We start from the raw sequence: 71,758 nt of genomic DNA on the forward strand, positions 1-71,758 counted from the left end.
TGTGAGAATATCCTGAAGACTGATATGGGGAGTTGGTTTTTTTCCTTCTGGAGTCTCATAGAAAGCTGCAGTAATTAGCTTGGGAAACTGTGAGGTGTTTAGAGCTGGTTTGATATAGTCATCGAGATGTTAATTGGACCATTTGCTTTATCCATCAGATAAACTTGGATATTTTTTTTTTTATGGTCTAAGTGTGAAAGTAAGCAGTCAAGCCAGGACTTTGGATGGGAAAATACAGTATCTGTTTTAAATTCACACAAGGTAAGCAGTATTTGGAGAAGCTAATAGTGATTTATTTGTGCTTAATCCTACTAAGAAGTAATTAGGGTAAAATTTCCCCTAGTCTCTAGGAGCAAAATGACTGTGTCGTGGAGCTTTACCGGGTCTGTCTTTAAGCTTGAATTCCAGTAAGTTTTCAGTGGAGACACTTAGGTATGTGACAACTAAAAATTAAGCACTCCGTCTTTGTCATGTGTATGTTTTATCGTCTGTGCACTGGTGACACTTCAGGTACGTCCCTTAGGGAACTCTTATGCTTACAAACAGCTCCTTGACAGCAATATCTGTTCAAACGAAATACAGGAAGCGAGTGTTAGGTGTACATGTTTTACTGATTTCTGTATCTTAGAAAAACCTCAAGCAACATGATCATTACCCAGAGAAGTAAAGTCGTTAAGGCTAATAACCATTTCAGAGTATGTGATTATATATATTCTTTGGTGTGATAGATAAATGGCAAAGAAAGCATAACTCCTTTCTAATAAATTCCAGTTACGTAGAAGGCTTATTAATAAACCAAATTACTCAAAATGCACTACATAAAAATGCTATACCAAAAAGTACAAGGCAAATACCCTCATTGTCGTGTGAAAGGATCTTTCCCTTTCCTTCACTGCGGCCGTGCAGCACCCGGTGCTCAGCGCTCGGTGGCTCTGCCTTCCCCGCCCCCCGCCCCAGCTCCTCGCTGTGGGCTCGGCCCTTCCCCTCCCAGCCGACAGCCCCGAGCTGTGGCCACGTCTTCATTAATGCCCTGGTGGCTAGGGGGAGCATGCCCTCAGCACGCTGCAGGTGACACACAACCGCGAGGAGCGGCCGACGCGCCAGAGGGACGTGCCGCCGGCCGGGGCTGTGAGGGTCTGGAGAAAGTCCGGCAGGACCCTCTGGCAGTTCGAGGAGGAGAAGACGCAGCCCTGCACCTGGGCAGGAGTGACCCCGGTCCCCTGGTCGGGAGGCAGCTTGGCGGGGGGGACCTGGGGCTCCTGGCGACACCAGCTGAACGCGGCCGCAGGCGGTGGGTGTCTGGCTGCGATAGGAAGGCTCTTGCCAGCGGGTCAGGGAGATGATCCTTCCCCGCTGCTCACCACTGGTGAGGCTGCACCTGGAGTGCTGTGTCCAGTTTGGGGCTCCCCAGCAGAAGAGACGTGGACACGCTGGAAAGTCAAACATTGGGAAACTTTTTTTTAATAGTGAGGGTGACTGAGCACTGTCACAGGCTGCCTGGGGAGGCTGGGGGGCTCCTCCTCCTCGGTGTTCCAAAGCTGTCTGGACATGGTCCTGGGCAAGCAGCCCTGGGTGGCCCTGCTTGAGCAGGGGTTGGACCAGATGACTTTCAGAGTTCCTGCCAGCCTCAACCATTCTGGGATTCTGCAAAGCTGGAGTGCGAGCTGCTGTCTAGAGAACAGCTGTCTCTTTGATTTCTGGCTCTCCCTCCTTCCCTTTCTTCTCCTCCTGCTCCCCTCCACCCTGGTAAAATATAAATTTCTCATCAGATGGTAAGAAAATGGTATTTTTTCCATATGAGTTGTTGTTGTGTGATTATTGATATGATTTTAGTATGAACCAACAACAACTTCTCATAGTTACAAGAGTTTGGAAACAACTTGATGGGAACCTAAATCTTCACCTAGTAAAAGAAGCGGCCCAATTCTGTTTCCTAAGCCCATTGTAATGTATCATTTTCCCTTCTCATCCTCTTTTTATCATAATGGAATGGCTCACAGGTTCCTGAGCCAGGATATCTGATTAAAAGACATATACGTTTAAAAGAATGCAAGCTTGCATCATATCTGACAACTGATGTATTTTATAAAAGATGAGTAACACAATGACATCCTGTCCTTATTTGGGCCCTTTTGTAGATTAATCTGTCATCTGTATACATCTCTAAGATGAACAAACATTTCTGTCAAAGTTTGAGCTATGTTTTGAGCTCTGAGGTTTGGGCTGATTATTATTAGAAGAAAAAAACCTTCATCTGGCTTGAGCCTTTTTGGAGTGTCATCTGTGTCATCTTTGCCTGCCTGCCTAGAAGATTTTTATAGCCTTCAGCCATGTTTAGAAATAAATCAGTAAAGAATTTTCTTCTCAATTAGACATGCAGAGAGCATTAGAAAATTCAGGATTGGGATTAGAACATTCATGGTTAGAAAATATCTGATTGTGAAAGCTGAAGATCTTTGGTGTGGACATGGGTGCAGCCATCTGGTGGGCAGGTGGAGTGAACATGGAGGATGCAGTTTTAGCCCTGGGGGTGCGCGCGGCTCCTGTGGACACTGGCAATAGCAGTGGGATGAAGGGAAAATACTAAAACCAAGAAAGGCCCACAGAAGAAAAAAGTGTAGAAGATGGGGGCAAGGAACATTGTGGATACAGAGCAGAGGAGGTAAGAAGTAAAAGCTGGAGTTTGGAAGATGAAGAGTCTTCGATGCTGGGGACAGCTTCTGGGTCTGCTCCCCCTGGCTCCCCCGTGAGCACGCACCCCGCTGCTGGCAGTGTAACCACAGGTTCCTTCCTGTGCCATCTTGGGTATCTCAAGGGTAAGGCAAAGAGCTTCAAGAACAAGAGAAAGATGTCTTCTAGACACCTGTTTGCTTCACCTGTACCTCTAGAGCTGTTTATGAGCCTTGGAGGATTGGTATGGCGTTCGGTAAGTTTTTTGTTCCCTCTGGGCACCGGTTGCATGCAGCACATGGAGGCTGCCAGCTGGATTCATGCTTGGGGTAGGTGCTGGGAGTTGCCCGTAGTAAGAATGGGCGGGGAAAGACAGACTGATTGTAATGGCCTTCTTCAAGAGTACGTGTGGGATACACATTCATTTTTTGCTGATCTTTCCTTTCTTCCTCAAAGTCCTGAATCCGTGTTCCTGTGGGAAGCGAGTTAACCCTGAAGTTTTCAGTGTGATGTTTTGGCGGTGCTGGGAGCTGGTGCTGTGCTGGGAGCTGGTGCGGTGTGGTCCCTGTGGCAAACCCAGGCTCGTGTCCTTCACTTCACTGTCACAAACTGAGGCTGTTTGCGTGCCATTGGCGCAGTTTTTTTAGTGCTGGTTAGGCAATGCTGCAGTCTGTGGTTAATGCAATCCTTAAAAAACCCACAAAAACAAACACCCAAAATCCCAATCAAACAAGAAACCCCCAAACCAACAGGAACCCAGAATTCTTCTTAAAATGCAGGTCAGTTTTGCTGAAAATTCCTCTTCAATGTCCATCTCCTTGGTTGTCTGCTCCCTGAAAAAACTTCCTATCTATGGTAGCATTAACCCCATGAAAAAAAATTGCCATTGTTTGTTTGATTTTAAGAGGGGCAAATCCAAGCCTCCAGCTTCAAAGCTCTCTACTTTCATTGCTATACACATGGGGCAGTTTGCAATATATGCTTGAGAAACTAAGAAAGACAGAAGCCTTATTGTGTTCCCAGTTTGGCTTAGCACTTTGGGTTTAACATTAGACATTGGCAGATGGTCTGAAAAATACGGCATTTGCACAAAGCACAGTAGTTACAACATGAATTCAAGTGCGGTTTGCAGGTTTTGAAGTTTGGCACACAGTCAGCAGCTGGTGTGGGCCTTGGTTTTGGAGATATCTTCAGCTCAGCATTTTTCTAGAAGAAAACACATGGAAATTCACATAAAGGTGACATGGGTATGGGTCAGGATAAAGCATAGGTGCAATGAAAGCAAACTGTGAGAGGAGCTGGCTGGAGATGAGCAGGCGGTTGCCAGCAGTGAGACCTGTGTTAGCAGCAGTGCAGAGGTGTGGTGGGACTGGATCACGGGAAACACTGGCTGGGGACCAACCTCCTGAACAACATGGTAAACCTCCTGAGCCCCCCATTCCGAGCAGTTAGAAACGTGACTGGCTAGAGCATTGGGAAATGCTCTGTAGGGAAGCATGTGGCAGCAGTGAAGGAAGGGATGGAAGAATCTGCAAAGGTAATGACGTTACAAGTAACACGAAGTAAGGAATTACTCTGGGATCCCCAGACTTTTTCAAAGGAAAGAGTGAAGCCTCCCTACCAATCTGTTGGAGCTACTGTTGGAGCTCGGTAACTCTTTGCCACCAGATTTGTGCACGGGAATTAACTACAGACACGGGTAAGTGAGCTGAAGAAGATCTCTCAGCCTACCCAGGGAGTGCCACTCATCTGTCCGTGCTTTGGAAAGGTGGAAAACTTGGGGTTGGCCAGCGTGTGCCTGGGACCAGGGGAGATCGCTGCAGCCCTCCAGCCACAGGCACCCTACACTTCAGCTCGGGAGTTCCTCAGGAGTTTCAGTTTTAAGGTAAAGTGTTAAGAGGTCTCTAAGTGCTTTAGGAGCCTTTAAGCCAAAATACTTTGGCAAAGTTTGGTCACAAGAATATCCTGCTTTGAGCTGAAGGAACTAAATGGAACTAAATGACATCCTTTTGAGCCTGGGTCATCCCAGGAGTTCAGGAAGTGTTTCTAGGAGGGTTATTGGCACAGGGAGTCAATTAGAAAGGAAAAGGACCTTGAAACGTTTCTGCTTGCAGCAGTGACTGGTTTGGCTATAAACGGCTATCACAACACATTAAAAATAAAGTAAAAATGCTATTTTCTACTCTTCTAGGCAATCTCTGAAGTACTGGACCATGTAATACTTTACATTCGAGACCTACAGGTAACGTCACATTGAGGAAATCCATCAATCTGAATTTACTGATCTGGTAAAATCATTAGTTAACATTTTCAACCAAGTACCAGCTTCTTTGTATGCCTCTGCTTTAATGTTTCAGCACCTGCAGTTAAAACCCAGCAGACAGAAAGCCTGTGCCCCTGGGCTGCAGAGCCTGAGGGTGAACCCACACAGTGCGGCTGGGAATGGTCCCTCTTCATGGCAGATGCCTAGATAAATTTACAAATAATTAAATCAGCTCAAGGTTAAAGTAACTTTTGTGTAAAAGAGGTCTGTAAAAAACAAAAGCAAAATCATACCAAAGACGACCCTTCAAACCCAAACAACCACCTCTGAGTAATCTAAGATCACAGTTTTCTTTCCACCATTAATGTTTTGCATCTGTTTTTACAGTATTTAGAGCTTCAAATTGTATGTCAGTTATTTAAATTGGGGTATGGCAGTAAAAGCCTTGCAAATGAGCACACTGAGGAAAACTGCAGAAGTAAGAAACCGTTCTAATTCAGCAGAGTTCTCTGAACAGCCACCTACCTTGGAGGATTTCTTGTTCTCTGCCTCTTTCCTGCTGACTTTCTGGGATCTTTTAGTTAAGTCTTCAAAGAGAAGAGCACAACATAATATTAAATCAGTTTTACATCATGTGTTATTTAATTGAGATGCTTAATAGTATTTTTGTGGGAGAGAAGGCAGACAACCTGCACAGCCACCTCGTCACCACGCACGTCGCCTCTAGGAGGTGACCCCCCTGCACCAGCGGGTCCAGACGCACGTGGGCAGGGGGCTCGGCGAGGCAGAGGGGTGCTGGTGGCGGGGCTCTGGAAGGGCTTTTTCACACATTGTTTGGTCAGTTGTGAGCAAGAAAAATAATTTCAGAGAAATAAAATTAAAGGTCTCTGTATAAAAGGTAGGGTTACTTATGCACATTAGTCACATGAATAAAAATGAGAAAAACCTTTAGAATCCTGTATTTTTTTTCCTCTTAATAGGTGGTGTTACCTGCATAGTTTTGCAGGCATTAACGAGCGTACGCTGGTTTTCGCAAGCAAAAACCTCTTTGCTGATTTGGCATAAACTCTTCATCTGTATGATCCCACCTTTCCTTCTTCGTTTTGGTCCTTTTTCACCCACCGCCTTGTTTTACAGAACATGACTTGCAAAGGCGTTTCATTAGTGTGCCTGTAGCTTTGGAAGGTTTGTGAATATTTGTAGAGTTGAATCTTGGATCTGGTAAATTTAGCATGTGTGTGTTCAGATTATGCCCGATGTAACTTCTTTTTTTCTTTAGATCAAATCGCTAATATTTGTGAACTTCCTCCTATTATCCCTTGAAGGCTAATAGCATTTACTGCAGTTGTTATTGTCATTATTATCATTCCAACTCTAACGCTGTTTATTACTATGTATAAACTCCGTGACTAAGACTTCTCTTGGGATCAACCCTGCAAGACTGTTCAAGTGTGAGACACTTCCCAGCTCCCTAATCTGGTATGGTATGTTTAATATCTTTATTCTGTGAGTGTGAGGTCTGTAATAAGTGCTACCTGTATGTAACAAAAGACTGGGATGAAAAATTTACATATGCCCACCAATGAATGATAGACCCTTGTCTATTCTAGTGTTTGCTCTCCATATCTTTTTGAATATTTAATGATTGCCAGGATTTACAGAATGAAGAATACATATTTTAGGCTATTTTGGGGAGTTTCATTTATTATCCTTTTGTCATTTTAAGTAGGGTTATACACTTCTAAGAAACAGTGGGAAGGAAAACTATACTTCAAGAACATAAAGTTATTGCCATTTAATAAGAGCATGTCTTTACGGGGGCCTTGCTCTAACTAGGATTAGTGGTTTGGATCCAGTTCCAGCTGGCAGATTATGCCAGCTTTGTTATGCTGCCCTTTGAAACTTTCTGATTCTAACCAAGATGCTTGTAAGCCATTTAATTCTACATGAATTTAATTTTCTGTAGTACAATTGTACAGGATTGTCTGGATTGCTTCATCTAGAAAACTGTTTCAACAACATTCAGTGAAAGGTTATATGAAGTGACCGAGCAGAGATTTAAATATTGGCATGATGTAAACATGCTTTGATTGTTCCGGGGAATTTGGTGAAGAAAACGATGCCCAGTGGGCGGATGAGAAGGAGATGCAGAGATGCCTTTTTTGACAAGTGAATGTTGTAGTTGTCTCTTCTGGGTTGGGTAAACCCCTTGCTTTTCCCAGCTGGCCTCTAATCTCATATTCCTCTACCTACTGCATTTCCAACAGCTGCCCAGCAGGCCAGCTCCTTACACAGCTCGGCTGTGACGATACAGGACAACATAACAGGCTTGTGAAGATACTGATAGCACACACCACTGAGTCCTGTTGATACAACTGCAATTTGAAGAGCTATAAAAAGCGTGTATTAATTAATGATTGCGTATTTTACCAGCCGATGCTAACAAATTCTCTGCTTACCTTTTAATTCCAGCTTGGTTTTTATTGAATTTGAGTTGGTACCACGAGCACTCTGATTGATTGATTGATCGATTGATTGATAGGTGTGTAAACAGCTGATTGCAAATGAATTTCATTACTCAAGCATGGTTATGGCAACATTTAAAACTGGAGCCATAACATGACTGCCTGCATCTCTGCTGTGTGTGGGCAACCAGAAGGAACTGGACTTGGTATAAAGAAATGTCACTGGGATAGGAAGGTCTGTCCAAAATGTTTAAACTGAGCTGATGAGAAATCTTTCTATTGGCTAATATAAAAATAGATTATGTATATCAGCATGACAGATTATAAGCAATAAATTATAAAGAAATTGATATTATCAGGAGGGGAGGGGTGGCTGTGGTTATCTAAACACTCGCGATATTTGCTCTAAATCGTGGATATTTGCTGAGCATGCTGCTCAGATGAATGCTGTTGGCAAAGTGATATGGCATGGCACTGCCCACCTGCCATGTTTAAGGCACAGGCACATTTTTGTGAGAAGATAAGTGAAATCAGCTGAAGGGAATGCATTTTGTATCTCTGATTTTAAGTGGAATAATAAAGTTATTGGAAGTGTGAGACTGAAGGCATCTAGGATCACAAGGACTATGAGATGGAATAGCTTGGGAAGCTGCGGAACAGCATCAGCTTTACTAAGCTTGCAGTTAAGCAACCTTGAGTTAACTCGGGATTCGAAGGTTCAGCTTTCATTGGAAATGCATGTGTGGGGCAACTCCTTCTCCTTAAAGAATTATTGTCCTCAGCAAGCGTGCAGAGAAAATACAGGCAACCAGGTAAGAACCCAACCTGCTTTAAGCAAAATTCCTAAAAGCCTGTGGAAAGAAGCTAACCACGAGAAGCTTTATTTTTTGATTTGTTATATTTTTGATACAGTTATGGATGATGTTCTGCAGCTAATTATCCTTTCTTGGAAAGAAAAAGTTGGCTTAAATTACATTGAAAGAGTTAGGGCAGACACTAGGACAAAAATTTGTGAATGGGTAAGCATTGCCCTGACAAGGGACTGCCCTAACAGGACAGCTGCTCACCGGCCCGTAACAGCAGCGACATTGCTGGTCCTGTCCTGGGTGAAGGGATGAGCCCTGGCTCTCCTCTGCAGTGCTCTTTCCTTCCCCTGGTTAAAGATTGTTTGGCACGAAAGTAAATTGAGATTGAATTTATATTTAATTAATACCTTAGACTAAATGAACACCTTAGAGAACTGTTGAGTTCTCAGCCACAAGAGCAGATCCTAAAAAACCCAAAAAGTTAGGTTGACTTCTTCTCTTTGCACTAGACTTTCTGGAGTACTGGAAGGCTAATGCCCATATTAACAGCAGAACACTTCTCTAACATAAAAACACTTACAGTATGAGAGGAGCTGAAGCGAAACCTGTGAGATGAAACAAATTTATGTATTTAGTTAGTTGTTTAGTTTTTTGCTCTAAACTGTGGTTTGCCTTGTTGCCGTTCTTAGCTGCTGTGGCCGTGTTGCCACTGCAGCTCCGCGTACCCTGAGGCACTGGGGTGCAATTGCCACGCTGTGGTCAGCTGGCCAAGCAGCCCACAGCAACCCACGGCTGTGTTTGCTGCAAACCTTGCTGATTTGGCACTGAATGGCAGGTTTTACTAACCGACTATGGAGATGGGTGGGAGATCCGAGAGGTGCATTTTGTTGCTCTTCGAGAGGCTGCATTCCGTCTTCTCCTCAATCACCATGTGGGAAGCGGCAGCTCTCAGCAAACTGTAGCAGAGCAATAGGCTTAGGAAGAGGTTCTTGCTTTCCATCCTGTGGAGGAAAAATTCCATTGTTATGAAAACCAAATTGGTCAAAACCTGCACACAGGAGAGATGCAAGGATACAAATCTCAGCAATGGCTTTCTGTCATGCTGTGCAGCTTTAGCAATGTACCTCTGACAATTCCTTTGCTTCCAACCCTTTGTCTCTGATACCAGCACACCTAAGATTGCAGTTGTCTGAGTGGAACAATGCTGCATTAAATGTAACTCTCACAGATGGCCTTTTGTTTTCTAACACCCGCCCCCCCCCCCCCCCCTCCCCCCAGTTCTTTTCTCAAAAGGTTCAGATTTCCCAAAAGCTGTGTGTTCTTGCCACTGAGGCTTAGTGCTGTGTATTGTGTGACCAAGGGGGGAAGAACTGCTGCAGTCACTTTTGCCTGGCTCAATCACATCATCAGATTTTTCCCAGAAAATCTCGTTTAAAAATTTGTGCTACAAAACCTGGAAAAATGACAATAATTTAAAACAAACCCACAAATTATGTTTCCTATTAGTTTTTGCCATTTTGAAACAAGTCATTGAAGAACTATCTTGTTTTATTATACACTGATGTGGCTGCTCTGGTCCTATGGTAAATCGTAGCCATAACTCATGCAAGTTATAGAACACCCAGTGCTGTAAATCATTTATGGGTCTTAGGGTTTAGTATGTACTTAATAACTTCTGAGATGTAATGAATTCTAGGGAATTTAAGCATATTTATGGAGAAGCCTGAGCTCTGCAGGATGTGGCTGTGGGCCTTGGAGGAAAGCCAACGGCCCTGGCCAAGCCCCGCGTGAGCAGTGCAGCTCTGCAGGGTGCACAGCGCGTGTCCCCGTCCTGGTGCCTTTTTACGGGGTTGAGGTTGATTTTATTTCCACCTGCATTAGTTTTGTGCTGTGTCAGAGGTAGGGGAGCCTCCCCTGGGGCACTGCAGCCTCCAGATTTGTGCCTGGCTTTGGGGCAGTGAAAAGCCACTAGGAGCAGTAAGAAGAGGGAGTGAAACCAAATGTTTTGAGCTGTTAATCTGGTTGTAATGACTTAATTACCAGAGAGTTAAGATATGCAGAGTTGCTGCATCAGAAGAGCTTCAGTTTAACTGCTGCTGCTAAGCCGGGTCTGTGTGACACCTGCTTTTACAGCCTCCACTGACCCCACTCCCTGGAGAGGCTGCACGCTGCACCCCATTCCATGTGCTTCGCTGGTTTCTCCAGCCTGTCCCACCGGCCATGCTGGTGGGAAGAGCGTCGACACCGCTCGCCTCGCTGGCTGCAGCTGCACCGCCAGGACCCAGCCTCGGCGGGGTCCTGCCAGGGTCTGCGGGGCACCCGGGCTGGATGCCCGGTGATTCAGGGACATCTGCACAGGCTGCAGCCGAGGCGGATGCATCCGAGCTCAGAGCTTTCCAGTAGGGGAGATGAACATATAGGGAAGCAAGTGCTGCTCTTTCACCACCCTCACTGTAAAAAATTCCTTCCTTCCCTGTATGCCCAGATCCTGTGAAAATCAGCATACTTAAATGCTAAGCAAGCTAAGATTTCTTTAAGTAAGGTATTTTATTTGACCAGCTGCACATTTGGAAACGTAGACCAGCTTTTGGGAACACAAGCCATTATTCAGTTCTTTTTGAATTTTAAGCATATGCCTAGAATATGAACATCAGCAGGGATAATCAGCTTGGTAAAATTAGTTACGTAAAAAGAAGTTCTAATTGGGACCTGAATTTTTACAGTTATGACCTAAACAGTTATCTACATATATAAGTGTGTGTTAGAACAGTCTTTAGAAAGCATCAAGAAATCTCAGTCAGGTTTGGGCATCTTCTTTGAAAAGAAGTGGGGAAAATGATAAAAGGGTATCTCTTCTGCATTAAAAAAAAAAAAAAAAAATCAGGCTAGGTTCCTGACCTAGCAAATGTCAGGAGGTGGTGGATGCCCCGTTCCTGGAAATGTTCAAGGTCAGGTTGGATGGGGCGCTGAGCAACCCAGTGTGGTTGAAGACGTCCCTGCTCCCTGCAGGTGGGTTGGACTTGGGTGGCCTTTCAGGTCCCCTCCCACCCAAACTGTTCTGTGGTACACGGCATGTCTAGGACAGGTAAATGTAGACATTTGGGCTTTAATTTTTCCCCTGCTCTCAGCTGGAGTGAAGAGAGCAAGCTGTGAGCTGGAAGCTGTTTATATTTGCACATGTGGTGTTCATGCTGTGGGTTTTGCTTTCTTAAGCAACTTTTTAGCCTAGTTGCAGGATACACTGTGGAACATACCTATGCCTTACAGGTCAGTGCACGCTGCCCATCTGGAGTACTGGCACAGCTGGCACATGACTGTCTGTTGGAGACCATGTCAACATGCCCCCAAAGTACTGTTTAGGTAAACTTCTTCTGTCCCAGAATGTTGTTTCCATTGTAGTTCCTCGGCTTTATCTCAGCAAAACTGCCAATGAATGCAATTGTGCCTGTGCAAATGCAACAAAATAGTAAAATTCTACAGCTTGCATGTGTTCACTTCAGGGTGACATGCGAGTACACTCTAGTGTTAAAATGCAAACCTAGCTGCATGTGTTGATTTGAATTCTTGTGCACATGGGGGGCAGGGAGTGGGTTGCCAAAAGCACTTAGGTGGTAGGAATTTTACAGCCTTTGAGTGACTGAACCTGGAAAACGTATATATTGGTGAATATACATTTTATCTGAAAAAGGTAACACACCTTGGAGCAGCATAGACTGCTAGATGTGTGCAGCAGGGAACTCTGAACAGCGTTCAGAGAACAGAGCAAGCAAATAACAGCATATGTGTAGTAAAACTGATGATTACGGATAAGAAACCTGGAATCTCCAAAAGCAGCAAGATTAGTAGCAGAAGGTTACAACAGCAAAGTAGACATGACTGCATAGAAAATTCTCATGGTGTAGAACCATTAAGAGCAGACACAGATGTTTGACAGAATTTAGTCTTCAGAACCAAAGGAGAGAGGGGAGCAAACTAATCCAGCGGACTTTGAGAAAACAGATTTCTGTAAGTTCAGAAATTATAGGTAAAGCTCCACAAGAAACAAAGCTGAAATGAAAAACCCCCAGTATTCAGAAAACTAGCTTGTGGTTAGAAAGCTACAATGAAACTGAATCAAATGATTAAGAGCAAATATCTGATGATCTGTTAGAAAAAAATATGCTTAGAGCAATTGACACAAGTTTGGCCTTCTTGTTAGCTGTGAAAGGAGGGGATTACACATTTTTTCAGTTTGATATTTTTTAAAATTTGAGATTTTTGAAGTTGTAACCATTTGGTGTGATTATTAACCCTCTAACTCTTGCAGCTGGAGGAAATAAAACTGAGTGGAACTTTTTGAACTGCTAAGTCCAATACATAGCTATCCTCCACAATCAGCGCGTGTCCATCTCTTTGTAGGTTCGCGACAAGTTGACCTATTATTGCAATTGTAGAGCCCTTCCACACCTCCCTGCTTAATTGCCATATAGAAATTAATTGTCCTTTTAATTTTCAGCCTGACCAGTCTGGGGAAGACATCAAGTACTTAATCTGTTTATATCTCCCTGCTCCATTGACTGCCTGAGTCACCCTGGCTATTCTCCACACCTCCTCGGCTGTGTGGCTGTGCAGTTGTGTGCCTGGGTGGCTGTGCAGCCGTGCGGCTGGGTGTCCCTGCGGCTGGGTGTCCGTGCGGCTGGGTGTCCGTGCGGCTGGGTGTCTGTGCGGCTGGGTGTCCGTGCGGCTGGGTGTCCGTGCGGCTGGGTGTCCCTGCGGCTGGGTGTCCCTGCGGCTGGGTGTCCCTGCGGCTGGGTGTCCCTGCGGCTGGGTGTCTGTCTGTGCGGCTGGGTGTCCCTGCGGCTGGGTGTCTGTCTGTGCGGCTGGGTGTCTGTCTGTGCGGCTGGGTGTCTGTGCAGCTGGGTGTCTGTCTGTGCGGCTGGGTGTCTGTGCGGCTGGGTGTCTGTGCGGCTGGGTGTCTGTCTGTGCGGCTGGGTGTCTGTGCGGCTGGGTGTCTGTGCGGCTGGGTGTCTGTGCAGCTGGGTGTCTGTCTGTGCGGCTGGGTGTCTGTGCGGCTGGGTGTCTGTGCGGCTGGGTGTCTGTCTGTGCGGCTGGGTGTCTGTGCGGCTGGGTGTCTGTGCGGCTGGGTGTCTGTGCAGCTGGGTGTCTGTCTGTGCGGCTGGGTGTCTGTCTGTGCGGCTGGGTGTCCCTGCGGCTGGGTGTCCATCTGTGCGGCTGGGTGTCTGTGCGGCTGGGTGTCTGTGTGGCTGGGTGTCCCTGCGGCTGGGTGTCTGTGCGGCTGGGTGTCCCTGCGGCTGGGTGTCTGTCTGTGCGGCTGGGTGTCTGTCTGTGCGGCTGGGTGTCTGTGCAGCTGGGTGTCTGTCTGTGCGGCTGGGTGTCTGTGCGGCTGGGTGTCTGTGCGGCTGGGTGTCTGTCTGTGCGGCTGGGTGTCTGTGCGGCTGGGTGTCTGTGCGGCTGGGTGTCTGTGCAGCTGGGTGTCTGTCTGTGCGGCTGGGTGTCTGTCTGTGCGGCTGGGTGTCCCTGCGGCTGGGTGTCCATCTGTGCGGCTGGGTGTCTGTGCGGCTGGGTGTCTGTGTGGCTGGGTGTCCCTGCGGCTGGGTGTCCCTGCGGCTGGGTGTCCGTGCGGCTGGGTGTCCCTGCGGCTGGGTGTCCCTGCGGCTGGGTGTCCCTGCAGCTGGGTGTCTGTCTGTGCGGCTGGGTGTCCCTGCGGCTGGGTGTCTGTCTGTGCGGCTGGGTGTCTGTCTGTGCGGCTGGGTGTCTGTGCGGCTGGGTGTCTGTGCAGCTGGGTGTCTGTGCGGCTGGGTGTCTGTCTGTGCGGCTGGGTGTCTGTGCGGCTGGGTGTCTGTGCAGCTGGGTGTCTGTCTGTGCGGCTGGGTGTCTGTCTGTGCGGCTGGGTGTCCCTGCGGCTGGGTGTCCATCTGTGCGGCTGGGTGTCTGTGCAGCTGGGTGTCTGTGCGGCTGGGTGTCCATCTGTGCGGCTGGGTGTCTGTCTGTGCGGCTGGGTGTCTGTGCAGCTGGGTGTCCATCTGTGCGGCTGGGTGTCTGTGCGGCTGGGTGTCTGTCTGTGCGGCTGGGCAGCGCATGGGCCCAGAGGAGCCCTGGCAGTCTCTCTGCAAGTTCCCAGATCTCAGCCCCCAGTGAGCTTTGGAGTTCGGCATGTAGGGGCTTGCACCTGCAGCAGGGGCTCTTTGTCGTTATCTCCCACAGCTATCTCTTGATGCCAACGCTGGGCTCAGCCCTGTCCTGGATCACACTGAGCCTGCTAACCCCCTCCCGCAGATCCCTCGCCGGCGATGTAGTGCCCCAACAGCGTGGGCTCCCAGGGGTGCGGGGCTCAGGGGGTGCCTGGGGCGCTCCCTGAGGGCAGGACCCAATGGCCATACCCTTCTCCTGGGTGCTATGAGTGCTGTCACCACTGTCACTGCACCATCCATAGAGGTCTCACGCAGACTCAAGCATGGCTCCAGCATGCCTTTGCTCTGAGGGTTAAACACTGCGATTCACTGCTCGGCTGCTGAACTCCAGCACATCTTCCCTGTTGGCAGCCCCCTACACACGATGCTGAACGTGCTTCTTTCACTTAAACATAACCGTAACCTAACCACCTAACTGTCAGCAGCCATCACAGCAAAAGTAGTTTTATGACCTCACAACACATGGCAAGGATGAAATGGAGTGCGCTGGGTCTCCTTGTCACACATCCATCACCTCCCTTTGACCTTAAGTGCAGGGTCTGTACAAAAGGCTTTTTCCTGTGGGAAATATCCTGTATATCCCCATCTGCTACTGATCATCATAGGAAATCCTCAAAATAGTCCAGGTTTTCCTTTTCTTCAGTACAGCTAGATGAGTACGATAAATACCGTTGCATTGCCTGGAGATAACTTTCCTGGCTACTGCCAGACCTGCTGTTTGTGTCTGCTTGCATGGGCATATCTCTGCAGGGTTTGCTTGTCACTAGTTCCAATCGCTTGCATTTATAATTACCACAGCATCAGAGTTCTGCCAAACTCAGCTGTTCTGGAAGCCACCAGGGCAATGTTAATTCCACTTACCAATGGGCTTTGATATGGAATCAGGAATGCAGATTTACGTTTATGTGGATCCCTTGCACATAACAACTAAAATTGTTGCACAAATGCATTTTACAAAACCCATAACATTTTTGTTCTGAACACGATAATGTATTTATAAGTGACAATGATTCCTGATCCCCCCTTCCCCTGCCCCCCAATATCTATTTTGTGTTAGTCAAGGGGTGGGGGAAATGTCACTATCTGATTGTCCCATTTGTGTACTTTTTTCTGGGCATCTCCCAGTCTAACTTTACTTTTCTTTTAAACAATTGCCCATGGTTGTAGAAAACAGGTTCCATATTTCGAGAATCTGTTCCAGTCTGATACTTTGTTCATTATTTCATGTTCTACCCTTGCATCTTGACCTGTTTAAAAAAACTGAAGTGCACGGTTGTGGTGCTTGGGTATAAACAGAACCTCAGTTTGGGTAAGAAATGCTCCGTGTGCTGTCTGTGAAGATAGACATGGCTGTAGCTGACGAGCAACCATTTTCAGACTTGAGGCAAACTTAGGTCCAAGTCTTTTTTCTTTCAAGGGTAATAGTTGAGGCTAATTTTATAGTTCTCCTCTAATACCCCTACTTAGTGCTATTGGCTAAGTTTGTCCTCCAGCCTACATATTTTCCCTTAGGTATTCCAGAAATCGCCCTGGAGCCCGTACTGCAGGTGAAGCTGGGTGGTTACATGCCTTTTGCTCAGGGATTTCATCCATCAGCCTGCCCAAACTGCTGCCAGAAAAGCCCGTGTTCCCACTGTCTGCGCCCACCGCGTGCCGTGCTGCACCGGCTCCTCCCTGCCCTGGCTGGGTGGCTGTGAGGCTCGGCTTTCCTTTTGCATAAAACAGGTGTATATCCTTATTTACCTGCACAAAATGGTGTAATCTTAACTTGGCTTTAAACAAACAACTGGCATGAATTTCTAGGATTAAAATGTGTCACATCCAAATTTCGGCTTCTTTTCTGCTTCAACAAAGCTATAAAATACTATTGACCAAAGTCGAATGGACAGGTGGCATTGGAGGGCTTCTCTCAATTCATTCTCATTCCTTTTCTGTCTTTCAGACTCTTTTCTCTGGTCTTTTGTGTATCACTTTTTTCATTCCCCAGTATAGGAGCCTAGCACAAAGGGCACTGTCTTTTCTCGAGCTTCTGTATACCAAACCCACAATCAGTTTACTAAAATGAATTGTATATGTTGTACAGAGGTAAGTGCACCAGAGAGACTTCTGTTGGTGTTTGATGTAGTATGTTAAGTTTCTGCGCAATTTTAACATTTTTTTAAGCTATTGAACTCAGTTTACCCTTCTTGCTCCTTTTATTTCTATTTTCTGTCTACCTTTTGTTTTCTTTCATTTTCAGTGATCCACTGTGCCCTGTTGCTTTTGACACAGAATTTTCTTTGGACACATTTCTCCTATCTTTCATGCATTTAATTCTTTTTCCTTTTGCACTTTTCCATTGTTTCCCTACCTTGTCCTCATCATCTCCAGCTGGATGATCCTGAGGAATGAAGCAGTGAAACTGGATGAGATGTAACAGTGCAAAGGCCAAGTTCAAACACTGAAGCTTGAGAGCAAAAAAATTTCTGAAGTTAATGGCTTCTGGATATCAAATGTTAGAAGGGGAAGAACTGGCTGTATTGATTACAGCGTGACCAAGAGTGATAATGTGATGCAGCTGTGAAAAAAGCAAATTCAGTCCCAGGGTTTATCAAGAGGAGTATTTGTAACAGAGCTATGAAAGCATTTATATTGTATGCAGACACTGGTGTTCATTTAGAGGATTGTGTCCAAATTTGGTTGCCCATGTGGAACAAAAATGCATTTAAATCAAAATGGATGGCAGCAAAGAACCATAAAATCATTACAAAATGTCATTGCTTGAGATAACATACGATCTAGCAATGTCTCCCAGGATAGTGTCCTAGACACCCAATTTCTTTATACTCCACTTGACATGACTTCATGTGGAAGGTGGTGTGGGCCTCCATCCCCTCATACATGTTGATGACAAATATGAGAACATTTCATTTACATTTGTGATAAGCCTGAACATGATCAGGCAAAAGGATCTTTTTCTATGCCTAGAAACAATGCTTTAGGGGTCAAATATTCTTGAATTTTTTAAGGATGCCTGAATACTAATACACTGTTATCACATCTAACTGCATGGTTTTAAAAGCACCTTACGAACATATACCATTCCCTCATTTCCTTGGTTGCATCAAACTGGTTTACTGTATTTTGGTAAAAGTAAAATGAGCTACAGTGAAAATTGCTTCAAGCTTCCCTCTTAACTTTGAAAAAGGAAGGCATTTCTGAGAGTATCTGAGGTATGTTCCATCTCTAGTAAACTCAGTCATACTGACTTTGAGCTTTACTCTTCTTGTGTCAGAATCCCAGCATCCCAGCACGGTCAGGTTGGAAGGCACCTCTGGAGACCATTTAGTTCAACCTCCTGCTGAAGCAGGTTCTCCTAGAGCAGGTTGCACAGGAGGAGATTCCAATTAGACCTCCTCCATTAGACTGGTGTCTAATGTTACCTGCTCCTTCAGTAAAGGAAGAATAACATAACAGTCATCCTTCAAGTCCTCAGGTCCCAGAGGACCTCGGTAACTGAATTCTGCAGGAGCACAGCTATCAAACACTGGGGGAATGGGGTGATCAAAGCCTGATGGAAGGCAGTCCTCAAATCCCAGAGCACTGCAGTGCTCAGATGCTGCATGGGTGCTGTTCCCGAAGTTTTGGGCACATGCATTTCATTAACTGAAGCAGAAGGCTTTACAGTTTTCATGTCTTCGAGTACCTCATACATATATATATATAAAAAAGCAGCAATATGAAACTGATGGCATCCTCTACAGTCTGTTCCTGTTAAGAATAGTCATAATTTGATCAACGGAAGAAAGCTGATGCTTTCCTTCATCTGTGTCTCATAACCATACACACAGATGCAGTTGCAAAAGTTGTACGGGCTGCATCGACCCTTGCTATGACCTGCAGCCGCTTGGGGCTGCTTGATGGCTAAAAACAATTAAAGACAAACGAGTCACACAGCCAATCCAAAAAGATTTGCAATGTGCAGGACTATGCAATGACACGCATAATTTGGCTTGTATATGTCTAAAAGCCCTGATTTACAGATGCTGTATGTGTTATTTTTGTAGAAATATATAAATACAGTCATTTTTAATTCTCTGTGTGTGTGCGTAGGGAAGGGGATAGCTCAGCACACTCTTTCAAACCACCCTGTGTTTATTTTTCTTTCTGCAGCTACACTTATCTATTACCCTCCCTGCAATTAGGCTGTATATCACACTGTTTAGACCAAAACCACTTGAGCTGGGATGGGTTGAAAAGGAAGAAAATAAATTTCCATCCTGAGGATGTTCAGCTGAGTCCACTGGGCCGTCATAGCTCAGATTTCAGGATGGCAAAAAGGGTGAGAATCACTCTTTATGGCAGCTAGAACCAAGACTCACTGGGGCTCAGAGATCAACTGCGTTTGGACTAAAAAGGAAGAGTCTGATTAGAAGAAAAACTTGTCCGTCACAGTCACTATAACTATAAATTACGTTGCTTGCTCTTCCTTCTATCGCTCGTTCGGAGCCACCCCTACCTGCTCAGGTGCTGCATTCTTTGCTCAGGATGGTCAGGACAACAAAAAGAGGTTTGAATTACAGGAGAAAAGGTTGAGATGAGACATAGGGAAAATCTTTGCGACATTGAGGATAGGGAAGCACTGGAATAGCTTGCCTGGAGATAATTACTCAGTCTCCAAAGTCAGAGACATTTAGGAATGAATTAGACATATGTCTGTCAGTCAGCCTGCTATGCCACTTTTCATACTCAAAACTGACACAGATTAACCCCCCCCCACCAAAGCCAGACAAAACTACACCCTCTTTAAAACTACCCAGTGTGATGGTGCCTATAAAGCAAATATGGATCTGTGTCCCAGTTGTCAGACACACATTAGATGCCACAACGGAGGATGGAGTGAATTTAAAAATTAAAAATAGACTGTAATAACTGAAATACTTAGACACAACTAATGTCAAAAGAAGCAACTCTGAGTGATGGGAGTTGTTGTGCTGCTCAAGTGGAAAAGGCACAGAGAATCAATGATTTCTCTGGCTATTTGTAGTGATCAGTATGAACGATGAGGTGCTGGTGACTCGTCTCATGGACGCTGCCTTGTAACAGAGCCTACGACGGATTTAGAAGCGACTAGTAAACTGATGGTTTATAAGAGCTCTTGAGAAAGTAGCTAGAAGCCTCTAGCTTCTAGGAGTGGATAAACCGCGCTGCTAAATATCTAGGAGAGCGCAAAGCTGTAATGAAGCTACAGGCTCACAAAAGCAAACAAGGCCGCTGTGATCCATGGTCTGACTTCTTCCATGACAGGCTGCAGACCTTTCCTGGATTTCACTGGTTAATTCTTAATTAAACCAAGTGATAAAATGTCTGGTAGTTTGTTACTCTAGATTTGTTTAATTTCAGTTTCTAGGACCTGCATCCTTCTAAACCTTCCTCTTCACTGTGGAAAATGCTTTTGTTTTCATTTTTTTGCCCCTCCTGAGAGGTAGTTTCCTCATATTCTCCCAGCTCAGATGAACAGGCTGAGCCCATAGAATTACTAAGTATAAATTACTTTCCTCCCAATTCTTCAGTTATCTACATGGCTTTTCTGTTCAATTTTCTAATTTTTCATTAGGAGCAGAGGTAGTATTCCTTTAGTGACCTTGCTGATGCCAAATAATCTCCTTACTCCACTCTAGTTATTTTTTAATCAAGTTCTCTATTTTCTACTTCAGTTTTTTTCTAGGAACCGAGTCAAGCCAAAGCACATATAATGTCCTTATAGTCCAATTAGTCGTTTAGGTTATTAGCAACTATCTAGCTATTCCATGTCTTATTGAGAATGAGCTTCCCACCCAGCTTCACCAGCTTAACAATTAGCACCTTCTTTAAACTGGTTGTCTAGCCTTCCCCTAAGGAGCAACTGATTCCACCAGTATGGGGTGAAACTGGGGTTGAGATTGGGTGGGCTATCGATCCATTGATCAGTCAGTCAGCCTGATGATTATAGAAGGAATCCTGGATTCCTGCCTTAAGGACTGCAGGGGGGAAGAGGACTCCTTTCCCAATGCTGAGCGTGCACCTCACTTGCGAGAAGCTCCCTGTTCATCAGCCAGCATGTCACATGCTTGGAGGCAAGTTATTTAGACCAGTTGCTTTAAAAGAGCTCTGATGCTTCTTCTGATTGACTGATAGAAGGTAAAGTGTTTTTAATATCTGGATTTACTTCAGTAGTGAATATAATATTTTTTTCTTGAACCTTTCACTTTTTCTGTGTTGTTATTTCTGGTTTAAGTTCAAGTTGTGCTCTCATGTATGAGACGCATAGCATTGTTAGGGGGGTTTATTATTTCCAGTGCACTCTACAGGCTCTACTTGGAATTTGATCTGCCTGCCACAGATTATCATTTTGCTTCCTGTTTTTAAATGATTCTAATCTTCTTATTTATTTTTACTAACATCTTCAGGGACAGGACTCTGTTTGAAAATGTACTCCCACCTTTGTACTGGGATTTAGGGCATGTTATAAAGCATTCTTTAAGGGTTCTGGGCTGTCCCTCGTCTTCTGCATGTTTAAGTCTTTCTCCTAGCTTGTTTGGGAGAAATATAATTCTTTCCAGCTTTATGGAACTGCCTCTAGGAGGATAAGTATGTTCTCAGAAGATGAGAAGCCAGTGAAGTGTCTGTCTTTGAAGACTGTAGGAAAGAGGAAGCCATGAAACTGTAGTTCCAAGTTCACTTTTCAGGGAAACAACTTGTCCTGGTTTCAAGCTGGGATAGCGTTAATTTTCTTCCTAGTAGCTGGCACAGTGCTGTGTTTTGCATTTAGGATGAGAATGATGCTGATAACACATTGATATTTTAGTTGTTGCTAATTGGTGTTTGCACTAAGTCAAGGACTCTTCTGCTCCTCGCCCACCCCACAGCCAGCAGGCTGGGGGCACAAGGAGCTGAGATGGGGCACAGCCAGGACAGCTGACCCCCACTGACCCCAGGGACACCCCAACCATGTGGCATCACACAGCGCATAAACTGGGGGAAACTGGCTGGGGGCTGCTGCTCGGGAACTGGCTGGGCATCGCTGGCAGGTGATGAGAAACTGCACTGTACATCACTTGTATATTCTAATTATTTCGTTATTATTATTATTTCTCCTTTGTTTTCTGTTCTATTAAGCTGCCTTTATCTCAACCCACGAATTTACTATTTTTTTCCCTCAATTCTCTGCTCGTCCCACTGGCAGGGGGGAGTGAGTGAGTGGCTGTGTGGCATTTAGCTGCCTGCTGTGATAAACCACAACATAACTATAAGAAATACTTATCCAGGACACAATTATACAAAATACTATCCTGTAAGAGCTTACATGCTGTTTTATTAAGAGGCATTACTCTTCTGGCACATCCTTCTGCTCTCTTCCTATGCATGACTAGATACAGGCTTTACAGACAGGGGTGTGGGAGATCTCCCATTTGTATTCACTATCAAGCCTCTGTTGTCTTGGGTTTATTCTGTTTATCCATTCAGGAAAAAAATGGCTTTTATGTCACAATCCAGCCATCTAAGAGGTGAAGTTGTTGTTTTTTTTAGGAGGGTATGAGTTGTGAGATATTTGATCTGTGACTGGTGGAGGCTGATGGTGGATTAGCTTCAGAAATCCTTTGGGCAACAACAGTCCTTCTGGCAATGTGATAAATAAGATCAACAGCCGATTTATATCTGATGATAAAACCAAAATAACATCACGCTCTGGCTTTTGCTGCTGATTAATTTTAAGCAACTTGCTTGAAAGTCAGAGGACCGGGAGTTTCACAGAAGGTAATGGAACAGGGAGAGGTGCTGAGTGCCATGCAATGCCTGCTTGTGATGGATGGAAAACCAGGTGAGGAATAAGAGATGGAGCGTTGGCAAGGGTTCCTACTGTGCAGTACGTGCATGGAAGATGGGTACAGCTGTGGTTGTCAGACTTCCTGATCAGCCCAGGATGCTCTGAGGGACTGTTGGGGTCTCAAGCAATCAGCCGGGTCCGCAGCCTCGTCCCCGCTGCTGGTACCTGAGGTTGGTGCTGGTGTTGCAGCTGTAACCTGGGCTCAGGCTGTGGGGGAGAGCTGGGAGGTGCCCCCTCAGGGACTCCCTGCTTCCCTCAGGTGCTGCAGAGGAGGCAGGAATTTCTCCTTAGCTGATGGCAGAAGGACCTGCAAAAGGGAGGCTTGAAGGGGCTATGGCTAAAGGGCTATATTTAAGAAAGGACGATAAATGCCTTTTATTTGTTTTCAATGTGGAATGGAACTTCTAAATATCCTACTCTTCTATTTGACATTGTAGACTAGAGGGTTCTGGCTTGTGTTAATCTTTGACTGGTAAGAAGCACAATTTCTGCTTGAAGGTGCCCGTTGCACATCGGTGACACACACCAGCCTGGCACAGCTCAGAAGGTGCTGAATGAGGGGGAGGGCAGCCCCTTCTGGCGTGGCCACCGATGACTATGGGGAGAAACGGACGTTTCTGGACATTCCTCACACATGCAGGCAAGGTCGTGTTCTCCTGACTGCGGCATGGGCGAATAACAGTTGGAGCCATCAGAGCATGCAGCTACTTAATGCAAATTAATTTGTTGCACTTATATGCTCTTTTAGAAATTAGGAAATAGACAATAAGATCGATTGCATCGCCCTTGTCCATGTAGGAAAACCTATGACGTGGACATCGTGTACCATATGGAAGAAAGATGTCGGAGCAGTCTTGTGTATCTATGCAAGATCAGCAAGAGATCTGGGCTATCTCTACAAAGTGCTGCGAGGCACAGCTTTCTTCATGGAAGAAGGAAAAGCCATCTGTGGCCCATAAGTGGGAAATGAGGATGTATCTGGGAGGTGTTCATTGATAAACTACACATAGGAAAGCAACACACATTCTAAGAATGAAAAAGTTATGGACAAACATCTAAGAAGAAATGAATATTGTACATTCAGTGTGGGAAGTTTCTGCTGTTCTGGAAAACAGTGACTCAAAAGGGTTTGGGAGCTGTGGTGGAAATGAGCTCATGGTGTAACACGGTTGTCAAAAGTGCTAATGGAGTTCTTTAATGAGAGAATAGGACTTATGGAGGAAGAATGCTTATTTGGGATTGGTATGGCTATGTCTGGAGCATGCTCCAGGAACACCACTGAGTGGAAAGAGTTGGGAGAAACCATTAAAATGACCGAAGGAATGGAAAAATATGTCTAAAAAGAGCTCTCAAAGATCAATCTCTTTAATACAAAAGAGAAGCTGTAGAGTCTCTCAGTTCCTGAATGTACTTGGCAGGGTTGGAGGCGGGATGCGATGACAGAAGGGTTTGCCAGCAAGATGACAAAAGCATAATGAGATGAAGTGACCAGAAGTAGAAGCCGGGTCTAAAAAATTTCCCAGATCTGAACTATTCTGGCTCTACTAACAGTTCTACTTTAGACCACCCAAATGCTGATTCAGGTTTTCTACTATAGAAATTTTAAAAGAAAATAAATATTTCAGTAAGAAAAACAAATACTAAGCAAAACTGCTGGAAATGACATGGTCTGTGTTACATGCTAACTAATGATTAGGCATTCGGTTTTCTTATGGTCTTCCAAATCCTGGAATCTGTGCTGGGAGGTGGCTGTTCACTTCACCTAGGGCATGCTGGGGACACGCTTCTCACCCATCATCTGGGAGACAAATTCAGTAATTTCACAGTTTCCCTATCAACTTAACCTACCTCTCCATTTCCTTATTTTAAAGGGTATTGGTGTGGGTTTTTTTTTGGTTTTTTTTTTTTTTTGTTTTTTTTTTTTTTTTTTTTTTTTAATTCTGAGATCTCTGAAGCCTCTTTAGCTCTAGGAAAATAAGTGAAATTTCTCTCCAGTGTCAGGCTTTGAGTCAGACCTACTACAGCCCGTTCTAAACCTTTAGAAAGCACACGCTGGAACAGTGAGCTTTGAGATTCAATCTGCAAATGATAAAAAGCTCAAGGTGAATCCCCATATAATATATACGCAGATATTATTTAGGGGTATGCCTATATATTAAAAATATGTAGTGATGTACTAATTTTTTTCATTTGTTGTGTCCCCTGAAATGCAAAGCGTATTGCTTTCAGATGATCTGTGCGACATTGCTTTGCTGCCACTTCGTGTTTTTTAAAAACAAAACAAAAAAAGAAAGAAAGATAGATGGGAAATAAGTCTTTGTAGATTCTATATGGCTCGGGTTCAGAAAAGTGTCAGTACAGATTCTTTCTAACTCATGTTTTTAGTTGATCACAGGAGTGAACTAGATCTGCTCAGCCCAGAGCTTTGTCATTTTATCGCATGTAACAACTGATGATTCAATGTGGGCCATCGTGGCCGGTTCCCCACGGTGGGATCAGTCACCTTTATAGTTTTTCCTTTAAGCAAACATATTACAGCCACCAAGAAACAGGGGTGCCGTTCCCAGGCGCAGCCTTCCCGGGGGTTCCCCTGGCAGAAGGTACCTGCTGCTGCCCCAGCAGCGCTCCCTGTCCTGGGTGGCCCCGCGATGCTGCAGGGACGCCTGGTTGGGGCACCTGGAGAAGGACCTGGCAAAGCCCAGTGCCACGTGTGCTCCGCAGGAAGGGCAGGCACGCTTGTGTGTGTCCGCTCAGGCCAGGCTTTGTTTGTAACTGGGATACTGCTATTGACAGGCTGAACACATACTTCATACTTTGCTAAACAAAATTATCGCGTTGAACGGATTTGAAATGCTGAATTAAATGCTATTATGTCTTCCTAGTTATTTGTAGGTGGGAATGCATCACAGATATTTTTCATGGCATGAGCATTTAAAAATGCAGAGGGGAAAAAAGTGTAGTGAGTTGCTTCCCGAGTAGAGCACTGGTCAGTGCTGCCTTCTACTTCCTTGTAACTTTAATTAAATATACTTCTTTGAAAACTAAATAAAATTTGAACGACCCACGTGAAAAAAGATTGAAGAGAAATAGTGTGATTTGAAAAACAAATTTCACAAGCAAATGCTATGCAAGAAGTCAGTGGGCTTTTTTCATTAAATTTGCTGGTTTTAGAAATGTTGTTAAAAAGTAACAACGTTATGCAATATTTCTTCCGTGCAACTATGTATGCCACATGAGTATGGGCACTTAATTAATGAGGTGTTAACTATCTAGTCAGTGTTTTTAGTGGGTCTTTATTCTGCAAAATACTGGAGGCTAATTCCTGTGTGTAGCTCTGCTTGTGAGTCCACTTGTGCATCACAAGCTAAAGGGAATACTGAAGATGCAAACCTGTAATGAAGCTGGCAAAATTCTTCTGCAGTTTTCATTGAACTGTTTTTTTCCATGTACAAGAAAAATCAGATTTCCCCCCTCCCAAGTTATCTTCCCTATCTGTGATCACTTGTGTATTTTTTTCATTTGGGTTGGAATGTTTGTGAAAGCTTTCTGAGCCTGCTTCAGCAGAGGAAAAAAAAAAATTATTCTGTGAAAAGTTCTGCAAAAAGATGCACAGGGAAGTGCAGGTTTGGTATTTGGAAAGCTGAACCAGAGATGTGTTCTTAAAAAAAACAAACAAAAAACCCAAAACCACAAAACCCCAAAAAATCAAGGCAAAAAAAGCCCAAAGCAACGCAAACCACAAAAGTTGTACATTTCCCGCCCCCAGCCGCCCCCCGCCCCCCCCAACTTCAAAAGACCTTATTTTAGAGAGACTGTGACTAAACCAGCCCAAAATGTAGGCTGGAGAGACTTCAAACTATTGAAATAAAATGTACATAACCTTGGGGGGGGGGGGGGGGGGGGGCAGATCTACAGTCAAATAATGCCTCTCGAGAGCCCTTCCTGCCTCCATCAGAAATGTTTCTGATATTAAGAGGATAGCCCACAAACTGTGAAAATGCCAGAAAGCAGCAAAGGCACATTTGAACACAACGCGCTACACTTTTCTTTCATCATATAGCTGAAAGTCAAAAGAAAGAGAGCTGTATAATATACAAGGAGAAATAAAGTAGGGGAAAAAAATGTAGATGAGAATGTAGGGGGGAGAAAAAGTAGATGAGAATGTGGAAAGCAGTAAGAAATGCATCTGTTTAAGAAAATCACAAATGTAATAAAATGAACAATGTTACTGTTTGTTTTCTAGGACTGCAGTCATGATAAAACTGATAAAACACTGTAGGAATTCAGGGTAGAAGAAAAATGTTGGTATTGCAAATGGCAATTACAAATTATCTTTACATTTCGTATCTTGTTAACTCTGTAAAGCAACTGTTGCTTGCTAAACTTGCACAAAATTATACAATATTATGAATACTAATGGAGGATTAGACACTTGGGATATCTGTAGTGTAAAGTTACCTTTTTGTGACATGCTAGAGAGAGAACTTACAGGGCAAATTAGTAAAAGAATTACAGTCCAAAGTTTGAAGAGAAATATTACCACTCCCAAAACAAATCAATTCTAAACCGTTAAAATCTTTCAGGAGTTACAAAAGTTTCAGCAAGATAAAGTTTTTTTCTATTTCAATATTATATAGTAATTTTATTTACCCCACTTGGATGGGGAAACAAAATAATTTAGCCAGTCAAATGAAGCAGTGTAAAAATACAGCATAGGAAATATACTTTGTTAACATTAAAATCACACAATAAAAGAGTGTATAGAGATAATACAACATTTAAAATAACATCAGAAAAAAAAGTAGACTAGACTAAAGAGCAAGATTTGCAACAAAAAATTGAAGAGCCAGATACATCAAACAGAATCAGAACAATCTAAATCACTGGCAGCACTGAAAAAAGTGTTTGAAGTTGAGCAGAAAACTGGAGCAAATAAATGCAGAAGAGCAAAAAGGTAAAATATCAAAGTTCAGAGAGTTTTAAAACTTTACTGCGTCCCAGACAGTGAGATAGCTTTGCAGGACTGAGTAGAGTGTAAAGGAGGACAAATATCTCTAGTGCCATGGAGCAGTAAAACACAGTATTTTAAGTCCAAGCAACACAGTGGAAGTTAAATGCCCTGTAGAAGAAGTTAAATATTTAGGTCCTACCGAAACAGCAAGCTGTTGTCCTATTCATCAGGCCCTAATGAAAATCAATGCAGCTGGTCTCCCTTGTTATGCTGATCTTCAGAGAACATAGGCAAAGCTTTTGGAGTTGTTTGTACTCCCATTTGACTGCTGTGCAGCCTGCTTTTAAATATCACCTCCTCCCGAAAGCAATGAAGAAGCATGTACTAAATTTTAGCTGACAAAATTATGACTAGGATAGACAGTCTATTCTTTTCTACTTGAATTTCTGCTTTTTCTCACTCCTTTCTTTTTTTTTTTCTTTTTTTTTTTTGCTTTCACTGTTTCACTCTGAAAAAAACTGGTGGAAAGTTGACCCTCAGCCCCTCCTTTTTCTCCCCGTTTGAAAGCCACAGGGAGAGTCCTGATCCAGCAGTCCTCAGGCAGGGATGTTTTCAGCTGATAGCAGTGAGATTCTTCTGCCACTCAGGTAGAAAAACATACATCAGAGGGAAACAACTGAAAAGACCTGCTGATTAAAAAAAAATAATCTGTTGTGCTCTTTAATAGTTGTTTAAGGCTTGTTACTGCAAGTTCCCCTACCTGACAGGCTCACTCCCTGGAAAAATTATTCTAACTGCTGGAAATGTGCCCAAGCAGCTCCCCAGGCATGAGAATAGCGGAGTTTTTAATCTCTTAACTGTGCCCCAATGAGGTAATTTTGCAGCGTAACTAAACGTAAGGACTTGGGGGAGGAGTGGCTTTGTTCTTAAGCTTGATAACTGCAGGTATGAGGCCCAGATGAGTTAACCAGAAGGTGGACACAATTATTCAAAACATATCAAATGTCCTTTTATAATTTCAAGGGTTTAATTATACATTTCAGTGGTATGTTAATATTTTTTGTTTGCTATTTTACAACCATGTGCGTGTCATGTGTGCCATGAGGGGTTTTTTTATGCCTACTTAGTTAAGTTCTGTGCGAGGGGTTAGATAGAAATAAGTAATTGTGAAGCTATTGAGCCACTGACAAGACGGCTTGTGTTTGCAGCCTAGGGCACCGAGAGTTTCAGATTGGAATAAATGTCAAAGCATGAGTGGGTTTTTGGAAGCTGGATAATCAAACTTGATTTAACAGCCTCAGGAGTATCTGTATAAAATAGGTGATGGAGGGGGAAAGGCCCCGGTATGAAATAAAACTGCAGCCCCTTTGCATTTCTCCATAATTAACACGTCTGGTTTTATACAGTTTTTCAGTGTTCCCTTAGGATCTCATCAGGACTGTTCCTGTGCTGGAAAAAATACCTCTTTTGGGAGGTCTTTGTGTTACTTTTTTTTTTCTTTTTTTTTTTTTTTTCTCAGCAGGCCTCCCAAAATGGGGAGGTTAGGGTGAGGAAGATGATACTGGGATAACACAAGCTGACTTTACAGAACTTGAAACATTTGCAAAAAAACCGTGGGGACATGAGAATTTCTGCTTTGAAGTTGGAACCGCTCCTCACAACCAACATAATGGAAATTTTTGTAAACATCAGAAGTTTAAAAATTTTTTTTTTCTACCACTTCTGCTTTAAGGCACTAACAGATTGTAAAGTTGCTTTTCTTTTTTTTTTTTTTCTCTTTAGAATGCTGGCTAGAACGTAGCATACTTTTTGCCCTCTCTGAAAAGTGTTTCAGTGTCCATCTATTTAATCACAGATTTCTTCTGAGAGGGAACTAAGACACTGCAGACTGTTTCTTTTTAGTAAATTATCCCAGCCCTTCACTGATTGCAGATATTTATTTCCTTGGTTTAAAATACTGTGCTCTTGTGATTGTCCTGAATAACTGTCATGACTGATCTCCCAGGAAACTCCTGTTGCGAGCAGTATTGTATGTATATTCTGTAAGGAGGGTGATTTGATTTTATTTTATTTCCTCTCTCTGTTAAAAACTATTCTCTCCACTTTTTTGTACCGGGGTTTTACTTTTCCAGTGTTACAGCTTCAGTTCCCCTCTTCCATAGCGAAACAGAACAATGAACAGACCATGGCCGTGCACTTTAAAAGAGGATTTGGCACAAATATGAACAGTAAAGACTCCAAGGAGGCGACAAGCACATAACTATGGCCTTTAAGTATGTAGGTAATCTATTAAAGTAAGGGAGATTATTCAAATGCTTAGAAATGACCATGGGCTTGTATGTTTTCCTGATTCAAGGTCAATTTTTTGTAGACATTAAGTCTAAAGTAGTTTTATTTAAGTCGTAATGCAACAATTCCAGATTTACGTGGAGCTGATTAGAACTGGAGAATGAAATCAGACCAAAAATCAGCTTTTCACAGCAGACTTGTATAACCGTATCATATGGCTATGGAAATGCAATGCCAAGGAGTGTTAGCACTGCAGTAAACTGATGGCACTAATGTGGACTTTGATCATTTAAATTAAAACCCACTAGGGTGAAAAAGGGCTGTTAACATCTTTTTGCTTCAAACTGAATAACTTTATAAATCAAAGAAAACCTTCTGCACCCAAGATGTCTCTTTTTTGCTAGAAAATTTAAAGGAATGTGTTTGTCCTTTCTCTGCCCTGCTATTGTCAAATGAAAATTTCTAAGTGCTGTCAAAGATGTAGTAATTAAGAATGTAGTATTTACATCACCACACAAAAAAAAGCTAACTAAACTCCACATGTGTAATACTCTTGGAATGTTCATTACTAAGATCTGTGGCAGTAACAGTGAAAAGATGGGATCAAGGGTTGAGTTTTTAACGTAAAACTGGCTGTTTGTAGCCAAGCCTTTGTGCTTTGCAAGCCAGTGGGAATATACAAGGGCTCAGCCAGGTGACACCCAGGTAATTAGCTATTTGTTGAGCGTGCATAATGTTGTTAGGTAAGGCTGGAATACCTGGGGCAGTCTTACATGCACAGCCCGTTTTGCTTGTAATCCTCTGACCAGCTGGTTTCCCTCTTTGATTTGAAATGTGCGTAGAAGACCTTACCTAAATCTTGTGACAGCAATTTAAGGAACTAAATTAAGGAACAACTAAACAGGTTGCTCACCTGTTGTTATGGACACACGTGGCAGAGACTGAAAGGTTTTCAGAAACTCGTGTCTGGTGTTAATATATGAGCAAAATTATGTGACAATATCTGGGGATTTCTGTTCCTACTAAAGGAAACGCACAGTGCTTAGCATCTTTGTACATGCTTAGCATTTGATTTATATGAAATATAAATATTATACAATTAATATAGCCTGTGTAATTAATATATTAAGTATATATTACAGAATATATGAAATACATATTAATATGTAATAATAAATATATGTAAGTATGTAAATTAAATGCTTAGCATTTGATTTATAAACCAAAAAGCATCCAAGGCATTAGCTTGGATCCTGGAGCACTCTGGGATTACCACCAACAGAATTCCCACAGAATCGGAAGGTATGTCCAGCAACCAGAAATGTGGGGAGGAAAATGAATCTTCTGTGAGTTACCTGAACGAGCTTGAGAAGCAAAGCTTAAGGGATCAGATGGAGATGAACACAATGAGCAAAAACAGCTGCGTGATGTTCTGAGCAGCTTCTCAGAGCGGCTCTGAGAAGAAACCTAGATCGGTGGGAGGAGGGCAGGCTTGCCGGAGCATCACATATTTCCGAGGCTTTTGAACGGACAGACGTTTTTCCCTCATTCTCTGCTCGAGTTTCTTCACTTTTGTTGGGTGACAAATATGGGGTGGCACACTTAGTAGTAGAACTGGTTGAATTTTAGAGGGTTGAAATGTTCTCCATTGTTAAAATTGACATTTACCACATGAAAATCTTTAACAGTAACCAAATTTTCCAACTGAAAGAATTTAAATTATAAAACTTTATGTGCTGATATCTGCAGGGGAATTTTCAGCATCAGCAATTTCCTTTCTTTTGAAAATGCTGTTCTTATTCAATTTCAGAAGCTTAAGTTCAAAATAGTCTGATTTTATGTTTTTTTTCCATTTGAAATGAAAATTAGATTTTCTTTTGTGGGGAAATTTTCACTAAGCTTTTTTTCAGACACTGCTGTTATCTGAATTAGTGCCAAATTCTGCTCTTAGCTTCTATTCCATCCTTGGGGCACCAGATTTACATCGTGTTATATTGCAGGCATTTATGGGATGCAATTAATTTTTTCATTTAAAAAAGAAAGAAATCCCAGGGATTTGTTCTGTGCTGCTTTGAAATGAAACTCAGCTGTCACTCTGGAGCATGGTTTAGGTTGTCAGACAAGATGCAGGAAGCCTGGCTTGCATTCACAGTACCAGCCATTGTAACCTCGTGAAAAATGTGGTGTGGGTGCGTATTGGTGTCTTTCTCTTCTCTGTTTCATCTCAGTCACTGTTTCATTTTCTCCCTGTTTGACTGGTTATATTTTCTATTGTTGTATGTTTACAAAAAAAAAAGTATTTATTTTGCCTTTCCTTCTTTCCCTTATTTCTTCCTTCTTTCCATAGTTGGCACACCTTGGCTTTTCTTCTTCTCCTGTGCTGTCTCAGACTCTTCTATGACATTTGTTTTTCCACACTTCATTTTCTGACTGTTTCCGTTTCCTCTCTCCATTATGTTTCCAGGCTCTCTTTTCTGTCTTTCCTTTACACCTTATAATTTATTTTTTATTATCCATGCTTTTTGCTCTCTGTCACTTCCCCCCATTTTGCCATCCTCTCCCATCTCCTCGTAATTTCTCCTGGCTCCCTCACCATACCCTTCATCACTGTTTGTTATCCCACACGTACCACAGCGTGACACCCAGACTCTTCCATGCCTGCCTGCTACCTGCACCTGCATCCCTCCTCATGTGCTTATCTCCCTGTAGACGCTGTTAGTTGTGTTAGGACTGGGATGAGACAAGGAGTTTTTCTCCTGTTCCTGTAGGGATCTGGATACACATGTGGTTTGTTTGCCATTCAGGCAAGGATCTGTGTGCATACCTCATCTGCAAAGGCCATTGAATAGTCTGTGGATAGTTACAGATCATACTTTTTAACTGCCTCACACTACTTTGTAATAGCATTTGATGTCTTTCATGGGTAAATGAGACCAGACTCCTCTTGGCAATGGCTCTTTGATTTTGCAGTTATGTTTGCGTGACAGAAAGCAGCTTGATCCATCCTTGGTTTTCCACATTTATATGGGGCAAGAATGTAACAATTCTAATTTATCTATTTTTTTCTCAGTTGCAAATGCTTTCATCAGGAAACCATTGCTATTCTGAACACCTTTGCACCTTGGCTTAAGGTGTATTTTCTAAGGATGAATAAGAAAGTTAGCCTAAATAAAAGTGCTGTTATTTACAAGACTGTCACCAGTTTGAGTAGGAAGAGGTTTCTCCGCTTCTGTGACATGTTAGTATGGACAGGTAATCTAAAGGTAGCTGCGGGAAGGACAGTCTGAAGGGACAGTAAAAGGATGCACATGACTGTGCTGCTCACTCCTCAGAGGAGGAATAACGCACATCTTTGGGCAGCGGTGCGGTGTGCAGACAGGACACCCTGCCTGAGCAAAATCAGGTTTCTGCGTTGCCGTACTTTGAGACTCAGAAGCTGTAGAGGAATGAAGGCAGGTTAATGAACATTGATAATGTACAGCTGTGGGCTGGCTTCAGGGGTGGTGGGTTGGCTGATGTAGATAAGGTGCAGCTGTGGCTGGTTCTGTTAAGAGGCTGGGCAGCCGAGAGAGAGAGGAGGAAGAAACAGAGAGAAGAGAGAGTGAGTATATGTGCGCTTGCGCCCTGGATGAGGAGAAGGCAGCAGAGGGACTGGCCTGAAGAGTATGCTGGTATGAGATAGTAAAATACCTTGTTGCAGCTGGCTAGTTTGGAGAGTGCTGCGACAAGAAGCTTTCTGAATCAATTTAAGACATGTCTAGTTAGATATTTTCTGATCAGAAGTTTTTATAGTTTTCAGCTACAGTGTGATCTGGGAATGCAACTGTGAAATAACTAGCAACTAACAAAAATGTTTTAATAGAAGGAACATCAAAGTGGAAATTCACAGCTTATATAATTAGTATTTTTAAAATGGAATAGATTATTACAGGCAAATATATCCTTATCTATACATGACAAAATGATAAAAGTAATTAAAAATAGAGTAATGAAGTGCCTGAAACATCATGATAGGATAAGGCTTGAACAAAACAATTGGCCATGAAAGAGTTTCTTTGCAGAAGAGCTATCATCTCTCAGTGAGGCTTCTCATTCCCTTACATACGAGGTCCTGATTCTTCCTGAGAACCGATCACTTGGTTGAACAGATTATATCTGATCTGGTTCTTGTCTTTTTATGGGAATAGATATAACAAAAATCTCAGAAATACCACGTTTTGCACACCTGGCTTTGCAAAAATTAGTGAGAAGCAGTTTAAAATTATTACATCTCTTGCTGCTGGTTCTGTGGAGTTGGGCTGATATAAAATTAGATTTTTTTTTCTGTAATAATTAATGGAAGAGATGGGTATATTTGGAGAACATTCGGAAAAACCTTAGAATTTGGAGAAGCGACACGTGAATGATGCAAGTGAAATCAATCTGATTAATGCTTTTGAATAAAAGATTGTGAATAGTCGCATTGCATTTTCATAAAACCATGCTACATCTTTCCAGAAGAATGTCTTTTTTTTAGGCTTGAGATGTCTAATATTTAACGGTTTATCTTCAAATCTGAGAAATAAAGAATGTTAATTCCCTGGAAGCAATCACAAGGTGTAAAATCCCCCCACGCTAGAGGTTAGTACTAGATTTACCATTGTGTTTACACAACGTGAACCCGCCATGCTGCCTTTTCCTGCTGCCACACTGATGTGCTGTGCTGCCGTTGCTATTACTACGGCCTGGCGTGTTCCTTCTCGATGCTAGGAAATTCCTAGTGGAGGTTGTCTTTCACACTAATGATCTAAACCCTTTCAGCAAGGTTTGATCTTATTTCTTTACTTGCCCTAATTTTCAGAACATTGTGGCCAATACGAGATACGACTTTGCTTTGCAATTTAAATACTTTATTTCTCAGAGAAGAGCAATATAGAGAGTATGTTGATCATAGAAATATTGAAAATGTCAAAGCTTTTGGACAGGAACAATACCAGGCAAAAGATTAATTAAAAAACTTAAAAAAATAATCCATACCATTTCATTATGTTTATTTAATAATGACAACCACCCATGAACAGTTAATCCTAACCTTTTTGATTTTCTTTCATACTTAATCAGGAAGGAGTTTAACTGAAGGCTAAATATTTCAAATTTGGGGTATAAACTTACCTGGTTTGCTCCTGCTTTCATAGAAACAAGCGGTAACACTTTAGATGATATGTCCTTAGTTCTAAGTTTCTTTTCTTGCCTGAAAAATAAAGACAGCAAAGGCAAACCAGGTAGAGCATTAGGAATAATGCCGGGAAGAAGGGAGAAGTAGTGATGTAAATGTGAAGGTGGCAGCCCTGCGTTAATTACTGCCAGCAGTACGTTCTAGATATGCTACTTGTCGCATCTGTTTCAGCTTGGATCACGTGCATCCGTGACAGGTTTTCAGGACTTTAAGTTGTAAATGTTTTTAGGGAAGGGATTTTCATTACTCTTTGAAGTACCTGCTGTATTTCTGATTGCTGCAAAACTAATATATGGTGCATCACTGTGCCTCAATATGTCAAATCTATGCACTACATACATATACTCTCTCTACGTAAAATGAGGTTTGGGAGGTGCTTTGACATTTTACATTAAATTCTTACATTCTTTGCATTTTAAATTATAGGCTTTAATGACAGTCATGACCAACCTATGAAAGGAAAAATAATATTAAATAGCTAATTCGCATTCTACATCCACAGCTTGCTTTGGCCATGTTACAGTCATAAAAATTTTCACACCTTAGTGATTTACTGTGCTTTGAGGGATGTATCTAAGCACTCAAACAACCTGTGCTGTTGATGTCCTAAATACATTTCAATTGTTCTACAGCATCTACTTTCTCACTAAGCACAGAAAAGGCTTTTGAGTACCCCATAATATTCAATTAACATTCCTACATTTCTGTCTGTTGGAACAACGTTTTGTATCAGTTCTCAGCTGTGCTGCTGACTGGTTTAGGATAAATTGGTATGTTTTTTGTTGCAAAGGAGTTTGAAAGGGAGGGAAAAAAATCCCTCACAAAACCAGCATTACAATATTTTTTTTGTCCCTTTTATTTTTTTTTCTCCCACTTAAAATTTAAATCTACTGGAAATGAAGACTATTGCTCTAACTGCCCTACAAAAAATTCTCTGAGCTTGTCATCCTTGTTCAACAAATGGAGTGAATGTTTTCAGAAACTTGCCAGAATTAATCTTAAATTGTAAAGCTTCTTTAGTGTTTGTGCAAAAGCCACAGAACTGTGTGCACGTGATGTCAAGCTTCACATTTAAAGACCTGTTCATTAAATTCTTCAAATATTCAGAACTCCCACCTTCTTATTTTCTATACAAGAAAGGCCACAGATATCTGATCCTTGTTAATACCATTAGTGTCTTTACAGGTTTCAGAATTATATGCACATCATAAAACCATCTTGTATAGGTCTGAATGTGCACAACGTAGAATGTTTATAAGAGTTGCTGGTAAAGGTAGAGGTTAACAAAAAGTGTTGGAAGCAGCTTAGAAAAAGAGATCTAGCATTCAATGAATTCACTCCTGAAACAGCAAACAAGTTTTAACTTGCCACAATGAAGAAACTACTTATTTTCCCCCTATAATATTGAGAATTTGAGGCCAGTATGAGACAAAACTCTAAAAGCAGTAAAAGTATGTTTCATATCAAAAGATATTTTTAAGTCTTAACTGTCCAATTTCTAAAGGCAAACTGGTAATATAAAATGCAGAAGGAAAACATTATCTTGCCCATAAAGGAAAGTTGCACAAAGCAATATTTTAACTACAATTTGTCTCCTTTTTTAATATAGTTATCTTTTATTTCACGAAAACTGGTAAGTAGTTATTGCTCTTCATGTTTCAACTGACCGGTGCTGCTATTTTTATAGTAAATGGTATCTATTTATGCATGCATATAAGCAGAGTGTCTAAAGCATAGATTTCTCCAATGCCTGTATTTTCGTTTTATCTTGCTAAACAAAACCATATCACACCTACAGTTCTCACTGGAACTATATCTTCCTAAAATATTTTGCTGCAACTTAGGAAAACGGTAAAAAAAGAAAGATATTTCTGAATAAAAGCAAAAGATCCTGTTAAATAACAAATAACTTACTCACCCTTGTCATGTAGCTGAGGAGAATGTACTTTCAGCCAGATTTGAAAACCGTAGCTGAAGCGCTGTACATTGACTGGCAATCCTGGCTTTTCTCATTGCTAGAAATTTCACTGCAGCTCAAGTGAAGTTAATCCTGCTGAGTCCTTTGATTTATCTAGAGCTTCCTAAGTAACTCAGGTTTTAAGGCTTTTCTATGGATTTATTTTTCTTAAAAATAACACTCTGAGGAAGAGGTGACTAAAAGCTGCTGTAGCATTAAGGCACCCTGGCATTGTAGGATCAGCCTGAGGGCAGCAAGGAACAGCAGAATATGCTCAATACGTTTTGTTCAGCCGCGTTAGAAACAAATCTCCAAGTGCATTCACCACGTACCTTTCTTACAGGCCTTCTGCTGTCTGTGTCTTTAATGTTCTGGTTCTGCTTCCTTCTCATACAGACCAGAAGTTAACCTTCAACCAGTGAATTAAAGATGTGAGGTCTTGCTTATATATAATATCCAAGACAGATCGGCAGGGGTGGTACTTTGAAAGGGTTATAATTTTTTTTTTCCTCCCTCTCCAACGCAGTGTCAAATGGGACTTACAGCTGTGGGCCTGCGTGGGCCTTGTGCTTGCGCAGTAAAAGCTGATGCGCCAGGTACGTGAGACACAGGAGACCCCGTGTGCGGTTCTAGAGGAGCAAAGCGCTGATAACAGTTTAGTTTTTCTGTGTACAGTCCTGTTTCTACAACTGTGACCTGCTAATTCCTCATTGTGCGCCTTTGGTATTGGCAACTAGTAAAAGGTAAAAGCAAAGGCCTGAAGGCTCTACTCAGTACTGTCCTGACAGCAGGTTACTTCCACAGACCCATCGTAGGGGGAGGCCTATTGCTTTGGTACCCGCCTTTCTGGAGGCATGAAAAGGCAGAATGTTTGGTCTAACGGGGCTTCCAGGTTTTCCAAAAACCCTCAAAACCTAGGTTTAGCTAACCAGCTGTCTCCCCTCCTCCTGAGGCATGAGGTCTCATGGCCTCCAGAGCCAGAGTCCCCTTTTCACCACACAACGGTGAGCAACGGCAATGGAACCTTTGAGCATCCAGGGCTATGGTCAAGCCATGGAGCACTGGGTTTCTGCCACATGAGTGGGGGTTTAAAAAAGGTCAGTGAGTTTCAGGGGACTGTAAAGAAGGCAAATGCCTCTTGCTGCCCCTTTTGCTGGGTTCCCTGGCCAGGAGGTTCTGATTTAGCCCTGGTGCTCCTCCACCTCGGATGACATTGGCCAGTAGTACAGTGTGCAGCTGCTTCTCTTTTGCCCCCTTCTACAGTTGGAAACCTCTTTCTCCCCCAACAGAAGAGTGTTTCCCTCCCTCCTGCCCCCAGGGCACACACAGATACCATATGTGCTGCAGCTCCGCCAGCAAATCGCTCAGGAAACACAGGAACACTGGCTGTTAGGGAGGGAGGAGGGAGAGCGCAGCCTGGACCCAGCTGCTCCTCTTTTCCCACTCCTAGAGCAGGGGAGCCTGCTCTGGTAGCATGTCATGGCCTGCAGGCAGGTGTGTCAGGGTCAAGCACTGCAGACAAGGGTCTGACCTGGCCGTGTGGAGTAGCCGGGTGAGGTGCGAGGTTATGGTAATGGGCACCCAGCTGTGCGGGGCCTGGCTGCAATGTGTGGTGGGTGTCGTGCTGCTGCGGTGGTGGTGCGTCACCCATCCTTCCGTGGAAAGCGTTGTCAGCTGTGCGCTCTACAGCGACTGTGTCCTGAGCCGGGGCTGTGCCTGGGCACGGCTGACTGTGGGCTTCAGGGATGAGGCCAAAAGCCTCTTGAGTTGGGGAGCCTGTGGAAGAGCCCACGGCTGTTTGTACAGACTGATTCTTCAGGTGTTCAGATTGTACAAGCCGTGCTCACGTAAAAGGGTGCAGATAATGCTACAGGAATTGTACTCCTTTCTCCCTTTGTCTTCTCCTCCTTGGTCATCATCCTCATGTGTGAGCCAAGGGCTGGGAGGAAATGCTGCTCTTCACAGCGGCCAAATGGATCTTGTATTGATGAAATCAAGGGGATGATGCCAGGACAAGGGGAGAGGAAGAAGTCTGGAGCTACAGCATCCAAACAGATTCCTGCTTCCCTGATGGCTGGGGATGGCATCTCGGTGAAGCGAGTCCTGCTTCTGCAAGACCTGCTTGGCTGATGGTCCATCTGCCTCTGCTGATGGGGCTTGGGGTAGGTTCTGCTCTTACACTGCCCTTTCTACAGCTCTGCCTTTCTCAAGTGTACGGCTATTTAAATGAATGGAAATCTTTGTTAAGCAATTACTAAGCGTGAATAAGCATTGTACAGTCTTAAAAACCTTTTCCTCATTTTAACTGCATGTAAAACTTGTTGATTTTTGTTTTAGCTAGGGGCATGACAGCAGGACTGGGCTGAAAGCACTGCACATGGAGAGCTGGGCTTTTTCACAGTCCAGAACGTACCACACAGGCTGCGAGAGCATGTCAGTGGATGCTAAGTGTGGGGACTGGAACTACACATGTAAGCAATCTATTCATTCAAGTTTTCCCAAGAAGAAAATAAGAAAACAGAACAACTTGAAGCAGATAAACACTTAAAGTTTGGAACCTTAATAAGATGGTGGAATAACATTTTGGACATTATTTCAGTAAGGAGAAATTTCTGGGGTCTTTTTCTTAAGGTTTAGGGCTGTGCAGGCTCTTGGACATACGATCTTCAACAGCTGGAAGTAAGGCTCGCAGCAGAAGAAAATGTTCTCTGTTATCTAGTTACAAAATTTTTTTGGAACAACTTTTGTTAAAAGCTGTTCAGACAGAGAACCAAGAACAGATAACACTGAATTTACACTTTAACTGGAGTTTAATTTGGAAATGCAACAATGTAAAATCCTCATTTCATTTCTAAGGGAAACAGTGTAATTTTTCTTCCATTTCAGCATTATCCCTGCTTTTTGCTTTTGTTTTAGTTTATCTGGTTTGTGTCGGGCTGAACCTGGCCTAATGTATGGCCAGCATATAGCCTTGCCAGAGCCAGTTGGAGCCTCCTTACAGTTGCCTGAAACCTCATTGGTTTAGCTTCCTGTGACAGTGATTACACAGGGAATCTCCCCTAGGGAATTTGGTTGTATATTTACAAAACGTGCGTCTTAAGTTGTATACTAGAAGAAAATTAAGCTGAGAAGGGCACTGTCATGATTTTGTCACTGAGGCAATTTTAAGCAAAATCTCATTTTTTATTTTTTTTTTCTAAAGTGTTTTAATTCTGACTGTATTAAGATGCAATCTAACTTCCCTCCACAAGCTATATATTTTTTTACCACCCCCTTTCACACAACACAATTATATTGTTTAATTTTTCTGTTTGCCTAGAAGTAATAATATTTAGTATTGAGTAAAAATATTTAATTTTGAGGGCCAGGTCTTCAGGTGATGGAAGTTAATAGGTCCAAATGCAGTTGACATTTTAAACCATCTGTACATTTTTACCTCAAGGTTCTTTGTAGCTGGTGCAGAAACTCCTAATCCTCCCAGTTTGAAAAGTCTCACTGCAAATGGGCTCAGAGGACCAGCTTTGAAACAAGAAAAGACTAAGTCTGAAACAAAAAAGTCTTTTTTTTTCTTCTTTTTTTTCAGGATGACCTAGTTAACTCCACAACCCTATCAAGATCTCCAAGGAAGTTTTTGCCTTTGTGCTTATGTGAAGACTAAATGGTAAAATCTTTATGGCCAGGACACCCTATGTTGCCTATCTTTTTTGAACAGTTCTTCTGGTATTTACCATCTTTGCCTAGCTTTCTTTTTAATTAGGGTGGGATCACTAAGATAAAAAATAATGTCTGAATAAAACATACCAGAAGTCTTGCTGAGAATTATGCATATTGCATAGGAAAAAAGCAGCATATAGCAGAGGAAACTTCAGTGCCTTCTCCTTGAACACCTTCAGCGGTTTGTTTCAGGACCCATTGTAGCTCCTGTTGGGGTGTGTGTGTGTGTATATTTCCTCTCGACACTGTAGAGGAAAAATCCTTTTTGTCTGAGTAATTTCTGCCTTCACAAGCCTGTGATATGAAGGTGTGTGTATTAGTCCGGTTGCCTGACACTACAGCTGGATTCTGGGCACTCGAGGTGAGTTCTGCAAGGTGGAAGGGCACCGTCTGGGTGAAGACACAAATGCGCTCCTTGAAACCGAGATGTTTGATGGGTATAGGTGTGTTTGTCAAATACATACTCTGGAGTACTTGCTGAGTATCTAATGCAGGTGTTACCGGGGCATTGGGTGTGAAGGCAGGCTAACACTTTGTCCAGGGGGGCAGGTAGCTTGCGATATTCTCCCTGCAGCTGCGCTGCCCTAGCACTGCTCAGGCTTTCTGCCAGGTGAGTGCTGCTGGAAATTTCCTTGTCCAGATGGAACACTTCCCAGCTGCATACCTATCCCTGGTGGAGACCAGGCCAGGAAGCTTCCAGGAGCCTCTTACAGAGTGCTGGCAGTCCACTGTCAGGAGAGTTAACACGGGTGTGTAATGCACAGACTTGGTTTGGACAGCATTGGCTGTCCACGATGTTGTGTATTTGGAAACACTAGGTACAAGTGTGCTTGCAGTACCATCGGAACTGAGGGCAAATTAAATAGCTGCTTTATTCTAAAATTTGCTATAAGACAAAGGAACATGGATTGTCTTCATCATCTTAAAGAAGATGTAGAAGTTAAATGAGCATGTGGGAAGTTAGGTGAGAAGTAGATGAACTGCGGTTTTGATCTTTCCTCTGAACAGACGATGTCAAGCAACTGGCAGACACTGTTGCTGTTGGCTCCAGCAGAGATTTCTGTGGTTGATTGGCACCACAACACTGCCAGGTGGACAAAATAGTTGCATCTTGGAAAGGGACAATTCATGAAGCATTATAAAATAGTTGTGTAACTGTAAATGCCATGGGCAGAGCAGGCTGTGTAGCCCAGTGACACCTCCTGCACTTTGTAGCACATTCTCCTCCCACTGTGGCAATTAAGATTTAGTGCCTATAGCTCCTCTCTCTTTAATTACCATATTGTCCTTTGCTTTATGCAGGAAGTAACTATTTTTTTACCTTTCCAATCATGTAATAGTTCTGCTTACATAATTTTTCTCTCAATAATATAACATCCCATTCCTCTAGTCTGTGAGCTGCCCTTCCAGTATTATAGTGAAAGTGACTAAGAAACTTTTTTTTTTTTTTTTTTTTTGGTTCTTTCGAACTTCCCATCACATCAGTTTTAAAATCTTGGGATAATTTCATTGTGCCAGGGTGCTCAGGTCAGTATTCCTGGGGCTCCCCCCATGTCCCCTGGGACCCCATGTCTGCTCTAGCCCTGGCACTGGTGCTGGGCTGGGGGTGCCTGTGACAGCTCTGTCCTGCCTGTTTGCCTGCCTTAGGTGCTGTGCAGGTGTGAGAACAGTGGAGACCTTGAAGACAGAAGTAGAAGCAGAAGGGATACAGCTCGGGGAGCCCTCTTGCGGTGTGGCTGTGGACTGGTGGGTCTGCACATGGCTGTGGTGGTGCTTGCAGAGTGTGGCACAAGGGTGGTGGCCCCAGCTGGGGTGTTGCTGTGTCACCTGCGTGGCACAGTGCTGGTACGCCGAAGGCATCACCTTTTACCTCTGCAGGACACCAGGCAGCCGTGCCTCCCAAAAAGAGCAGGCAGGAAGTGCCTTTCTGAAGCATTTCCACATTTATATCTTCTATTCATCATCCAGTTCTTCTCAGAACCAGAGATCTTCTGTGAAGTGTGTTGTCTGGTTTTAGCTAAATGTGCTCCTCTTTGCCTCCCGACTAAAAGATAACCAGATGCGTTCCCATAAGGACTCTTTGAATGGGATGTGTTTCTCTGGATTTCCAGATGATTCCTAGGGTTGTAAGTCTTATTTATAACTACTGTCATCCATAAAGTTAAATTTCATTGAATGAGAAGTTTTACATAGCAGAAATGTGTGTTTGGTTTCTTCTGTGGCAATGGAAAAAATGTTAGCCATTGCCAAGAAATTATGATGACTATATGGCCAGTGGCAGGTCCTCCCTTAGTGCTTTGTTGGGAGCTGGGAAGAGCAAAAGGCTCACCTGAGGCTTGTACATGCCAGTTTGAGAGCTCAAGCCAGTCAGCTACGAAGCACATTGTTTCTCTTTCTGTAAATGATTAGAAACTATAAAAATAGTATGATAGATTTCACTGAAGGGAGGTTTCTCAGTTTTACTGAGTGGATAAATTAAAGCTACTGTTCTCTTTGTTGTTTAGGACAGGGTGCCTGTATTTAATGGTTGGACTTGATGATCTTAAAGACCTTTTTCAACCTAATGATTCCTGTGCAGAAATCTGGGAGTAACGCACAGGCAGTAGCAAACTTTGAGTGGGAAGAGGTGGGTTTGGATGGGCGCAGCTGTCTCCCTGGTGTTGGGCAGTGTGAGAGGAGGTGCTGCTCCCACACCAGCTGGGCTGCCTGATGCCTGGGACTCACTGGTCCTGCAGTGCTCCACCACAAATGCATTCATGAACAACAGACATCTTCACCTTGCTGTCCATAAACGCACAGCCATTTCCCTGGCTGCAGGCAGTCCAGCTGGAAATACCTCCGCTGCACTGGGTGCATCGCCAGCTTTAGGAAATCCACCGCAGTTACCTAATTTCACCAACCTATCTTCCCTATCTTCCACCAGAACTCAAATTGCAGGGGAAAAGCAGGGCATGCAGCCCCACAGATCTGGGAAAAATAGATTACTTAGCAGAAGCTTCACTGGAGCTGGTGAAGGTGAAAAAAAGTGAAAAACCTCCACTTTTCACCATAAGCTCTGATTTTATTTAGGTGGAGCTTTACAGCAAAAACTTTAGCGAAGTGTTCTCAACTGAAACGCGATGTCTGTTAGTGCCTACAAAATGCTGCCTGCGTTTTTATGCTGCACTGTGACTTACCTGCATAGGGTCTCATAGACTGAGTTAATTTTGGTCATCTCTCCCTGCTCAGAGAACACATATTTTACAGCTCTGTCAATTATAGCAATTATGTTTGGGGTTATACTGTATTCAAACTGTTTGCTGAACAGCAAAAAAGTAAAAAAAAAAAGTAGCAAAAAAAGGTTAAGCATATGACTTCTTAGGAATATAACTTGTAGCATAGAGTTACTTTTCTTCTTTTTTAACCTTGTGAAAATTGAAAAATTTCCCGTTTCTATTGAAAATCATCAGTAATTAAGAAGGCACATGATTACAGTGTTAAAAAGAAATCTCTCTTATTAAAGCATGTTTCATCTCAAGGGTACTCATGTTTCTGAAGGGGGAATATGAATCAAAAGATACTGATTTCACCTATAAAGCAGTTGCGTACTAATGTATGCAACCAAAGTATATAAAGAAAGTGCTTCTTTTAAACAGGAAAATTTGATGACTTCTGTTTATTTTCTATCTGACTTTTGTGTTAGTTCACAAATATGACTCTCACGGGACTCAGTGCAGCTTTGTTAATGCCTGCTTAAATAAAGAGACCGTAAGTATGGAAGACTACATGTAGGTCAGCTCATGCCCTTCATGAGTAAGGGATTTGCTCAACACTTGAGTTCCTTTGTTCTCCTCTGTTATCTTCACATATCACATGCAGCTGACTGTTGGGTGTCCTGCACAAGCCTGATGGGAACAGGATGTTTTACCTCCTGCCTCAGTTGCATGGTTTGATGCTACACGTTGTGCTTACTCTCCCCAAAGCCGTGCTTTAAACTCGTTGGTGAGAAGTTTGTCATTCTGGGAACATGAGGTCAGCCTCAGAATTTCTAGAAAAAGTTCCCTTGCTTTGAACAGAATGTCTGCAGCTGGTGTGCAGGTAGTATCTACCCTCTTTACCTGCAGCTTTTAAAGCAACAGGTAGAAATGCTTCATACTCAGTCAGAAGCTGCAGTCCTTATGGATAGAATTCATGTAACTAAATGTAGATGTCAACAACTAAGCTAATCAAACAACAATTCTTTTACTGTCAGATTTAAAGACAGAAAATGATGCATTTATAGTATCTTTTCCTAAAAGGAACATCTGATATAGTTTGGATGAGTCATACCCCGGAAATGTCTGGTTTTCTTCTCTGGATAAAAAGACGCATTTGCAGATGTCTAGACTGATTCAAGCAATGCAATTAATGTGGAAAGCTTGTGTCAATAGAAAACATTTTGGAAAGCCTAAGTGAATGTATGTTCGTTAATGAAGCAGCAAAGAATAGGACTAACAGGAATTTTCTGTTAGGCAGATGTTGAGCAGCAAGAGGTAGTGTTACAATACCTAGTTCTTTAAGGCAATGCCTGGCAAATGATTCATTGTATTTGTAGGTATCAGTGGTTATAGTCTTTCTATGAAATTTATGAGACTTATAATAACTTGGAATTTGGCTGTCTGACAATGTAGATAGTGAGTGAAGTGCAGAAAAACTTCAAAGATTGAGTTTACAGATACAGAACTAATAGATTTATTGGAACATGTTTAGTAAGCACTTGGGAAATGGAATTACCATGTTAATTTCTGGATTCTGTGGTCTTTCTAGAATCCAGAACAATGTTTATCCCATTTTTTTCAGTTCTTAAAATGAAAACGTTATTAATGTCTTTGGATGAAGTTTTGAAAGGCTTGATTTATCAAGGTTTATTAAAGATCTGAGTGCTTGGAAAGGGCAACAGAAGGAAAATACTATCACCATTTTAGGCTGACTATCCATAGCAGCATCTGGCCTTGATATCCTCCTAGATCTAGGATGGATATATTCTGGTGTTTGAAACCCAGCTGTGGGAAGGTCACATTCCCCTCCAGATGTTACATAAAGCTCTTCGTTCAGTTGCCTTACAGAGTGGAGGTGGCATCTCCTTATAACATGTCAGTTTGAAATGGTAGTCTTTGAGTCTGAGGGCAGGGTTTCATGGCAAAAATCTGGTAAATCCTTCAGAAATAATACTTAGGCTAAAAATGCTTTTTGTTTTTTTTAGTTTGGTTCTTCGCAAAGAAGTCAATGCTTTATTGTTGTTCTCTTAATAAATGACACGTTTTTTTCTTGTTTCTCCTTCCTTAAAGGGCTCAATTTTGTTAAATGTTGCAGTGTTTTGTCTAGGTTGCCTCTCTTGCCCTGTGTGGGTGTAGGTTTTCTTCAGGATGGGCAAATTAACTAAGGCAAATACTAACTTCACCATAGAAGGCACACGGAGCCCAGTATCATTTCTGTGCTCAGAACAAAGATAATTTAATTTTTATCTTTTTATTTTTTAGGAGGAGCAGATCTAGAGGCTGATCAGAAAAACATGCAGATCGTGGGGATTGCTTTCCTTTTTAGAGCAATTCCACTGGCTGAACTGCATATAGAGCTTCTAGGTAGGTAAATTGTCACAGAGTGGAAACTCAGGACAATCAGAAATGCAATCTGAGCAAGCAAATAACTGTATTCCTTCTCTGACAGATAGACAGTTTGGCCCAGATTGCATGGCTGTAAGTGTGGAAGGCAAATTAGTCAGATTAGGTTCATTACATGTAGAGCAGAGGGAGAATGGATACATCTAAATTTAGAGGTGTAGTGCAAGATCTGAGCAGGGGATGGTGGACAGATGCAGAATTTACTTTTTAGTAGCAGTGAAATTCCCTAAAGCCACCTTTTCTCCAGTCTCAACAAGCCCAGGCCCCTCAGTATCCCCTCACTCAAGACAAATTTGAGTGTTGGTCTGTGGGTTTTGCCCTTACCTGTTACAAAGGTGAGGGTGATGAAGGAGCTTTAGTGACATACAGACCTTGCTATAACTTGATAAGGTAACCTTTATGAAGGGAGAGAAAGAAGCTTGAACGTTCCTATTCTGGCTTAAAGTTATTGATATGGCAAGAACACAGATATTTTTCGGACACAAAAACTTTATTTTAAATGGAAAAAAAAACCCAAACAAGGAAGACAGAGGGCAGAAATGCCACTAGTGAGGTTGTCAGCATAGACCTGGGCAAGATGCCTGTGCAGTGCAGGTTGCACAATACTGCAACTCAAAGAAGCAGAACTTAAACCCAAGCAAAACTGGAGCAGCATCCCAACTATCTAGCTACATGTTTTTATATTAGTGTGTTTATTCTACGGAGGTCCTCTCAGTCCTCCCTCTAGGTGGAGCTTGTTGTAAAATGCTCTAGGAAGCTAAAAAAAAAAGTGTTTTCAGGTCATAGTTTGTTCTGGTCATAGTTGTTATGATTATGAAATTTAATTCGCACTCCTATTGTCTCAGCCTTCATGCCTTTGAAGTTGCAGATGTTTATAACTTTGCTATCAAGGAGACCAAACTGCACCAAAGATCCTGAGAGGAAATAAGAGAAATAAACCCTCTCTCACCCAGCGCTGAACAAAATGAAGCCCGCGGACTCCACGGGGCCAGCAGCGTGTGCGCAGTGAGCAGTGCCCTGCGGCATGCATGGCTGGGAGCTGCCCTGTCCTGGCTGCCTCCAGGTGACTCTCACATGTCCTCTGCCATCTCCGTTGTGCTTGAAGAAAATTATGCTGTTAGTACGTGTCCAAGCAGGACTACGTTTCCAAGAACTGTCCTGGCTTTGTACCTGCTTGCCTTGTGTGTTCGCTCTCATTTCAAGGCATATTCATATTCAGGCAGTGTAAGAAAGAAGCTGGGAATTAGGATGAATAATTGAAACCCGTCATGACGGGTGTCAGGTGGGGAGAGCAGAGAGGGGTCCCCTGCTCTGATCTCCTGAATGGACTTTGCTTAGACCTCTAGAGAATGAGCTGTCCTTGGGAACAAGGGGAAGATTGTCCTCTTACAAAGCCTGGAAAGAGCAGGGTAGGTGTTCATGGTGGGTAAACCCCAGGGGTATAAGCGTCCAGAGGAAAACAGGGCTCAAAGACCACCTGAGCTCTGGCATGGGATTCAAGTTTGTCTCTGTTAGTGTGGATTTAGGGGCAGAAGTAATGACTTGGTTTTAAACCTAAACTTTCAGAATTATCATTTTGCAAAAATGAAAGATAAGTTGCAATATTTTCCCCAAATACAGAACAACCATGTGAGTATCTAAGAACAGTAGACATCATCACCTACAAATGCAGGAGAAGTCACCCTATCACAGCCGTTCTTTAAAGTACTTGTTATGTAGATATGTTTGAGAAGAGATAACAAAATATTATGCAAAAAGCAAAAAAAAATAAATGTTTCAAACCATTTATAATTCTGGAGAAAAAAAACCATATAGTTTTCTGTAGAAAATTCTTGCTGAATTCAAGGTGTTTGATTACTATTAACTTCAGAAATAATGGAAAGAGCAGGGCAGGGAAATAAATAGACTTTATACCTAAAGTAAAGGAAGACTTGTTTTTAATGAAGTTTTGAAAGAAATTATTTTTCATGGAGATGGGACTATATGGTCCACCTTATGAAGTGGTTTGTGGGATTGAGGTAGTAGCATATAAAGAATAAAATTGCTCCTGTATTACTTATCTGAGCTTGGGTTCATACAATAGTCCCTACTCCTTTGTGTGTTTATTCAATGAAAGAAAAGTTCAATGTTTTTTAAGCATGCATTTTAAACTTGATCATTGATTACAATTTTATAGAGTGAAAATTTAACCTCTCAGTCAGTTTTGTAGTAAAATTCCACACCGAACTGAGTGAATGCCACACCAAGCTGAGTGATAAATAGAGGATTATCTGTGAAGCATGAATTGAGGGAGAAAGAAATTATGGTTCTTTGCCTCTCCTCAAAGACAGAAATACACGAAACTGAGAGAGACATAAAGCAGTTCTTTGAACTTCAAAAATACTGCTTAAATAGATTTCTGCTGAAGACAAAAAGTTTACAGGCTACAGCATGAAGAGAAACATCTGCTTGTGGATGGCAGCTGGGAACTGAACATGTACCACAGTAGGACAACATCTGGAAGTGACACAGTGCGGGGTCTCCCTGTGGAAAAAAGGAGATTTTATAGTATCTATGTAAGGAATGTATCATTTGAAAACAGATTCAGCAGTGTGACTACTGGGAAACCAGTGTTGCTTTTGCTGTCCCTTCTTCGTGGCACGTGTATGTAAATAAGCAAACCTTGAAATCTTTCGATGTTTTACAGTAGCTTCTCCACTGTGAATTCTCAGTTGTTGAGGATGATTAAAGTTCATATAATTTATGGAGCCTTCTGCCTTTAAAAACAAAAAAACGAAAGACTTTCTGATGTGTTTGTTTCTTTAGAAAGATCTCTACCTTGGCTTTTGAGAAGCATACTTGGACGAGTCTCTTGGAAAACAGGTGGAAATGGAATACTGGCAGCTGAAACCTGTGGGACTTGCCCAGCACCGTCACTGGTGGTTCTGTGAGCTGTGCCACAGCTCTGCTTGAGCCCTGCAAACAGCTGCTGGTAACCTGCTGCTGGAAGCTCCGTTCCACTTCCTAAAGCCATGCTGTGCAGGTGCTGAGCTTTGGTTCAGGTTTGTGTCCCTTTGACAGTTTAAGGTCTCTCAGCATCACCCCTGAGACAAATTCTTAGTCTGAATTTTCATTTCACTTTTACTCCATCGGTGTCCAAGGAGTATATACCACATACCTTCATTGCCTAGCGCAGTGAGAGGTGTGGGAGCAGCAAGGAGCATGGGCATGGGAGCTGAAAGCTGCCCTGTCTGGCCTTCTCGCCCCAGCCCCTGTTGGTTACTCTCCAAGTAATTCAAACACTGATCTCAAAAAGAGAATTTAGCATTTGCTGACCCTTAATCCCAGCTTCACAATTACTCCACTGCCACCAGCCCAGCTGTTGTTTGTCAAGATGAAGTGGTTTAAACCACAGTGCGGTTTGTTTGTTTTCTGTGGTTGCTTTTCCCGACCCCCCCCCCCCCCCCCCTTAAGTTGAAGTATGAAATAAATTTTCCTGGAATAGGAATAGTCATTTTCAAAACTGTGCTTGCCAGGAGGAAAATTGCTCTACATTCCACATGGATATCCCCCTGGTGCTGACTGGTGTGTGCTGAAATGCTCACAATCAAGAGAACTGAGCATTAAGTCAAATTCAAACTTCATAATGATGGCACAAGAGATGTGTCAGAAGGGAGCCCCCTAGGGCGTCCTGCTCCAGACACTTCAGCATAGCTTTCTGCAGTCACACAAATCACTCCTCTTGAAACATCCTCGTTTATGTTTATTTGTGGTCACTTGAGACGTACTTGTTGAGGGGTCCTTGCTTGGTGGTGGTGGCAGGTAGTCTACTTATCTTGAGAGCAGTCCAAGACAAACTGTTGTGCAATACAGCGGGGTGGGTGTTGCTCTCCCTTATTTTGCCAAGGCATGAGTGTGCTTGGTGCCTTTAGAAACAGAAGAATAACTGCATGTCTGCAAAAGACTTTTAACCAGAATGTTCAAAGTTTTGCTCCTGAGCAGCTCATGTGTCTTGTGTTTGGAGGTTACTAAATGAACAGCTGGTTTTATTTTTCAAAATGGGGAGGAGGGGGCACTTACACACTTTCAGGCCCCTTTCACCAATTTGGCATGTTTTCAGGTAACATATACCAGAATATCAAGTGATCCCTGTTGGCTGGATGCAGCCAGTTCAGCTATCTGACATCAATAAAAGCACCATAGTTGGATACTCTGAGTTAGACACACAAGCGGGGTTATATTCCAGCTGCCTGAGCTGAACACTCTGTTCTCCTGGGGCTGTCAGAGCCCTGGATAGGTCTAGCGTGGCCTGAAGTACCTCTGGTAGGCTAGTTCTGCATGAACTGCACAGGACTTATCGTCAGACGTACTTATAGTCAAAGAAAAGGTATCTGGAATCACCGTGTCTTTTGTGTCTTGTCTTGAAGCCATATTTGGTTCACCATGTGGCCATAGAAAATCTGGCGTACAGTGCTGGGCAGAAAGGGCGAGCTTGGCAGGAGCACGGCTGTGGAATATGTGGGCAGTCATTCATCTTAATTTGTGCAGCTTTATATGGATACTAATTCCTTGGTCTGTACTCAGATGACAATAATACTGCATTGTTCTATCTTATTGTAATTTCCCCCTTAGTAATATCAAATTCATTTCTAATCAAGACTGCTGGGTACAAGCCAAAGCAAGGTATGCCATGGCATGCATCGCTAAAAAAACCCTTCGGAGGCTGGGTGCCTCTCTCAGGTGAGCTAATGTACTTAGTGTGCATGCATGCTATAAATGCTGTGTCCTGATGTTTGATTTCTACGTAACTATAGAAACAATTACAGCAGTTTAATGCCCTGACCTCTTCCCTTTCATTGACTCATGGCGATTCAGCACTGGAATGAATCTTTATTTTTTAGGAGCTCAGTCAACTGTTTATGTTTTCTTGTAACTCCAATTAAATGTCAGCTGCATTCGACAGCGTTTGAAGCTAACAAGCTGAAGAGCTCCTTTCGGAGGCAATCCTTCACAAGACACACAGAAGAACCAATGTTTTGTGGACTCTGCACTGAAACTCTTTGCAGGAATTGGGGAACTTCTGTTAACTTCATAGTCGTGGTGTGATTTTAAAGAACCTGCATTTTCAGAGTTGAAGGGCTTGAGACGTTAATGGCTGTCTTAACGTGCTGAGATTAGGTCTGAAGTCTAAATGTTACTTGAACAACGTTTTCCAGAAGTATGTAACTTCAGCAATTGGCTTCACCCTTGGTCTGAGATGACTTAAGAGTCGTACAGGTACTCTTTCTTTGTTTTGCAGCTCTGCCCTTACTAAAGTGTTTTATTCTTTTTCTCTTCTCCATGTGCATTTTGCTTTGAGAATCAGTAATTTTTGTCGAGATCCCTTTGCACCCCTCTCACCTTCTCTCCCGTGTCCAGCCAGCTCTGTGCTGGCCGCTGCCAGGACAGCGGTCGGAGGGGGCAGCGGTGGCGGCGAGTGGGCAGTGGGCAGCCAAGCTGCTGGTGTGCAGCACAAATCCCAGCCTCTCCAAGGGACTTTGAAATTCATAAAGCAACACGAGTAACTTATTTTAAATATTTCCTCTTCCATGTGGCCGTTGGACTCATTACTATGGCATCTATGAGTAGAAAATTGGGAATTTAAGAAGCAGAATTTTCAAAAGCTAGAAGCTTACGTCCTGGTGAGTTCAATGCGTTCCTGGCTGGTTTTCATGTTCAAAGGGGCATTTTTTACTTGTATACTGGAGGGGCTCACCCCCCCCCCCCCCCCCCAAGTCTCTAACCAGTAAGCACGAAACAGATAACAGAAGTATAAGGGCTATCATTAATGCGATACTGTCATTATTTTGACTGTCACTATTTTCTCTATATATTTTTTATAGGTGGTTACAAATTTTTTACCTGCTATGCTGTCGATTAAATAACGTCTCACTATACTATCAATTAAATAAGGTATATGTTCACAAAATATGTAAATAGAAACATGGCCTGGAGACTATTGGTTTCTTATTTGGCTTTTTTTTTTTTTTTTATACAAAACTTTCTATGATTCTAGTAAGTCAAAAGAGTTTTTTGAAACCGGCTAGCGTATTCATGCATGATCATAAATAGTAATAAAACTGTTTGAGAAGTCTCTAGATTTTAAGTGCTGTTGAGCACCTCCATGTTCATGGGCACAAGGCAGAATGACTGACAGTCATTGCCTCTGAAAATCATGTCTTCAAGCAAGTATAAATCTACACATAGAGACGCTTAACCTTTTCCTACATAAGTTTTGATCCTGTGCAGAGATTTCACCTACGCAGTCCCTGGATGCAGTACTTCCTATAAAGGCAAGGTAGAATTTAGTATCTTTTCTTAGCCCAAGTTATCTTTTTTTCAGCAGCTTCTTTAAGGTAGGTAATGGCATCTCTTTATTCAGAAGTGGCAACATAAAAATATGTTGTTTGCTGTAAAGATGGGTTCCCTAACTTGTTCTTGTGGTTTATAGTGAAGTTGGGTCTTAATTTTTGAAGCCTAGTTGATATTTTGAAGCCTAGGGATATTACTGAGCATTGGCTCCTGTATGGGGAGGCACATTTTGGCATGTTTCTGCAGGGTTAAGCTCATATGCCATCTGTGGGGGACGTAGTTATGAGGGCTGGGTTCATGGCCTCTGCCATGTGTTAACATCTTCAGTAGTTTCACAGAAACCTCTTTCACACTGAACAAATAATTAGGTAAAAAAGTCAGTGGTGAGAATTCGACTATCTAACCAAAAAAGTAAAGGGACATCTTTAGGTCTGAAAACAGGATGTATAGAATTATTTTGTGTGCTTTTAACTGTAAAAGCTTGTGTGATGCGAGCTGTGGATAGGATTTAGTTGTGCGAGAACTCTGTTTTCAAATACACCCGTATTCATGAGGGCAGGGGGAGGAAGTTCTCCCTGCCGGAGCAGAGATTGCATCCAGCTGTATGGAAATCAGTCCCTGACTTCCACATTCTGGCTGTACTTCTGACCTCATAATTCCTTTTCTGTCTTCTCTCTGTCTTATCTGCACTAATATAAAGAGAAATGGAAATCTCCCCAGACACCTGACTTATGGCATTGAAATGCCCACAGTTTCGAGATTAAAACCAGACAGTGTGAGGCAAAGGAGAGGGAAAAGCTGTGGTTACTGCTGCGGAGACCAAGAGTTATCGGAGTAAGAACATACAATTGTAGCAATGGTCTTAATATATTATCCACCTGCAAAGGCTGATCCACTGAGGGAGAAACCAGCTCAAAAATCACAATGAAATCTTAGGCTTTTCTGGACATGGCTTCAGCAGTAAGTGGCAGGCAAGTGAGCAGCTTAACAGAAGTCGTTAACAGAGCTGAACCCTCTGCTCTGCCTGAGAGCGGTATAAAATGCGGGCAGGGCAGGCGTGGGTTGCCCTGCAAGTGAGCTTCTGGGGGGGGACAGATGGGACCTGGGTCTCCCCCAGGCCAGAGGTAGTGCTGAAGGTGGTGTGCTGTAAGGTGGTCATCTCTGACTGCCTGAAGTGCTGGGGTGGTGGAGTGCCACACTGAAGGTGCCACTAGAAATCCCAGGACCCCCCACAACTCACAGTGCCGGTAGTACTTCAGCAAGCAGATTTTCAGTCTGTAAAGCCTGTAAGTGCAATATTTGGTTTGTCATGATGTGATGTGCCAGCCTTCTCAGGGTGTCTGTGTCAACATTAATCAGTTGTGATTGTGGCAGTCACTGGGTCTGCAAAGCAAAAGTCTGTGAGAAGCAAAAGCCCATAAAAGAAAGCAATGCCAAGTGAAAGTTTTATGTAACTGTGATGTAGCTCTTATTTCTTTTACTTCTCTTCTGGCTTGGAAGGTATATGATTTAAAGTTTTTATATTTTATTTATTTAACAGAAAAAATGTGTGTGTGTGTGTGAGAATTGCGCAAAGTTTAGCTATCTCTTGTGAAAATAGAAAGTGTGGAATATGTTCTGTCACTGGTAATAAAATGTTCCCTTTGACTTGGCCCTAATGTTTGTAAATGTTTCATTTCAAGTACTCTAGGAAAAGCAAAAGGAGTAAAAAAAAAAGCTTCTTCACTAACTTGCTGGGCAGGAACAGGAGGAAGGGACGGTGACTTTGCTCACTCTTACACAAACAGGTAGCCTCAGCAGAATTTTGTCATTGCAAGGCAATTTTTTTTTAAAAAGTACTATCCAGAGCAGGTTGTTTCATAATCATGGGTTTGCTAGATCCAAAGAGAAACAGACATTCTCTTTAATGCACATATTGCACAAGGATTCAGAGTGTTTCCTGAAAAGAGAACCTGCAGGAAAGCCAGTATCGAGGCTGTTACTGTGGCTGTTACCACTACCTTGCCAAAAAAACCACTTTGCTGGCTTATTCCAGGAAATTAAATAGCTCTTTTTGGCTACTGCCTTATTGACATGATGGTATTACCTGAGGACCATTATTTCAAAGTATCCCAAAATGAAAAATGTCTTTTGATTCCTTATAAAACTTCAGCTGTTTCTTCTGTCAGCTGATGCAGTGTTCATGACTCCCTGGACTCGCAGAAAAAAATTGCTGTAATTGTCATCCGTTTCTGTTCCCAATCTTAAGGCATTTTTCTTTTGTGTGTTTATCAGCACATCTTTTTGTTTTCTGATACAATTTTATATTCTGCTGTTTTTTTCAAATTCTGATTTCAAAACAGCAAGGATGGAATTATTATGTCACGCAGTAATACCTTGAACAGATTTACTTTACGCTTTTTGTAATGAAGAAGTTTGAAGCTTAGGGTTTCCAAGAACTTGGCTTTTCAGATGTACCGAAAATGAGGAAAAAGTTTGTGTTAATTATGCATAGATCAGAAAATGCTACCTTGATAAATAAAAATATTTTGCAGAAATATATTAATTGCAATGAACTCTTTCCAAAACACTAACAGGTTTTGATGACTTCTTGCCTTGGTTTTGTGCCTTTTTTGGAACAGTGACCCTAAATGGTTGGCTCTGTTGTTGTTGTTGTTGTTGATTTTGTGGTTTTTTTCCCCTCTCTCTCTCCAAAATGAGGGTCTCAGGGAAAACATCTTTTTGCTAGAATATATCCTTCTTTTTGTGTAGAAAAAAGCTTCTCAGTGCGAACTGGTGCAATACTCTTACCATGTAACAGGTGTCAACAGCAGCTCAGAATTATTTCAGATTAATCACTACAACTAACATCTTTAAGCTAAAAAAGGCTGGTAAGGGAGAACATGGTTTGGGCTTTGAACTTCAGGTTCAAATGACTAGTTCTTTTGATGCAGTGTTTCATGTCTCATGGCATGAGCTTGGTTTCTGAAAAGCCCTTATTGTTTAATTGTGGTGTTTTGACCTAAAGATCAGGCAATGCAGTGTGACCTCTGTGAAACAGCGATCTGTGGCAGCTACCCATGCTTAGAGAACAAGCGGGAAAGGTACAATCTCAAATACGTTCTAGTTTGGCTAACGGTCGGAAAAGGAAGTTGTCTATAAATACTGAGAAAAGAGGGGGGAAAAAATCCATCTTGAACAAAAGTAAAGAAAATAATCTCAGAGCTGGTGCATTCAGAGCTGAGACTGGTCTTCCTCCTTCTGCCAGCTCCTTGCATGCCTCTTTTGAGATTTTCCTCCAAGAAACAGGTCTGCAATGGGAACTCCTGCTAGTGGCATTTCTTTGTCAGTCTCTGCAGCTCTGATGCACCTTCAGACCATAAGGGACATGGAGCACTGTTGTTCTCTTGATTCTTCAGGGTGCATTTAGTTTCTTTACTTTTCTTCCAACACCACTTAATTTTTTGTGATTAAGAACTAATCTACCCGTGTGATGTCTGTGTATAATTCCCCAGGGCAGGACTCAATAGTCTCAGACAAGGTCAGACACTTTACCCCCACGGTAAGCAGAGAGAAGCAGTCATGGCCTAACCAGCTCTTCTCAGTCATTTTCTTGCTTTTCCCTGGCTGCCTGTGTTTTGTCAGGGTATCTCTCTACCTAATCCTTAGGAACGGTGTATAGAAGTTAATAGCTCATCCATACATCACCCCACTTGCAATCTCCACAAACAGACTCTTTAAAGCATGTAATCATACACATAAACAAAAACACGATGACACCTTGCTCAAAAAAAGGTGGAGGTTTAACTTCAGCCCTTGGTACTAGAAGAGCTGAGTCCCAGAAAGCTGGCCCTTCCCCTGGAGCCCCCTCCTTGGTGCCACCCAAGACCTTGAGCTCTGCAAGGAGGATAAGAGCCCCAGAAGTGCTTACCCCGAGGGGCAGCTCTGGCCCCAGTGGCGGGGGCGGGGGCGAAGCCACCCAAGGAACGCGTGTGAGCTACCCAGAAGGGTGGGTTGCTGCCCTGGTGCTGCCTCTCCCTCTTCTCACGGTGCCGTGAGTGGGCTGCCTGCACGATGGTCCCACGCTTGTTCCAGTGGCTTGGATGATGCAAATAGCAGAGGACGTGCCCCCCGCTTTGGGGTGTAACAGGTGAGCCAGGAGCCCGACTCTACAAACAGATGCCACATCTGCCGGGAAGTTTGCACCTGAAAACCATCTTAAAGGAGTGTTGCTTTCTCCTGGAAACACTTAGGTAGTTACATGTGTAAGTGTTACCAGATGGACATGCAATTATTTGACAGTTGTGTAACACTTTATTTCTGATCACAGAATCACATGTGTCATCTTAAAGTCATGCTGGGGTCCAATTGTTTTATTTTGCACTGATGGTAGTGGGTGAAAAAGTAAGAAGTCACTTAAGTGAAGAGGTGGATATCTGGTTTTTTTAAATTCTTTTTGGACCAAAAGGAGTTGATTTTGCTTCTTAAGGATTTTTTTCTCTTTTTTTAGGAAAAGTTCAATAAGAAACAGTGTTAGCTGGGATGCAGCATGCATATTCTCTCCTCAGGGTTACTGATGAGCAATCCAGGTAGACTACAGCTGATAATAGTTCTCCATAACAAATAATAGCAACGTGCAAGTAATTATTTACTGAGAGAAGCACTAAGAAACATAGTGTCTATTAAAACTGCATGTAAGAGCCTGGATCTAATGACGACAAGGCAATTACACCAGAAAGTGCTTCTACATGCTTTGTATAGGTTATGAAGTAAAGCATGCGCCTATGTTAGTGTCTTAGTTCAGACCAAGAGTACACTTTTGAAGATCTCCTGACAGATCCAATTTCTCACTTCTGGGTTTTTGTTGCAGCCCACTGGGTTTCTTACAAGTAAAGCCGCACCCCAAGGTGCTCTCTGGGAGCCCACCTAATGCACTCACTACCTGCTTGGCATGGCACCAGGTTAGAGCAGGACTAAACTAAAACCTCTGCAAAGTGCATGTTGTCAATGTTAGCTTCTCAAGTCTGGACTGTGCTGCTCCATAGATCTGATGCTACTGAGCTGCATAACAATCCGTAGCTGTTGCAGCTTTACTAAGAGTTTCCACCTACGCTACTAGCATCTAGTCTTGCTGTATTTGAGTTCATCTTGAAGCAATATCACAAACTGATAAATCATCATCACTCTGAAACTGAATAGGCTATTGGTAGAGTTGTGTATGTGATTGTTATTCATGTGAATGTCTAATTTCTTAAATCCAGGCAAGTTTCGCTGTTGCTTGTTCCCTGGAAACAATTGTAATGAAATAAAAAGGCCCTTTATATAAATTTTCCTTATTTCTGTCAACAGTGTTGTTAAAAGCTCTGCTAACTATTCCAATCTGTCCCTAAGTTCTCAGAAGGACCATATGTATTCTGCTTATTTCTATGTTTTATTTATGCAATCTTTCCACATTGTTTTAATTTGTTTCAGAATCACAGAAGCATTTAGGTTGGAAAAGACATTTAAGATCATCAAGTCCAACTATGAACCCAGCACTGCCAAGTCCACCACTAAACTGTGTCCCCAAGCACCACATCTATGCATCTTTTAAACACCTCCAGGGACAGGACTCAACCGTCTCCCCAGGCAGCCTGTGCCAGTGCTTGGCCACCCTTTTAGAGAAGAACTTTTTCCTTATGCCCGATCTGAACCTCCCTGGTGCAGCTTGAGGCTGTTCCCTCTTGTCCTGTCGCCTGTTACCTGGGAGCAGAGACCGACCCCCCTGCCCACAGCCCCTGCCAGGCACCTGTGGGGAGCAACAAGGTCCCCCCTGAGCCCCCTCCTCTCCAGGCTGAGCCCCCCCAGCCACCCCCCATCAGCCTTGTGCCTCAGACCCTTCCCCAGCCCCCTGCCCAGCTCTGAACATGCTCCAGCCCCTCAGCGTCCCCCCTGCAGCGAGGGGCCCAATCCTGCACACAGGGTTCCAGATGCGGCTGCACCAGTGCCCAGTGCAGGTCACTGCCCTGGCCTTGCTGGCCACACTGTTTTGGACACAAGCCAGGATGCTGTTGGCCCCCCTGGCCACCTGGGCACGCTGCTGGCTCACGTTCAGCCGGCTGCCAGCCAGCACCCCAAGGTCCTTTTCTGCTGGGCAGCTTTCCAGCCACTCTTAGAAGAGAAAAGAGAATAGAAGTGCGAAGAATATTTTCAGTTGGAAGGCTCTTACAATGGTTAACTAGTCCAGCTGCCTGACCACTTCAGGGATGATTAAAAGTTCAAGCATAGTAGTAAAGGCATTGTCCAAATGCCAGCCCGTACAGACAGAGGATTGATAAATATATTGAACAGCACTGGCCCTAGGACTGAGCCCTGAGGAGCACTGCTAGTGACCAGTTGCCATCTAGATGTAGCCCCATTCTCTACAAGTCTTTGCCCCCCCCCCCCCCCCTTCAGCCAGTTCTTCACCGAGTGGACTTGCTCATCTCACAGTTGGACACCTTGTCCAGAAGAATGCTGTGAAGGACAATACCAGAAGCCTTACTAAAATCCAGAAAAACAACATCCACTGCCTTGCCTTAAGCCACTAGGTGGGTAACCGTATTACAGAAGGATATCAGATCAGTTAAACAGGACTCTCTCTCTGTGAACCATTGCTGACTGTTGTTGACAATTGCATTATTCTTTAAATGCCTTTCAACAGTACCCAATATAATCTTCTCCATATTTTTTCCAGAAACTGAGGTTAGACTAACAGGTCTGTAGTTTCCTGGGTCTTCCATGATGTCCCTTCTTGTAAATTGGGATAACACTGGCTAGCTTCCAGTCAGCGGGGACTTCCCTACACTCACAAAAAGGAAGCCTGGGCTGCCATTCAGCGAGGCCTGGACAGGCTGGAGAGCTGGCTGGAGAGGAATCTCATGAAGTTCAACCAAGGCAAGTGCAGGGTCCTGTCCCTGGGGAGGGAAAGCCCCACGCACCGGCACAGGATGGACTGACCTGCTGGGCGGCAGCTCTGCGGAGAAGGTACTGGGAGTGCTGGTGGGCAGCAAGTTGCCCATGGGCCAGCAGTGTGCCCTCGTGGCCAAGGGGCCAGTGGCACCCTGGGGTGCATGAGGAGGAGCAGGGCCAGCAGGTCGGGGGAGGTGATCCTCCCCTTCTGCTCTGCCCTGGGGAGGCTGCATCTGGAGTGCTGTGTCTGGTGCTGGGCTCCCCAGTTCCAGAGGGAGCTACTGGAGAGGGGCCAGTGGAGGCTACAAAGATGATGAGGGGATGGAGCATCTCCCCTGTGAGGAAAGGCTGAGACAGCTGGAGCTGTTCAGCCTGGGGAGGACTGAAAGGAGACCTTATCAATGCCTACAGATCCCTTCAGGGCGAGTGCCAAGAGGACGGGGCCAGGCTCTTCTCAGCGGTGCCCAGCGACAGGACACGGGGCAACGGGCACAAGCTGCAGGACAGGAGGTTCCATCCGCATACGAGGAAAAACGTCTTGATGTGCGGGTGCCAGAGCGCTGGGACAGGCTGCCCGGAGGGGCTGCGGAGTCTCCTTCCCTGGGACATTCCAAACGCGCCTGGACGCGCCTGTGCAGCCAGCCCGAGGTGACCCTGCTTCAGCAGGGCTTGGGCTGGGTGCTCTCCAGGGGTCCCTTCCCACCCCGACCCCTCTGGGGTTCTCTGAGATGGATAGTCATTGTTCCCTCAGTCGTGGTACTCCAACTCAGCAGATGAGGAAGCCCAAGGTCTATCAGTATTATTAAAGGCTGAAGCAAAAAAAGCATTGAATAATATAAATCCACTCTTACTGTCAGTTAAGCTGTAGGGGAAGAAGGGAGTAACAAAACTCCTTTCTTCTAGTGTGGGAAACTATTCTCTTGACATATCAGACTGATTGCTTTGGCGACTGTACATCCTGTGATAGAGGAGGAGTTTAAAATGGCAAGTAATTGGGGAGAAAATGGTAGGAGTGGATTTATTTGAGGAAATAATGCTGTTGGTATGGCTTTTCACTCACTGTCTGAGCCAGGCTCAGGGAAGGGGTGGGGAAAAGTACTGTTTGCAAGCAGTTGCAATTGTTGCCCATGAGAATCAAAATGTCCTTGATTTGCCTGCTGAATTTTTCCATGAGTAAAATGGCATCAAGCAATGTTCTTTCTCCAGACTGCTTTCTATTTTACTGTACGTCCCCTCAGAGGAACACCACAACTACAGATGGAGTGCTGGTCCAGTGCTCCTGAAGGACGTTATCTCAAAAGCCTGGACTCAAATTTTAAGAAGGTAAGATGTTTTTGCATGGAAACTGGTACACAGCACTTTCCCCATCTTGAGAGCAAGCTGAGCTGCCATGTTGCCATAGGCAGAACTTTCTCTTCCTACTCACAGTCCTGCTGGCTGTACCTGCAACCTTCTTGACCACAGGAAGGTGTGGGGAGCTCATGGTAAGCTGGTTAGCTGCTGTGACTGCTGTCTCCTCTTCTCTCACTGCAGTCCTTTCTGGAGTTTCTTTCTCAGAACAGGACTCTGCATTTTGTAAAGATAACCCACCTCCTTTGCTCTTACCTGCACTCCTTCACGTTTTGCTGTACTGCTAATCATGCTATGCCTTTGTGCTCAGCTTTCTAAGACCATCTTGGGTGGAACTTGTATCAATTTTTTCTCCTCTGTCCCTCTCTACCTATCATGCTTTAGTTTCCCAGTTTACTCATTTTAAAACAAACCAAAACCAAACAACTCTCCCGCAACAAATATGGCCAGTCTTACAATTCACCATTTCTATCTGCATTTGATTCTAGTTTCATTATTGGTAATTTTAAACTAATTTAGTGTCCCACCATTGGTTTTGTATGGTTCTAGTTTCTTAATCACTATCTTGGTACCTTGCTGCATTCCTTTTGGAACTCTGGCTGCATTAGCTGGGCACTACTGCTTTGAGAATAATCTTACATATATAATCTTTTGTCACTAGGTTGTAAAATGCTTCACAAAGAGAAGTCAGCATCATTACAAATAGGGAAAAGGAGAGAGAGTGGTGAAGTGACCTTTATATGGAAATGCAGTGATGGAAACAGGCAAGATTTGCTGATTCCTGCAGCTACAGCTATGAACTCTGAGTCCCATGAACAGAAACTCCACAAACCCACATGTAACTAATTAGTATGAATCTCAAAGTTGCCTACATGCTCTGGTTTTCCTCTACAAAACGAAGCAGTTTGTGTGTTAGGGTTAAGTCTGTTAACGACTCAGTCCCCTCCTGAATGCTTTGATGGAAGAGTATGATGGCTTAGGTCTGGTTACATGCAATAGAAAGGACTGAGGAGACAGCAAACAAGTAATCCTTACTCATTTGGTCTTGGAATCCAGTGGAAATATGAGGTTTGGTTTTCAAGATGCATGGTTGCTGTGCTGGATGACAGTGTAACAGTGCTACCATTTGAACACACACAGTGGGAAAAAAAATCCATCAACATATCTAAAGAGTGGCTACAATTTGCAGCTGTGCAGTTTCTCTGCTGGCAAATTGCAAATGAAATGAAATTAAAACTGCATGGCACAATTCCCTATATGCAAGTACAAACTGGAGCGAATCCATCAGTTTCTAGGAGATCTTTGGCTCTGACAGAAGATAGCAGAGACCGGGGTATGCACCTATTGCTGGCCTTCAGCTGGAAGTACGCAGGATCAAAGAAATCATCTGGAATAAGGACGGGAATGTGGAATACTGCTGTAATTCTGGATATTTGTTCTTATTTCAACTATTTCAAATTTTTTTTTCATCTTTTGCTTTGGTTTTTCTTTTAATAGCTCTGGGAAAGGTTCTGGTTTCTTTCTTTCCCTTGGGCAAGGAGAAAGGCAGAGGAATGTAATGACCTTTAATGCCTCCCTAGGATCTCTGCAGTGCCTCTGGGGCTGGCAGGCAGAAATGCAATGGTAAAAACTTAATTTGTTCAGACCCGTATAGGCATTTTCAGCAGCAGCCTCCCTGGCCGATTGCGCAGGCGGCTGACCAGAACTCTGTGCCAGTGCCAGACCGGGACAGGCCACTGCAACTACAAATCGGGGTCCTAGTGGGGACACAGCTTCTAGTGAAAAAAAAAAAAAAAAAAAAAATCCAGTCTCATTGGGTTTGGATGAAAATTATATTTATTATAATTATTATATTTATAAATTAATGTATTAACATATAGTAATATAATATATATTTAACCAACAACAATAATAACAATATAAAAACTTTCATACCGTATGCAAATGGTGGTCATCAGGATACTTTAAGAACTTGAGAATTTACATGATGTGTAGAGGTAGAAGCTACTCACGTCAACTGAAACATAACTGTTTTTGTGATGAAACCACAAATCTCTTGCTCGATGAGCTGCCTAGTAGCCTGAAGGTGCTTGCAGGGGTAGTGGGCACCGCAGTTCCCTCCTCTTACGGGTTTAACAACGGGGATGGAGCAGCCCCTTGCAGCTGTATCTTCTGAGTCTCCACCATGTAGGTAAGTGGAACCAATTGGATCTTCTAAGTTGTAGCGTTTGATTAGTGGTAATCTAGACATTTCTTTACTAATGTGTAGAAGCATATGCTACTTTTAGATGTATTTTCTTTGTACCTTCAGAAAGAGAAAGAAATTCATTTAGGAAATGAGATCATGACCAACTGGCTACAAAAGAAAGAGGAGGCTTCCAGGATAAAGTTTCTAAGTAAGTAGAAAGGTATGTGTTGAATAGAATTAGTGTTATGTTTTGTAGAAAAAAAGGCACACATTCAGGAAGAATTTATTTCCCAAATATGCAAAACAGGCTGTAGATCTACCTTGCTTACATAACAGATCTTGGTTTAAGAAAAATCTGCTGAATGAAAATAGATCATCTTTACGGTGGGGAGGTACAGAACAGAGCCCTGGTCCGAGCCGCGCCTTTCCCTGCCCTGTTGGCCTCTTTCTGATCACCTGCTGTTTATTCAAGAGACCTTACACCCAGTGTTACTGACTTCTACCTCTTTCGGTCTGATTTAATTTTGAAATATTGGTTGTGAAACTGATTCATTTATGCATTGATTCTACTTTTTGAGTACTTTGGAACTTTGTTAATGCAAATTTAAAAGTAAATGCTGCAACAAAAGCCATTCAGAGGGAGGTGAGGCAGGTGTTTGTGACTTGGACAGTTTTGTTGAGTCCTGGGCTATTTACTGTTCCTTTAGAGACAACCAACACTTCTGAAAGACTAAACGTGCAAGGTTAGGGACATTGTAGTTACTGAGAGAACCTGAAGTTATACCCCCCGGAAAGCCTCAAAATCAAGCAGCAGAGTAGACTAACCTTAGAGATTGCACTATGAGTCATTGTTTTACTTTAAGTTGTATCTGATGTGCTTTGGACTCTGTGATACCTGATCACGGCTCTTCTGGCATTTCTTTTTCTGCTTGCACTTCATCATGTAACTTCACGTTCCTTTTAGACAAGCTTTCCTTCATCTTACTTGCCGAGTTCAAATTGACACACTTCCCATGTTTAAGTCCTGATGTTTACTAAATACATTCATATAAAGGCTGGAGTTATCTGAACCAGTAATCTCAGCCAAGATGAATTCCCAGACTCCCCGCACAAGGGCAGTGGGAGCTGGGCTGCATGCAGGGAGACGCTTGCCCACCTGGGAGCACACTGTGCCCACAGCAATTGTCTCCCATAAAGATGTGACACCATCAAGCAGAGAGTCTCCCGCTGGGGCACTGGCTGATGGGCAAAGCCCAGGCTGCTGCAGGCAGGGATCGCAGCAGGCAGGGCAGGGCAGGCAGTGGGCAGGGTAGGGCGGGCAGGGCAGGGTGGGCAAGGCAGGCAGGGCAGGCAGGGCAGGGCAGGGCAGGGCAGGCAGGGCAGGCAGGGCAGGCAGGGCAGGGCAGGCAGGGCAGGCAGGGCAGGCAGGGCAGGGCAGGGCAGGCAGGGCAGGCAGGGCAGGCAGGGCAGGCAGGGCAGGGCAGGTAGTAGCTGTCCGCTTCAGCACCACTGCTGCATGTCTCTCACCAGGGCACTTGCCCTAAGACAGCACCAAGCCAGTACAACCCCCAAAAATTTTAAATAATAACATATTAATAAGTTGATGATTTAAAAAATAATTTCCTAAGAAAACCCTGTGTGTTTAATCCTAACAGTTTTGGAGATGCAAGAATGGGATTTAGTGCAGACCACAGATCCTGGCGTGCACCGACTCATTTGTTTGAGACTTGAATAGCTTATTTGAAGTGAATGAAATGGCTGCAGTGATAACGTATAGATAGGTCACAGTAATGGCAGTAAACAACACAGTGCCTTAGCCTCTAATCTATTTAATCTTTTTTAGGGGAAGAGGTAGGAAGGAGGGAGAAATGGACAAAGGAAATGTCCTTCCTGGCCCAGCAGGCAGTTTATCACATCCTAGAGTCTAAATTGCTAAGGAATAAGTTTTGGATGGTTGGGAGCATGCATCCCTCTGCAAAGCACTGCAACTTCTGCAGCTTTGAGTCTGCTACAGCAGAAGACATCTCATGTCCTCTTAGAGAAAAACAGATGTACAAGTATCTGATGTAGTCACTGTCTTTATGTAGATACAACTGGCAACAACTATTTCAAAATATTTGTCTTGTAATGTTCTGCTTATTCAATTAAAATATTTTGAAAGAAAGTGCTAATAATGACAGGATTTGAGCTTTGAGATAAATGTTTTTTCTCTTTAGTTATGTTGCATTTTAAGAATTAACAAAACTATTTTCTATCAAGAAGGGAGAGAAAATGAACAACTTTGTTATTCAAAGCAGTATGAGCTGGAAGGTGTTTCAAGTTAACTGGAACAAAGATGAACAATGTCCTGACTGCAGGTTGATGCCACCACCCGAGGAGGCACTCTTCTGTCGCAGAGGGGAATGAAGGGGCTGGCAGGTGAGAACTGGCCTGTGAAGGCTTGTAACTCTGTGAAAGAACTAATAACAGGGAAAAAGCAAAAGCTCTGTTGCAAATGACACTGTCTTGAAACAAACCAACGGTACTGGTAGCACTACTGAAGTAGACCCTAAATGCTAACTGACTTTGCTTCACCAGGTAAAGCAAACACCTCAAGAAATCTGTCCAGTGCTTCACAGCAGCACATCTAGGTGGTGGGAAGCACCTGAACTAGCGCTGTGCTGGGGTGGTGGCCACCCTCAGAGCTGCCCTGCACTGGACTGCTGAGGTACCCAAATGATCTTAAAAAAGAGGAAGGATTTGTGAATAAATCCGATGAACAGATTCAGCATTCCTGCTTGGCTACACCGTGAGCTGACAGTGAAGACCATTTTCCAAAATGTAAGCCTCCTTCTGTGTCTCTACCAATAACTAGTGAGCCTGTGCTTGCTTTTAATTGTTAGTTTAGAATGGTTTGAAACCTATGCATGAGCTGACAGTGGTCTGCAGACTATTAGCGTGCTTAGAGCAGAGAGTGCAAACCTGATGAATCCAAATGCCCTGGGATTGTAGCCCCACTGCTAGAAGATATTTAGTACGGTACTGTGATGGGGTTTTTTTGCTCCATAATCATACCTCATTCGTCTTGCTCTGCAGGGATCCCAAGGTAAGGTGCACGTACAGCTTGCTGCAACAGATTGGCTCTTCAGAATGGACAGCCTGACCAGCTGCTATGTGCAGCACAGGGCAAAATCCAGAGCTCCATCTTCTCTACTTTTGCTGCCTATTTGAGTCAACAAGCAGCTGATTATGATATCTAAAAATGGTGCGTCTGCATTATGTACTGGTGTGTCCCCCACTGCGCATGACGGGTAGGTGACATCTGTTCTTATGGTAAGTGGGAAGACAGAAATCTGGACTCCCATCCTTAGGAAATCAGTCACTGTGGCTTTTTTTAATTTGATGGTTTGTTTTAAAAAATGCTCAGAAGTGGTTTGTCACGAGCTATGGAACAGTTTGATGTCCTACTGACCCCTTTTTTGGATTTTTTTTCCCCCAGTAACAAAAAATTAGGGGCGATTTCTGTTGTGTTGCCCAAAATGTCCTCTCATTGTATTTGTCTTATCTATACTCTTAACATTCAGACTACACCCAATATGGACAGCCCTTCTCACTGCCTGTAGAAGGAAAACCAGCTTCTTAGCAGCTCACAGCCTGTTCAGACCAATCTCTTCTTTGCAGTGCCCAACTTTCAGTCTCTTTCAGTAGAAAAAATCAAGTTTACAGGCATCCTAGCCAAGCTTCCTGTGTTGAGAGCGTGTGTTTGTACCTCCACGTGCCCTTCTGCTGGTGCGATACTTATACATTTCCAGGAAAAAGAAACTCCAGCTGTAAACTGAACTGCACTACTTGTATGCTGTTGCTTGGCATGTTTCTGTAAAAGGGGTTGCTAATGCCAGCAGCATCGGTGCAGACCGAGCTATTGGTGTTAGCCACCAGCTACAGTCTGTTAGTGGTTTTGAACCACAGGATTTCTTAGAACAGAAAAGGAACTCAAGAACAATTCTGGTTAGCATGAACTAGGTCATCAGACCTTTTCCCTGGCTTGGATGCAGATAATAGAAGTGATTATGATTGGTCCTTGGTTTCATAACAGTGTCAGTCTGGACCAACTTATTAAGGTAAGAGATGTCAATCTGCATCAGGGCTAAGCTAAGGGCCAGGACTCATTAATGTGAGTTTGCTAGTCCATGCAGGTAACTGTCAGCATTTACTGCCAGCAAGTTGAGGGAGGTGACGTTCCCCTTCTACTCCACTCTGATGAGACCCCCAGCTGCAGCACTGCATCCAGCCTGGGGGCCCCAGCATAAGGACAAGGACTTGGAGTCACAGAGGAGGCCACAGAGATGATCAGAGAGGTGCTCCAGCCCTCTTCCCAAAAGGAGATGCAGGCAGACCCTGTAACTGCAGTTACCATGGGGAGCAAGTCTCTGTATCCAGGTTTGCAACAAACACATTGCAAGAATGCATATTTAAAGTTATAGGAAAATTACACCGCAGTAAATATTCAAGATAAATTTGTAATTCCTATTTAACATCAAAACAGAAAACTAAAATTTTTCAATGTGTGTGTGCCACAAACCCTTCCCTAGAATTATGTGAAACACAGACTTTACATTTCTCTGGCAAAAAAGGGTAAAAAAAATCAATGTGTGATAAAGCAAATTACAACAGAAATTTTAGGTAAAGTAACACATATAGGCATTCCTTTCTGCTGCCTAAACCCTTCAGCACTTTTGTGTAAGGTATGCACCGTGTGAGAGTCAGTGCGTTCCATTAAAGAAGTGTTGAAAGGCAGGATTTTTTGTAACAGCATGATATTTTGACATTGCCATCTTCTTTCTTTTTGCCGAGCCTGCCAGTGAGTTTTGCCTCCACAGAATATATTTTTCAATGAATTTGAATTGTCTGTGAAAATTCTTGCCACAACATTTCCCTCTAGCTCCTTTCCAGAAGCTTTAGACTGTAAAGTTCTAATGTCATATTAAAACAGAAGCACAGTTATAAATGTCTACTGGGTTTGCAGATTCTTAAGATCTCACATTTATTTCCCTTAATACATTGCTTTTTTTTTTTTCATCTTGCACTTTCACCGCAGGCATACTTTCCAAACCTGCTTTGCAGATACAACTTGCCTCAGTTTTCAATTAACATTGTGGTGCATTGTTGGATAAAATAGTGTCCCACATCAATTCGAATAGGATTTGCTCATTGGGCTGTGCTGGCAAAACTCTAAGTTCACCTCTTAAGCGCCGATCTGAAACAACAGCAAAACCCCAACCCCGAGGCCAAACACCTGCCAGGGCTGATGCGATATGGATGGGGCCAGGGAGAGTCAGGACGGGCTTCTGCCTACAAAAAGACTTGGAAAGGTGTTGGCTTTGGTTGTAAGGCAGACAAGCCTAGACCCTGAAAAAATGTTTTTATTTTTTTAAACAATGAAATAATTAAAATAATTTGAAACATCATAATATAAATTATATTATAGTAATTATTACTTTTAAAAACACTTGTTTAAATGTTGTACAATATATTACTGAAGCCAATTATCCCATCTGGAGTGTGTAAAGTCAAGCACGTGTGTCTGTTTTTGCAAGACATGGGCTGTAATTTACAACTTGGATTTCTAGAGCTGTGCTCCCACACAGAAAACACCATCAAGAGGTCCCTCGTGCCACAAACCCACGGGGAGGATTGTCTGCATTGCAGTGAGAGGTCCAGTGAGTTACAGGTTTCAGCCTCTGAAAATGAGACTTTAGAAAATGGGATTTAGAAGTTTTGAAATCTGATAACAAGCTGTTACATTACATCGGCAGTAGAAATACAAAACCATGACTGTAACAGTTGACTATGGTAAAAGGATTGAATTTTCAGGTTATTAAAAAACAATGCTTATTTAAGATCCTTTCTGAATTAGGTACATTATATTTTGCATTTTTGACAGGGATGTGAGAATTCCATTTCTGTCAGGACTTAATTACATGTCAAAGATTGAGGAGGGCCACAACACTGGTAAAATCTGGCCCTGGAAGTTTGTGAAGCTAGAGTTTTTTAAAAGTGTTTTCTCTTTTTGATTTAGGAGCTGAAACAGCTTTCTCTGTCAGCAAGGGTTTTGTTTCTTCAGCTTCATGGAAAATCTAGAAAAGCCAGAGTTGCTAATCAGGCAAGTATGATTTTACTTGCAGGTTCTTTTTTTGCAAGATGTATTCAAAACACACGGATATTTCTATTTCTTTAACAGACCAATTTGACGTTTCAAACTTCGATGAGATTTTCGAAAAAGCATGATACCCAAGCAAGAAGCACAAGGTACTTTCAACAGTCATATAAGACTTCAATTGCTTTTATACACACAGAAATTGGAAGGAGCAAAAGGCAACTTCAGGTGTCACCCCTAAAATCTGTAGGGCTTTCTGTCCTGCCTTACCTCAGGGAAAAGTCTTTGCAAATTCTTACCCGCCTGATACGGAGAGTTATAAGCCAAGGGAAGGAATACAGATAAATAATATCAGCACAATTATAGGCAATTTATTTTTCCTTGGTGTAAACAAAATAATGTGGAATAGGCTGGAATGCAAGCCAGGATTTGCTTCTGCTTGTGGATGTCACCAGCAGTTATATCAGGGTTGGTGTTACCATGGCCATCAGGCCTTAAGGACCGGAGAGGGCTTGGAGTGCCTCATACGTGGGCCTATAGGGAGACAAAAATTAAAAGAAACAGATGATGCTCTGAAAAAAGGAATTATACCTGATTTGTTTTCTTACGTAATTTTTGCAAAGTCTCTAGTAAATTAAAGGATGCCTTGCCACCTGCAGACCATTCTTGCCTTTTGGAACATGTTTTGTCACACCTTATAATACTTTTGATAAAAAGGGATAAAATCAGTCTTCCCAGGAGGAAGGATATAGGAAGCCAGTTTGCATGAAGAAGACAGCAGGACGGGGCATGCCTGCCATCATCTTGGCAGTGCTAAGGAAACCAGCAGGGAGCGAGAGGTCTTGCTCATAGAAGGCGAGCAAAGGCTGTTGCTCTCAGGATTTTTCTCTCTCTCAAGGAAGATCCATCCCCATTTCTAGTCTGTTCTCGAGCTAGCACAGATCATTGCTGCTGCCTGCTGCCCTGAGGCTGCACACCTCCTGGGGCAGAGGCCTCTTGCCTTTGGAAAGCAATCTGAACAATAATGGAAATAAAGAGTTCTGCTCTCTGCTCAATCAATATTAAAATATTTTTATAAAATGGAAGAGGTTCAAACATTTTCAGTATGAAAGCACAGTGACAGAATACAAATACCACAGAGAAATACATGATAGGCTCCAGACTTCTTGTGAGTGTAATATCCTCCGTGAGGCTGTAGCTGCTAGCAGCCGCTGAAATGTTACAGGCTCAGAAATCTGTAAAATATATTGGCTGGCAATATGTCCTTGATATCCTCAGAAGTACTTGCCAGAAGCTTATTTCAGATCTAAGTCTGTTTCAAGCATTTTAAAAGCTAATTCACCTTTTGAGCATAGGCTACATGTAAATTTCCACTACGAACCTGCAATGCCGAAGAGCCAATTTCGTATCAATTCAGATACATGTGGCAGTTCAAGCCTTCCAATTTAATTCTCATTTTATTGGTGTTTTATTCCTCATTCATTCCTGAGTTACCTTACCACAGAAATTTTATTTGTGTTTGTTCAAGTAGGTGTTTTCCCGTGCCAGAAGTCTAAGATGGATAGGTATGCCACTTTGTTTTCTTTAGGAAAATATCTGGAGCTTCCGCACTTGTACTCGGCACGTTTAGCAGTCAGTGTTTGGATCAACGCTTGGATTGCATCCCTGACTCTTGTCTTGGACAACCAAGCAAGCTATTGACGTCCTTTGATTTTCACTACTAAGCAATTTTGTCCAGTGGGTGACATAACTTCTGTGGTATTTCTGGAAAGAAGCTTTCTTCAGAAATCACTCTTTTTAAAGGAATTACTTTGTCCTTTCCTAAATATTTCTTGTGTTATACTTCCATTAATCAGCTAACAATCTTCAAATTCAGAATACAAAGCAATCTCTATTTTCTCTCATCTGTTGTGAGGCCATATTATGGCATAAATAGCATCCAATTGCATTAGTGCTGGGAAACACATTATAGCTTAATTACAAAAATAACATGGGAATCATGTCATTGATAAGGCATATGGAAATGGAATTGTTAAATGTCATCTTGGGAGGTTTTCTAGGAACAGTGGAAATAGCTGGCTTTATTAACTGGCATACAGAAAAAGAAGAACTAGCCCGCTTAAAACCATAAGGATGCAGTTATCCATCCTCCCCTCCCTCCGTCACTGCTTCCTAGCGAAATGGATCCCACTTTATACAAAAGCACACAAAACACTGCTGACTGGGATTTATTTAGGAATTGCTGATTCATATTCACTTACTGAGGTGTGGGATCTAATACTTGAAAAAAGCCACCCATCCTCCAGTTTTGTTATGTGCAGTAAGGATTTTACTTTTCTCATGTAACTTGCTTTGCTAAGGGCGATGCACAACGCCTGTTTATGCAATGCAGTCTCAGATAATTTGTACATTTGTGAGGAGCTCATTTTGGCTTAAGACAAACAACCTTTTCCACGGATGTCAACAGCAAGAAGCAACAAGTGATGGGGAGCTCAGGGTAAGGAACTGTCATGGGAAGGCTGTAACTGGAGGACTTGTAGGTTATACTGGTGTCACCACCAGCATCCTCACCTAAGAAGTTACCTGCTCCTATGCTAGGCAAGCTATTAAAATGGAGAGCATATATTTCAGCTCTGAAATGTTAGAGTGAGCTAAACACAAGCCAAACAGAGCACTTGGAACCAAAGCAAGGAATGTGCATAGGACAGCAACTGTTTTCAGCAGGAGACCAGCAGGCACTGGCACCCTGTAAAGTAGGATTGCTGGAGCTCTGTGAGGTCGTGCTCAAACTTTGAATTTCACCCTAAGTAGCATTTAAATATTTCTTCCTGTGCCTCCC

At 43.0% G+C, this 71,758-nt stretch overlaps 1 protein-coding gene across 2 annotated transcripts; it reads right to left on the reverse strand.

The window, feature by feature from the left end:
* Positions 1-592: 592 nt before the first annotated feature.
* ASIP (agouti signaling protein) lies at positions 593-58,154 on the reverse strand. 2 transcript variants are annotated; one of them, XM_080405697.1, is made up of 4 exons: positions 27,392-58,154; positions 9,051-9,205; positions 5,459-5,520; positions 593-3,876 (listed from the first exon to the last, which is right to left on the reverse strand). In XM_080405697.1, the coding sequence occupies exons 2-4, from the start codon at positions 9,202-9,204 to the stop codon at positions 3,700-3,702; spliced, it is 393 nt and encodes a 130-aa protein (XP_080261823.1). In that variant the 5' UTR covers position 9,205; positions 27,392-58,154; the 3' UTR covers positions 593-3,699. The 2 variants fall into 2 exon arrangements, with proteins under 2 accessions (XP_080261823.1, XP_080261822.1); XM_080405696.1 differs by lacking the exon at positions 27,392-58,154 and having other exon boundaries at positions 9,051-9,228.
* Positions 58,155-71,758: the final 13,604 nt, after the last annotated feature.

The sequence above is a fragment of the Falco punctatus genome (genome assembly GCF_963210335.1).
Source record: "Falco punctatus genome assembly, chromosome: 10".
In the NCBI taxonomy this organism is placed as follows: Eukaryota; Metazoa; Chordata; class Aves; order Falconiformes; family Falconidae; genus Falco; species Falco punctatus.

Bases quoted from the DNA above. Each gene is read 5' to 3' on its own strand.
- ASIP (XM_080405696.1), bottom strand. From the start codon at position 9,225: ATGGAATTTTTCCTCCACAGGATGGAAAGCAAGAACCTCTTCCTAAGC. The intron at 5,521-9,050 runs GTTAGTAAAACC...TTCTCTTTGAAG, and splicing joins CCCACCCATCTCCATAGTCG to ACTTAACTAAAAGATCCCAG. The intron at 3,877-5,458 runs GTAGGTGGCTGT...GTTTTCTTCTAG, and splicing joins AGAACAAGAAATCCTCCAAG to AAAAATGCTGAGCTGAAGAT.